Source organism: Stegostoma tigrinum, unplaced genomic scaffold (assembly GCF_030684315.1).
Source record: "Stegostoma tigrinum isolate sSteTig4 unplaced genomic scaffold, sSteTig4.hap1 scaffold_492, whole genome shotgun sequence".
In the NCBI taxonomy this organism is placed as follows: domain Eukaryota; kingdom Metazoa; phylum Chordata; class Chondrichthyes; order Orectolobiformes; family Stegostomatidae; genus Stegostoma; species Stegostoma tigrinum.
In genome coordinates this window covers 1-60953 of record NW_026728422.1, presented here as the reverse complement: position 1 = coordinate 60953, position 60953 = coordinate 1, and the positions used below count along the sequence as shown (strand labels likewise).

The window sequence follows — 60953 nt, the reverse complement described above, 5'->3', positions numbered from 1 at the left end:
GAGCCAAAGTCTTATGCAATCAGCTTGTCTTTAAATAGTGTGTGAAAGCGGGGAGGGGCGGTGGGGGAGAACACAGGGGGTTGAGGAAGTGGGGGGGGGGGGGGCGCGTTTCCAGAACTGAAGCAACCAACATCTCCCCCTCCACCGACTTCCCTTCGCGACTGAGTGCATGAACACCCCCCCCCCCCCCAATAGCAGGAGCTGATCACAACGAAAGCAGAAAAGTTGCTGGAAAAGCTCAGCAGGTCTGGCAGCATCTGTGAAGGGTTGGGGGGAGGGAGATATCCAGAGTTAACGTTTCGGGGTCCGGCGACCCTTCCTCGGAACTGGTGGTGGGCGAGATAACATCAGCTTCTGTGCAGAAGAAAGGGGGTTGGAATTACGGAGTAAACAATAGGATAGAGACTCGAGAGAGAGAAGAGCAGGTGGACTGCGGAGGGGTGGGGGGGGGGGCGGTGATAGCTGATCCAGAGGGTGGGGTAGGAGGAGAGCAAGCGCTTTCGGAGGGTTGTAGGGGGTGACAGGGCTAGGGAGGAGGTGACAGGGCTAGGGAGGGGGTGATGGAGATAGGGAGGGGGTGTAAGGGGTGACCGAGATATGGAGGGGTTTTGGGGGTGACAGGGATAGGGAGGGGGTGACAGGGATAGGGAGGGGGTGTAGGGGGTGACAGGGGTAGGGAGGGGGTGGAGGGGGTGACAGGGATACGGAGGGGGTGACAGGGATAGGCAGGGGGTGTGGGGGTGACAGGGACAGGGAGGGGGTGACCGAGATATGGAGGGGGTGTAGGGGGTGACAGGGATAGGGAGGGGGTGACGGACGGTTGAGGGGAGTCAGTTTTTCCGGAGGGTATGTATTGGAATATTCTGACGGTGGGAAGTGGCTGGTTGAATGCGGGAGGCTGGGTGCCCGGAGCCGTGGGTGGGTGGGGGCGTTGGTGTCATTGAGTTACATCTTCCCACCCTCTCAGTTTGGAGAGCAGGTCGAATAGCTGTAACCTGCATGTTGTGGGACCGTCCCAGCGTGTGCCCTCTGTGTTCTTAGGAACCCCCTCCCTGCTGCAAACTCTTCCCTTTGCCCCATGTCTGGAGGCAGCCTGGTGCAGAGCTTATTAATCTGTCTCTCTCTCTTCCTTCCCTCCCTCAATCCCAGGCTTCCAGGACGTCCATGTGATGATCTTTGTGGGATTTGGTTTCCTCATGACCTTCCTGAAGAAGTATGGCTTTGGCAGTGTGGGTTTTAACTTCCTGCTGGCCTCGTTCTCCTTGCAATGGGCCACCCTCGTTCAGGGCTGGCTACATAGCATGGGGCAGGATGGCAAGATCCATGTTGGCATTGAGAGGTACCTTGGGGGGTGAGGGTGAGGGTGGGGGGCTGCCGTCGGCCAAGGAGATAGAGAGGTCAAAGGGATTTGACCGAGTAGGAAGGGGACTGGAGGGTGTGGATGGGATGGGATGGGAAGGAGGGGAGGGGAAGTGAGAGGGTGGGAGGGAGGGGAGGGTTTGGAGAGTGTGGATGGGATGGGAGGGAGGGGAGGGTGTGGATGGGATGGGAGGGAGGGGAGGGGAAGTGAGAGGGTGGGAGGGAGGGGAGGGTGTGGAGAGTGTGGATGGGATGGGAGGCAGGGGAGGGTTTGAAGAGTGTGGATGGAATGGGAGGGAAGGGGGCGTTTGAAGAGTGTGGATGGGATGGGAGGGAAGGGTTTAGAGGAAGGGGAGGTGGGTGGGTTAGAGAGGGGGAGGTGAGAGGGTCAGAGTGTGGGAGGTGAGTACAGGATTTGGAAGGTGTGGATAGGATGGGAGTGGAAGATTTGGAGGGAGGGAGGTGAGAGGAGGGTTTGGCAGCTGTGGGGTGGGTGGAGGGAGGGAGGGGAGAGGGTGGGAGGGAGAGGAGGGGAGGGTTTGGAAGCTGTGGGGTGGGTGGAGGGAGGGAGGGAGGGGAGAGGGTGGGAGGGAGGGAGGGAGGGGAGGGTTTGGAAGCTGTGGGGTGGGGGGAGGGAGGGGAGGGTTTGGAAGCTGTGGGGTGGGTGGAGGGAGGGAGGGTTTGGAAGCTGTGGGGTGGGGGGAGGGAGGGGAGGGTTTGGAAGCTGTGGGGTGGGTGGAGGGAGGGAGGGTTTGGAAGCTGTGGGGTGGGGGGAGGGAGGGGAGGGTTTGGAAGCTGTGGGGTGGGGGGAGGGAGGGAGGGGAGAGGGTGGGAGGGGGGGAGGGTTTGGAAGCTGTGGGGTGGGGGGAGGGAGGGGAGGGTTTGGAAGCTGTGGGGTGGGGGGAGGGAGGGAGGGGAGAGGGTGGGAGGGAGGGGGGCAGGGTTTGGAAGCTGTGGGGTGGGGGGAGGGAGGGGAGGGTTTGGCAGCTGTGGGGTGGGTGGAGGGAGGGAGGGGAGAGGGTGGGAGGGAGAGGAGGGGAGGGTTTGGAAGCTGTGGGGCGGGTGGAGGGAGGGAGGGGAGACGGTGAGAGGGAGGGGAGGGTTTGGAAGCTGTGGGGTGGGGGGAGGGAGGGGAGGGTTTGGAAGCTGTGGGGTGGGTGGAGGGAGGAAGGGAGGGGAGAGGGTGGGAGGGAGGGGGGGAGGGTTTGGAAGCTGTGGGGTGGGGGGAGGGAGGGGAGGGTTTGGAAGCTGTGGGGTGGGTGGAGGGAGGAAGGGAGGGGAGAGGGTGGGAGGGAGGGAGGGGAGGGTTTGGAAGCTGTGGGGTGGGGGGAGGGAGGGGAGTTAATGGGTCCGGCTTTGGGCAGACCTCTCCAGCTGGGAGTTGTTGCGGGTGGGGGGGCTGTCTGGATTTATGCTGGGGAGTTCCTGAGCCTGACCCCAACAGCCTGTGTGTTACTCCAGCATGATCAATGCAGATTTCTGCACTGGATCGGTCCTCATCTCCTTTGGAGCTTTGCTGGGGAAGACCAGCCCTGCCCAGTTGCTGGTCATGACCATGTTTGAGTCCGCACTGTTCTCCGTTAACGAGTACGTTCTCCTTTCAGTGCTGCAGGTGAGAGCCCAGCGCTCGCTTCTGGATATTTTGTGGCGGTGCGGGTGGGGCGTGGGGAGGGCGCACGTATAGCGCAGAGACGAGTGAGCGTCGAAAGGGAACCGAGAAAGCTGATGCCTCTTGTGGCCGAATAGCCCAATTGGAGCCAGGGCGGCTGTCACAACCCCACCAGCCCAGAAAGGAACCGCGATATTTCCAACACCCCCTTCCTGCCCCCCAGTGTCCTCACTCCTCAATATTCTCTCCCTGATGACCAAACTCCACCCTACCGTCCCGCTCCCACCTATGTCCCCCTGCCCACTGGCAACAAGCATTCAGACTGGCCCTGCCTTGCGGAGTTTCAACTGGTGTCATGCCACGTTGTGGGGCATCGCCTGTTCCCCCCCCCCCCGCCCCCAACAAACTGCAGGGCGTGTGGGGAAGGGAAGGAAATTAGAGGGGAGGAGGAAGGCGGGGGTTGTGGGGAAGAAGGGGGGGAGAAAGAAAAGGCAGAAAGACGGGGGCGGGTTGATGGTAGATGAGGAGGTGGGAAAATGGCGGGTAGGGAGAGTTGCGGTGGGTTGAGGATTGTCAGATTAACCAGATGGGCTGACTGGCCTACCTATGGCCTTATGTCTTCTGGAGTCATTGGGAAGATGTCCCAATGAGGGGAGGGAGGGGAGAGGGAAATGGAGGAGGAGGGAGGGGTGAGGGGAAATGGAGGAGGAGGTAGAGAGAGAGAGGAAGGGGAAATGGAGGAGGAGGTAGAGAGAGAGAGGGAGGGGAAATGGAGGAGGAGGTAGAGAGAGAGGGAGGGGAAATGGAGGAGGAGGTAGAGAGAGAGAGGAAGGGAAAATGGAGGAGGAGGTAGAGAGAGAGAGGGAGGGGAAATGGAGGAGGAGGTAGAGAGAGAGAGGAAGGGGAAATGGAGGAGGAGGTAGAGAGAGAGGGAGGGGAAATGGAGGAGGAGGTAGAGAGAGAGAGGAAGGGGAAATAGAGGAGGAGGGATGGGGGAGGGGATAGATGGAGAGGGGAAGGGGAAATGGAAGAGGAAACCGGAGGGAAGGGACATGGAGGAGGAACAAGGGAGGGAAAATGGAGGAGGGAGTGGGAGGGGAACCGGATTGAAGTTTGGGGTGAGAAGGATGAAGAAGGGAGAGTGGAGAGTGCAAAGGTGTAAAGGGGAGGAAGGGGGAAACGAGGGGGAGATGTGAGATGGGAGATGGAAGAAAGAGTGGAGTGGGGTTAGAATTGGAGGGAGGGGCAGAATGGCAGCGAGATAGGAGACTGGAGAAAAGAACTCGGTTCGAAGTGAGAGGCAGACAGACCAGTTTTAGAAAGAGCTTCAGTTCAGGGGGTGAGACAACAGACAGAGTGAACACAGTGAAAACACACGCTCGCTGACTATCATTGGACAAATCAACCTCTCCCACGGTGAGAGGCTGTTACAGATCTTCAAAACAGCTATTCAAAACAAAATACTTAAAGTACATTCCATCCTCACTACAACATCATAACTCAAACACTGTCTCTGTGTTACACTGACCCTCAGTGAGACTCTCCATTATAACACACTCTCTCTGTGTCACACTGCCCCTCAGTGAGACTCTCCGTTATAACACACTCTCTCTGTGTCACACTGATCCTCAGTGAGACTCTCCGTGATAACACTCTCTCTCTCTGTGTCACACTGACCCCTCAGTGAGACTCTCCGTTCTAACACACTCTCTCTCTGTGTCACACTGACCCCTCAGTGAGACTCTCCGTTATAACACACTATCTCTCGCTGTCACGCTGACCCTCAGTGAGACTCTCCGTTATAACACACTCTCTCTGTATCACACTGACCCTCAGTGAGACTCTCCGTTATAACACACTCTCTCTCTCTGTGTCACACTGACCCTCAGTGAGACTCTCCGTTATAACACACTCTCTCTCTCTGTCACACTGACCCTCAGTGAGACTCTCCGTTATAACACACACTCTCTGTGTGTCACACTGACCCTCAGTGAGACTCTCCGTTATAACACACTCTCTCTGTGTCACACTGACCCTCAGTGAGACTCTCCGTTATAACACACTCTCTCTGTGTGTCACACATGACCCTCAGTGAGGCTCTCCGTTATAACACACTCTCTCTGTGTCACACTGACCCTCAGTGAGACTCTCCGTTATAACACACTCTCTCTCTCTGTCACACTGACCCTCAGTGAGACTCTCCATTATAACACACTCTCTCTCTGTGTCACACTGACCCTCAGTGAGACTCTGCATTATAACACACTCTCTCTCTGTGTCACACTGACCCTCAGTGAGACTCTCCGTTATAACACACTCTCTCTCGCTGTCACGCTGACCCTCAGTGAGACTCTCCGTTATAACACACTCTCTCTGTATCACACTGACCCTCAGTGAGACTCTCCGTTATAACACACTCTCTCTCTCTGTGTCACACTGACCCTCAGTGAGACTCGCCGTTATAACACACTCTCTCTCTCTGTCACACTGACCCTCAGTGAGACTCTCCGTTATAACACACTCTCTCTCTCTGTGTCACACTGATCCTCAGTGAGACTCTCCGTTATAACACACTCTCTCTGTGTGTCACACTGACCCTCAGTGAGACTCTCCGTTATAACACACACTCTCTGTATCACACTGACCCTCAGTGAGACTCTCCATTATAACACACACTCTCTCTGTGTCACACTGACCCTCAGTGAGACTCTCCGTTATAACACACTCTCTCTCTCTGTGTCACACTGACCCTCAGTGAGACTCTCCGTTATAACACACTCTCTCTGTGTTACACTGCCCCTCAGTGAGACTCTCCGTTATAACACACTCTCTCTGTGTCACACTGATCCTCAGTGAGACTCTCCGTTATAACTCACTCTCTCTGTGTGTCACACACTGACCCTCAGTGAGACTCTCCGTTATAACACACTCTCTCTGTGTTACACTGCCCCTCAGTGAGACTCTCCATTATAACACACTCTCTCTGTGCTACACTGCCCCTCAGTGAGGCTCTCCGTTATAAACACACTCTCTCTGTGTCACACTGACCCTCAGTGAGACTCTCCGTTATAACACACTCTCTCTCTGTGTCACACTGACCCTCAGTGAGACTCTCCGTTATAACACACTCTCTCTGTGTGTCACACTGACCCTCAGTGAGACTCTCCGTTATAACACACTCTCTCTGTGTCACACTGACCCTCAGTGAGACTCTCCATTATAACACACTCTCTCTGTGTTACACTGCCCGTCAGTGAGAGTCTTCGTTATAACACACTCTCTCTGTGTCACACTGACCCTCAGTGAGACTCTCCGTTATAACACATTCTCTCTCTGTGTCACACTGACCCTCAGTGAGACTCTCCGTTCGAACACACTCTCTCTCTGTATCAGACTGACCCTCAGTGAGACTCTCCGTTATAACACACTCTCTCTGTATCACACTGACCCTCAGTGAGACTCTCCGTTATAACACACTCTCTCTCTCTCTGTCACACTGAAACTCAGTGAGACTCTCCGTTATAACACACTCTCTCTTTGTGTCACACTGACCCTCAGTGAGACTCTCCGTTATAACACACTCTCTCTCTGTGTGTCACACTGATCCTCAGTGAGACTCTCCGTTATAACACACTCTCTCTCTCTGTGTCACACTGACCCTCAGTGAGACTCTCCGTTATAACACACTCTCTCTCTGTGTCACACTGACCCTCAGTGAGACTCTCCGTTATAACACACTCTCTCTGTGTCACACTGACCCTCAGTGAGACTCTCCATTATAACACACTCTCTCTCTCTGTGTCACACTGACCCTCAGTGAGACTCTCCGTTATAACACACTCTCTCTGTGTCACACTGACCCTCAGTGAGACTCTCCGTTATAACACACTCTCTCTCTCTGTGTCACACTGATCCTCAGTGAGACTCTCCGTTATAACACACTCTCTCTCTCTGTGTCACACTGACCCTCAGTGAGACTCTCCGTTATAACACACTCTCTCTCTGTGTCACACTGACCCTCAGTGAGACTCTCCGTTATTACACACTCTCTCTGTGTCACACTGACCCTCAGTGAGACTCTCCATTATAACACACTCTCTCTCTCTGTGTCACACTGACCCTAAGTGAGACTCTCCGTTATAACACACTCTCTCTGTATCACACTGACCCTCAGTGAGACTCTCCGTTATAACACACTCTCTCTCTCTGTGTCACACTGACCCTCAGTGAGACTCGCCGTTATAACACACTCTCTCTCTGTCACACTGACCCTCAGTGAGACTCTCCGTTATAACACACTCTCTCTCTCTGTGTCACACTGACCCTCAGTGAGACTCTCCGTTATAACACACTCTCTCTGTGTGTCACACTGACCCTCAGTGAGACTCTCCGTTATAACACACACTCTCTGTATCACACTGACCCTCAGTGAGACTCTCCATTATAACACACACTCTCTCTGTGTCACACTGACCCTCAGTGAGACTCTCCGTTATAACACACTCTCTCTGTGTTACACTGCCCCTCAGTGAGACTCTCCGTTATAACACACTCTCTCTGTGTCACACTGATCCTCAGTGAGACTCTCCGTTATAACTCACTCTCTCTGTGTGTCACACTGACCCTCAGTGAGACTCTCCGTTATAACACACTCTCTCTGTGTTACACTGCCCCTCAGTGAGACTTTCCGTTATAACACACTCTCTCTGTGTGTCACACTGACCCTCAGTTAGACTCTCCGTTATAACACACTCTCTCTCTGTGTCACACTGACCCTCAGTGAGACTCTCCGTTATAACACACTCTCTCTCTGTGTCACACTGACCCTCAGTGAGACTCTCCGTTATAACACACTCTCTCTGTATCACACTGACCCTCAGTGAGACTCTCCATTATAACACACTCTCTCTGTGTTACACTGCCCCTCAGTGAGGCTCTCCGTTATAACACACTCTCTCTGTGTCACACTGACCCTCAGTGAGACTCTCCGTTATAACACACTCTCTCTCTGTGTCACACTGACCCTCAGTGAGACTCTCCGTTATAACACACTCTCTCTCTGTGTCACACTGACCCTCAGTGAGACTCTCCGTTATAACACACTCTCTCTGTGTCACACTGACCCTCAGTGAGACTCTCCATTATAACACACTCTCTCTGTGTTACACAGCCCGTCAGTGAGAGTCTTCGTTATAACACACTCTCTCTGTGTCACACTGACCCTCAGTGAGACTCTCCGTTATAACACATTCTCTCTCTGTGTCACACTGACCCTCAGTGAGACTCTCCGTTCTAACACACTCTCTCTCTGTGTCACACTGACCCTCAGTGAGACTCTCCATTCTAACACGCACTCTCTCTCTGTATCAGACTGACCCTCAGTGAGACTCTCCGTTATAACACACTCTCTCTGTATCACACTGACCCTCAGTGAGACTCTCCGTTATAACACACTCTCTCTCTCTCTGTCACACTGAAACTCAGTGAGACTCTCCGTTATAACACACTCTCTCTTTGTGTCACACTGACCCTCAGTGAGACTCTCCGTTATAACACACTCTCTCTCTGTGTGTCACACTGATCCTCAGTGAGACTCTCCGTTATAACACACTCTCTCTCTCTGTGTCACACTGACCCTCAGTGAGACTCTCCGTTATAACACACTCTCTCTCTGTGTCACACTGACCCTCAGTGAGACTCTCCGTTATAACACACTCTCTCTGTGTCACACTGACCCTCAGTGAGACTCTCCATTATAACACACTCTCTCTCTCTGTGTCACACTGACCCTCAGTGAGACTCTCCGTTATAACACACTCTCTCTGTGTCACACTGACCCTCAGTGAGACTCTCCGTTATAACACACTCTCTCTCTCTGTGTCACACTGATCCTCAGTGAGACTCTCCGTTATAACACACTCTCTCTCTCTGTGTCACACTGACCCTCAGTGAGACTCTCCGTTATAACACACTCTCTCTCTGTGTCACACTGACCCTCAGTGAGACTCTCCGTTATTACACACTCTCTCTGTGTCACACTGACCCTCAGTGAGACTCTCCATTATAACACACTCTCTCTCTCTGTGTCACACTGACCCTAAGTGAGACTCTCCGTTATAACACACTCTCTCTGTATCACACTGACCCTCAGTGAGACTCTCCGTTATAACACACTCTCTCTCTCTGTGTCACACTGACCCTCAGTGAGACTCGCCGTTATAACACACTCTCTCTCTGTCACACTGACCCTCAGTGAGACTCTCCGTTATAACACACTCTCTCTCTCTGTGTCACACTGACCCTCAGTGAGACTCTCCGTTATAACACACTCTCTCTGTGTGTCACACTGACCCTCAGTGAGACTCTCCGTTATAACACACACTCTCTGTATCACACTGACCCTCAGTGAGACTCTCCATTATAACACACACTCTCTCTGTGTCACACTGACCCTCAGTGAGACTCTCCGTTATAACACACTCTCTCTGTGTTACACTGCCCCTCAGTGAGACTCTCCGTTATAACACACTCTCTCTGTGTCACACTGATCCTCAGTGAGACTCTCCGTTATAACTCACTCTTTCTGTGTGTCACACTGACCCTCAGTGAGACTCTCCGTTATAACACACTCTCTCTGTGTTACACTGCCCCTCAGTGAGACTTTCCGTTATAACACACTCTCTCTGTGTGTCACACTGACCCTCAGTTAGACTCTCCGTTATAACACACTCTCTCTCTGTGTCACACTGACCCTCAGTGAGACTCTCCGTTATAACACACTCTCTCTCTGTGTCACACTGACCCTCAGTGAGACTCTCCGTTATAACACACTCTCTCTGTGTGTCACACTGACCCTCAGTGAGACTCTCCATTATAACACACTCTCTCTGTGTTACACTGCCCCTCAGTGAGGCTCTCCGTTATAACACACTCTCTCTGTGTCACACTGACCCTCAGTGAGACTCTCCGTTATAACACACTCTCTCTCTGTGTCACACTGACCCTCAGTGAGACTCTCCGTTATAACACACTCTCTCTCTGTGTCACACTGACCCTCAGTGAGACTCTCCGTTATAACACACTCTCTCTGTGTCACACTGACCCTCAGTGAGACTCTCCATTATAACACACTCTCTCTGTGTTACACAGCCCGTCAGTGAGAGTCTTCGTTATAACACACTCTCTCTGTGTCACACTGACCCTCAGTGAGACTCTCCGTTATAACACATTCTCTCTCTGTGTCACACTGACCCTCAGTGAGACTCTCCGTTCTAACACACTCTCTCTCTGTGTCACACTGACCCTCAGTGAGACTCTCCATTCTAACACGCACTCTCTCTCTGTATCAGACTGACCCTCAGTGAGACTCTCCGTTATAACACACTCTCTCTGTATCACACTGACCCTCAGTGAGACTCTCCGTTATAACACACTCTCTCTCTCTCTGTCACACTGAAACTCAGTGAGACTCTCCGTTATAACACACTCTCTCTTTGTGTCACACTGACCCTCAGTGAGACTCTCCGTTATAACACACTCTCTCTCTGTGTGTCACACTGATCCTCAGTGAGACTCTCCGTTATAACACACTCTCTCTCTCTGTGTCACACTGACCCTCAGTGAGACTCTCCGTTATAACACACTCTCTCTCTGTGTCACACTGACCCTCAGTGAGACTCTCCGTTATAACACACTCTCTCTGTGTCACACTGACCCTCAGTGAGACTCTCCATTATAACACACTCTCTCTCTCTGTGTCACACTGACCCTCAGTGAGACTCTCCGTTATAACACACTCTCTCTCTCTGTGTCACACTGACCCTCAGTGAGACTCTCCGTTATAACACACTCTCTCTCTCTGTGTCACACTGATCCTCAGTGAGACTCTCCGTTATAACACACTCTCTCTCTCTGTGTCACACTGACCCTCAGTGAGACTCTCCGTTATAACACACTCTCTCTCTGTGTCACACTGACCCTCAGTGAGACTCTCCGTTATTACACACTCTCTCTGTGTCACACTGACCCTCAGTGAGACTCTCCATTATAACACACTCTCTCTCTCTGTGTCACACTGACCCTAAGTGAGACTCTCCGTTATAACACACTCTCTCTGTATCACACTGACCCTCAGTGAGAGTCTCCGTTATAACACACTCTCTCTCTGTGTCACACTGACCCTCAGTGAGACTCTCCGTTATAACACACTCTCTCTCTGTGTCACACTGACCCTCAGTGAGACTCTCCGTTATAACACACTCTCTCTGTGTCACACTGACCCTCAGTGAGAGTCTCCGTTATAACACACTCTCTCTCTGTGTGTCACACTGACCCTCAGTGAGACTCTCCATTCTAACACGCACTCTCTCTCTGTATCAGACTGACCCTCAGTGAGACTCTCCGTTATAACACACTCTCTCTGTATCACACTGACCCTCAGTGAGACTCTCCGTTATAACACACTCTCTCTCTGTGTCACACTGACCCTCAGTGAGACTCTCCGTTATAACACACTCTCTCTGTATCACACTGACCCTCAGTGAGAGTCTCCGTTATAACACACTCTCTCTCTGTGTTACACTGACCCTCAGTGAGACTCTCCGTTATAGCACACTCTCTCTGTGTCACACTGACCCTCAGTGAGACTCTCCGTTATAACACTCTCTCTCTGTGTCACACTGACCCTCAGTGAGACTCTCCGTTCTAACACACTCTCTCTCTGTGTCACACTGACCCTCAGTGAGACTCTCCGTTATAACACACTCTCTCTGTATCACACTGACCCTCAGTGAGACTCTCCGTTATAACACACTCTCTCTCTGTGTCACACTGACCCTCAGTGAGACTCTCCGTTATAACACACTCTCTCTCTGTGTCACACTGAGCCTCAGGTGAATCCACTCTGATGTTAGAAGAAGTTGGCTTTAGCTGTGACCTGGTGTTGTGCGGGGGCTCCTCCGTGAGTTTGATGTTTGACCGCGTTCCCCCTGTCCGTGTTTAACTCAGATCAAAGACGCAGGCGGCTCGATGACCATCCACACCTTTGGCGCTTACTTCGGGTTGACCATTGCCCGTGTTCTGTACCGCCCTCACCTCGACAAGAGCCGGGAGCGGGAGGGCTCTGTCTATCACTCGGACATCTTTGCCATGATCGGTGAGTTTCGCGTTGACCGCTTTCGGTGGGACAGCAACAAGGAAACACTCCCCCTGGCAGCAGCCACCCTCGCTGGGACACTCTTCTGCCCTTCACCCACCTGGGTGTTAGGGTGTGTAGCCTCTCCACGGGATCTGCTTTGCTGTGGGGGCCGGGGAGCGGTTCTCCAATTCCTCTGGTATTGGCCAGGCTCATGTGGTTTCCATGTTGGAGGATACGATCGGGAGCACACTCCTGCCTCCAGGTGGCTCGGATCAGGAACTGCACCTTGATCCAGCTGCGACGCCAAACACGTTGAATCCTCAAGTCACATCCAAATCCCCGAATATTACTGCCCTCTCACGGTGTCACTGACCCCCCCCCTCACTGTGTCACTGACCCCCCCTCACTGTGTCACTGACCCCCCCCCTCTCACTGTGTCACTGACCCCCCCCCTCACTGTGTCACTGACCCCCCCCCTCACTGTGTCACTGACCCCCCCTCACTGTGTCACTGACCCCCCCCTCTCACTGTGTCACTGACCCCCCCCCTCACTGTGTCACTGACCCCCCCTCACTGTGTCACTGACCCCCCCCTCTCACTGTGTCACTGACCCCCCCCTCACTGTGTCACTGACCCCCCCTCACTGTGTCACTGACCCCCCCCTCTCACTGTGTCACTGACCCCCCCCCCCCGACAGTGCGGCCCTCTCACTGTGTCACTGACCCCCCCCCCCCGACAGTGCGGCCCTGTCACTGTGTCACTGACCCCCCCCCCCCGACAGTGCGGCTCTGTCACTGTGTCACTGACCCCCCCCCCACAACAGTGCGGCCCCGTCACTGTGTCACTGACCCCCCCCCGACAGTGCGGCCCTGTCACTGTGTCACTGACCCCCCCCGACAGTGCGGCCCTCTCACTGTGTCACTGACCCCCCCCCCCCGACAGTGCGGCCCTCTCACTGTGTCACTGACCCCCCCCGACAGTGCGGCCCTGTCACTATGTCACTGACCCCCCCACCCGACAGTGCGGCCCTGTCACTATGTCACTGACCCCCCCCCCCCCCACAACAGTGCGGCCTAGTCACTATGTCACTGATCCCCCCCCCAACAGTGCGGCCCTGTCACTGTGTCACTGACCCCCCCCCCCCACAACAGTGCGGCCCTCTCACTGTGTCACTGACCCCCCCCAACAGTGCGGCCCTGTCACTGTGTCACTGACCCCCCCACCCGACAGTGCGGCCTAGTCACTGTGTCACTGACCCCCCCCCCCCCCACCGACAGTGCGGCCCTGTCACTGTGTCACTGACCCCCCCCAACAGTGCGGCCCTGTCACTGTGTCACTGACCCACCCCTACCGACTGTGCGGCCCTGTCACTGTGTCACTGACCGCCCCTACCCCCTCCCCCCGACAGTGCGGCCCTGTCACTGTGTCACTGACCGCCCCTACCCACCCCCCCCCCGACAGTGTGGCCCTGTCACTGTGTCACTGACCCCCCCCGACAGTGTGGCCCTGTCCCTGTGTCACTGACCCCCCCGACAGTGCGGCCCTGCCACTGTGTGACTGACCCCCCGACAGTGCACCCTAGCTCCTGCCACTGTATTCTCCCTGTTCCCCACAGGTACCATCTACCTCTGGATGTTCTGGCCAAGCTTTAACTCAGCGGTGACCAATCTGGGCAGCGCACAGCATCGAACTGCCCTCAACACCTACTACTCGCTGGCTGCCTGCACCCTCGCTACCTTCGCTGTTTCCAGTCTCGTCAACCAGGAGGGCAAGCTGGACATGGTATGTCGCGCTCCCACAGTGAGCCATGAACCCCTTCCTCCCTCAGTCTGTCACCCTGCAACAGATCGGAGAGCGTACTCCCACCGTGGCCCCCTCCACCCTTGGGCGTGCGTTTGTGGGGGACCGTGTCGAGGGCTAGAGGATGCTGGGTGTGTGGATGACTATGCTGGAGCGAGAATGCTCCTGCCGGATGTAGAGAGAGTGGCCTGGGTTAGACAGGTCCTCCTTCCCCCCCTCCGCACCCCCCGCCATTCCCACAAGGGGTCCCAGGGTGGTTTGCTTAACCTTGTCCCACTCATCACAACATTAACAGGAATATAGCAGCCCCCTCCCCTCCCATCCCGACCACCATCCTCACAAGGTGGCCCACACCGTTACTCTGCCGAGGAGCAGTGACAGTGCTGCGCGGAGCTGTGTCTCATGGCTGCTGGACAGTGCTTTCCTGGCTTGTCTAGTGGAGAATCGCCTCGACTCAAAACACTAGCCTGCTCTTGCTTTGTGGATGCTGCCTCAGCCGCCCGAATCTGTGGCCTTTTCTTTAGTTTGGACTGGACTTCAAAGGATCGCAGATCCCTGGGTTGTGTGTCTGTGTCTGTGTGTGTGTGAGAGTGTGTGCGTGTCTGTGTGAGTGTGCGTGCATGCATGTGTGTGTATTTGTGTGAGTATGTGTCTGTCTGTGTGTGTGTGCATGTGCGTATTAGTGTGTGTGTGTGTGTGTATATGTGTCTGTGTGTGTGAGAGAGAGTGTTTATCTGTCTGTGTGAATATGCATGTGTATTTGTGTGTGCGTGTATGTGTGTGTCTCTCTGCGCGTGTGTGTGTTTTCTCCAAAATAAGGTCATTTTTCTAAGCTCCATTGAGCAGAGTCCCAATCTGTTTAGCCTTTACTTATAAGCAGGGGAGGCGATGGCCTATTGGCACACACCCACCACAAAATGTTCTGGGGACCTGGGTTCGAATCCTGCCACAGCATACGGTGGAATTTGAATTCAATAAAATAAAATCAAGAGTCCAATGATGATTGTGATTGTTGGGAGAAAACCCCCCATCTGGGTCACTAATGTCCATTAGGGAAGGAAACTGCAATCCCCACCTGGCCCGGCCCACATGTAACTCCAGCAGGGAACTGCGCTCTGGCTAATTAGGGATGGGCAATAAATGCTGCCTGGTTAGTGGCTCATCCTCTGTATGAATAAAGGGATAAGAGAGCTCCCACCACCGCCCCCCCCAACCCCATCACCAGGGATTGCCCTGGTGGGTCTTCTCTGAACTGCCTCCGATGAAACACTACCTTTCCTCAAGGAAGGGGAGGAAAACCACTCTCCATGCTCCAGATGCGGTCTCACCTCAGCACCTCGGACAGTTCCAATAAGCCTTCCCTACACTTCTACCCCAAACCCCCTTGGAATCAGGGCCAACATCCCCATTAGACCTTCCCGATTCCCTGCTGCCCCCCCCCCCCCCCCCGTGGTGCTCTGTACACAACCACAGTCTGGTTTAAATAATACCCTGTTCTTCAGTCACATTTTCCCAGATGCCCCAACTGTTTTCGCCCACTTTGGAATTCAGCAATCGGGGCTTAACATTGGCGGAGACCCCAGCCATTAAACCCGCACATTGATGTAGTGGGAGGAGGCGTTTCTATTACAGGATTGCTCGTGGTGGCGGGGGTGGGGGGGGGGAACGCTGAAGTGCACACACTCAAATATACATGTGCACACGCTCAAATAGACACACACACACACACACTTAAATACATGCCAGTGCACATGTTCAAACACACTCAAGTACACACATACACATATGCGCGCACGCACATAAACACATGCACACATACATATGCAAGCACACAGGCGCACACACACACATACATGCATGCACATATACACACACACGCACACATACATATGCAAGCACACATGCACAAACACACATGCACACACACACACACACACACACACACACACACACACACACACACACACACACACACACAAAACGGTGTGATGTGTTTACAAAGGAAGCCCATGCTGACAAGGGGATGATGTGCAAACTCCACTCCCCGGGATCTTGATGCTGTGAGGCGGCAGTGCTCACCGCTGAGCCACCGCGCCACCCCTCGGGTGTCCTGACACAGACACCGCTTGGAGTATTGGTTTGCTTCTGTGAGGGTGGATGTTCTGGCTATGGACGGAGGGCTGCTGCCTGGTGGGTCCAATGTATGAAGAGAGACTGATTAGACAGGACTGGGTTTTTTTTTACTGGAGTTTAGAAGAATTGGGTCGGAGGGGGAAGTTGAGGCAGAGGGGAGGAATATCATACATTCCAATAGGACTAGACAGGAAAAACACACAAAGGACATTCTCGATGACCGGGGGGGGGGATCCAGATCGGGGTTACGTCTGAGGGTAGGTGGGGCAGGCCATTTAGGACTGAGATGAGGAGAGCCAGGGTTGGTGGGGGGGGGGTGCTGTGGAATTCTCTGCTGCACCTTGTGGTTGAGGCCAAACCATCGAAGGCTCTCGAGAAGGAATTTGGTAATGTTCTGCGGGCTGAACAGACCAAAGGGTTTGGGGGGAGAAAGCCGGAACAGGGGGCTGAGTCGAACGATGGGGCGTGTTGAATGGGGGAGCAGGCTCCGAGAGCCGGTCTCTTTCCTGTTTCCATTAACCAGTACGTACTCCAGATGAAGTCCCAATACCCTGTCCCACCAAAAAGTGACGCGGCAATGCTAACAGTCGGCACGGACAAGACAGGCCAAAGGGTCTGTTTTCGTGCTGTGTGACTCTATAGTAATAAGGGCGTTCGCTCATGTCATCTGGGGGACGGGGCGGGGTTTAGAACCTTAAGGGACAAGACCGCAGAAGGGGTGGTCTTTGGCGAGAAGTGGGGAGGGGGGGGGTGGTCTGTTGTTTTAACCGTGGTGGTGCTTGTCCCTGGCAGGTTCATATCCAGAATGCTGCCCTAGCTGGCGGCGTGGCATTGGGCACAGCGGGTGAAATGGCCATCATGCCTTACGGCTCGATGATGGTGGGCCTGATCGCTGGCATCATCTCCACACTTGGCTTCAAGTTTCTGACGGTGAGCTGGAACCTGCCTTCTCACTTTGGGGGTTTATATTATCGTCACGCGTACAGTGAGAAGTTGTGTTTTGCCTGCAGCACGGGCAGGTCATAATGTACAAAGGTCCCAGAGTGACAGAACAGGGCGAGGAATGCAGAGTTACAGGCTGTGGAGAAGGTGCACAGAGAGAGCGAGGCCAACATTAAATTTAAAATCCACTCAGGAGTCTGCTAACAGCAGGGAAGAAGCTGTTATCGAATCTGATGGTGTGTGTGTTTAAGCTTCTGTATCTTCCGGAAGGGGTTGGGAGGGGAGGCGATGGCCTAGTGCTATTATCGCTGCACTGTTCATCCAGAGGCCCACTTATTACATCGGGGACCCGCGTTCGAATCCCACCAGGGCAGATGGTGGAATTGGAATTCAATAAAAATATCTGGAATTAAGAGTCTAATGACCCCATCGTCGATTGTTGGGGAAAAACCATCTGGTTCACTAATGTCCTTTAGGGAAGGAAACGGCCATCCTTACCTAGTCTGGGCCTACACGTGACTCCAGACCCACAGCAATGTGGGTGACTCTGAACTGCCCTCTAGGCTATTAGGGATGGGGCAATAAATGTTGTCTGGTCAGCGACACCCTTATCCTGTGAATGAATAAAGAAAAGAAAGATCAGACCCGGGGTGGGGAGGGGTGTTTGATGGTGTTAGCTGCCTTCCCGAGGCAGGGGGAACTGTCGATGGAGTCAGTGGACGGACTGGGCTGTGTTCACATCTCTCTTTAGCTTCTGACAGTCCTGGGCAGAGCAGTTGCTGGACCATGCCATGATGGATCCAGATGGAAAGCTTTCTCAGGTGTATGTACAAACACCAATAAGAGTCTTTGAGGACATGCGGAATTTCCATAGCCTCCCGGGGGAGGAGAGGCAGTGCCGTGCTCTCTAGACCGTCCCTCAGCGCGGGTGGACTGGGACAGACTGTTGGTGAGCGTCACTCCCAGGAACTCGACCCTCTCCACCTCAGCTCGACAGAGACATCGCCCTCCTTCCTCATTTGCGGAAGTCAGGGAGCAGCCCCTTCAGGTTTGCTGATGTCAAGGGGGAGAGATTTACACCATGCCACCAAACTCCGTCCCTCTACCCTCTGTCTGAATGGTGTTTGAGATCCAGCCTACAAACTTGCCGAAGGAGTTAGCCTCTCGGCCTGGGCCACCACATCCTGGGGCAAGGGTAACGTTGGTGCAGCAGAGCTGGTATATTTCTCCTCCTGAATTGCACCCCCCCCACCCACCGCCGCCGAGAAGACTTTCTGATCATTTGGCGCACCCTTCAGAGCGAAAGGAGGCCATTCAACCCCTTTCCATTGGGCCTGTGCTGGCTCTGTGCTATCCCTGGAGTCCCCCAAGGATCTGACTCCATTTCTTCACCACCCCCAGTCTTCCTCGACTTCACCATCTGATAGTACAGTCAGGGCATACACTGTGAGCTTGGATCACCCAGATCTATCATGACTGAATCATAGAAATGTAGAAGATAGGAGCAAGAGGAGGCCATTCAGCCCTGCAAGCCTGCTGTGCCATTCTTCACGATTAAGGCTGATCGTCCAACTCATTAGCCTAATCCTGCTTTCTGCCCGTAAACTTATATCCCATTCACGCCAAGTGCCTCTTGAATACATTCAATGTTTTGGCATCAACTACTTCCTGTGGTAATGAATTCCACAGGTTCTCCACTCTTTGGGTGAAGAAATGTCTCCTCATCTCCACCCTAAATCCTCAGACTGGTTCTGGACACACCCACCATTGGGAACATCCTCCCTGCATCTACTCTGTCCAGTCCTGTTAGAATTTTATAAGTCACTATGAGATCCCCCCTGATTCATCTGAACTCCAGTGAAAACAATCCTAACCTAGTCAATCTCTCCTCATATGTCAATCCCGCCATCCCCAGAACCAGCCTGGTAAACCTTCGCTGCACTCCCTCAAGAGCAAGAGTATCCCTCCTCAGGAAAGGAGACCAAAACTGCACACAATATTCTAGGTGTGGCCTCACCGAGACCCTCTACAACCGCAACAACACATCCCTGCTCCTGCACTCCAAACCTTTCGCAATGAAGGACAACATACCATTTCTGCAGAAGGGTCTAGACCCGAAACGTCAGCCTTCCTGCTCCTAGAATGCTGCTTGGCCTGCTGTGTTCATCCAGCTCTACACCTTGTTATCCAACACACCATTCGCCTTCTTTACCGCCTGTTGCACCTGCATGCTTACATTCAGCGCCTGGTGCACAAGGTCACTGAGGTGCCACTGCATGCTCCCCTCTCCCAATTTACAGCCATTCAGCTGATAATCTGCCTCCTCGCTTTTTCTTCAGAAGTGAATAATGTCACATTTATCGAAATTAAGCTGCATCTGCCATTGATTTTCCCACTCACCCAATCCTGACAAGATGATGCTGAAGGATCTCTGCATCCTCGTCACAGTTCACCCTCCCACCCAACTCGGTATCATCTGCAAACTTGGAGATGTTACATTCTGTCCCCTCATCCAAATCATTCATATATATTGTGAATAGCTGGGCTCCCAGCACCGAGCCCTGTGGCACCCACCAGTTACTGCCTGCCAATTTGAAAAGATACCATTAATTCCTATGCTTTGTTTCTTCTCTGCCAACCAGCTTCCCATCCATCTCAATACACTTCCCCCAATCCCATGTGCTTTAATCTTGCATATTAATCTCCAGTGTGGTTCTTTGTCAAATGCTTTCTGAAAGTCTAAATATTCTACATTGACTGGCTCCCCCTGTTCCCTAAGGTCTGGAATTGTATCTCTGAATCTCTCTTCTCCCCCCCCCTCTCTCCCTCCCCCCCTCTCTCCCTCCCCCCCTCTCTCCCTCCCCCCTCTCTCCCTCCCCCCCTCTCTCCCTCCCCCCTCTCTCCCTCCCCCCTTCCCCCCCTCTCCCTCACCCCCCTCCCCTCCTCCTCCCCCTCTCCTCTCTCCCTCCTCCCCCCTCTCCCTCCTTCCTCCCCCTCTCCTCTCTCCCTCCTCCCCCTCTCCTCTCTCCCTCCTCCCCCTCTCCTCTCTCCCTCCCTCCTCTCCCCATCCCCCCCTCCGCTCCCTCCCTCCCCTCCCCTCCCTCCCCCCCTCTCCCTCCCTCCCCTCCCTCCCCCCCTCCCTCCCCTCCCTCCCTCCCCTCCCCCCTCTCCGTCCCCCAGCCTGCCCCCCTCCCCCCTCCCCTCTCCTTCACGAAGCTCCTTAAAGCCTGGCCCCACGGATTGATCCTTTGTGCTGAGTAACTCGTGTTAGGGCCTGGGTTACTGAACTAAGTGTCAGCAACACAGGGAGCACTAACTTGGTTTCCCTTTCCTCCCCTTTGCCGAACCCCAAAAGCCGATCCTGGACTCCAAGCTGAAAGTGCAGGACACCTGTGGCGTGCATAACCTGCATGGGATGCCAGGAATTCTGGGAGCATTGGTGGGAGCCATTTTGGCCTCATTGGCATCGAAAGAGACTTATGGAGATGGGTGAGCGTTCAGACATAGTACACAGTTGTTGGGGGTGGGGGCGTCGGGTTCATTCAAATGGACAATATCGACGGTGGGGGGGGGAGTGTGGTGAAAATGACAGGTTCCTTCAATGTTGGGGCAATTGAGGGCCATTATTGTGAAAGGTCAGTGAGGGCTTGGGGGGGCGCGGGGGACAGCAGGGGGCGGTGTGAGCCACAGTGGGGTGGGGGACGCAGTGAGGTGGGGGCATGGGGACAGTGGGGCAGGTGTGGGGTACAGTGGAGGGGGGAGTGGGGGACAGTGGGGGTGTATGGCGGACAGCGGGGGGAGTGTGGGGGACAGTGGGGCAGGTGTGGGGTACAGTGGAGGGGGGAGTGGGGGTGATCACTGTCTAACCTCATTCTGAGCCTGAGATTCTGTCTGAGATCAATGATTCACTGGGACTAAACATGTGTGTGTGTGTGTGTGTGTGTGTGTGTGTGTGTGTGTGTGTGTGTGTGTGTGTCACAGACTGCAGGATATTTTCCCTTTGCTGGAGGAACAGAGATCAGCGAAGCAGCAAGGCTTGTACCAGGCCCTCGGGCTCGCTGTCACCCTGGGGTTCGGTCTGATTGGAGGGGTCATTGTAGGTAGGTGTCTCTGTCTCTCTCTCTCTCTCTCTCTGTCTCATCCACCCTCTCTCTCACACACCCCTGTATCTGGGGAATCCTCTCTAAACCACTCTGTCTCGCACACTCCTGTACCTGGGGAATTCTCTCTCAAACCCCTCTCTCTCACACACCCCTGTATCTGGGGAATCCTCTCTAACTCCCTCTCTCTCGCACACTCCTGTACCTGGGGAGGTCTCTCTAACCCCCTGTCTCTCACACACCCCTGTACCTGGGGAGGTCTCTCTAACCCCCTCTCTCTCACACACTCCTGTATCTGGGGAGGTCTCACTGTCCCTCTCTCTCTCACACACTCCTGTATCTGGGGAGGTCGCTCTAAACCCCTCTCTCTCACACACTCCTGTATCCAGGAAGCTCTCCCTAACCCCTCTCTCTCTCACACACTCCTGTATCTGGGTAATTCTCTCTAACTCCCTCTCTCTCATACACTCCTGTACCTGGGGACTCCCTCTCTCTCTCACACATTCCTGTATCTGGGGAAGCTCTCTCTAACCCCCTCTCTCTCACACACTCCTGTATCTGGGGAGGTCTCACTGTCCCTCTCTCTCTCACACACTCCTGTATCTGGGGAGGTCGCTCTAAACCCCTCTCTCTCACACACTCCTGTATCCAGGAAGCTTTCCCTAACCCCTCTCTCTCTCACACACTCCTGTATCTGGGTAATTCTCTCTAACTCCCTCTCTCTCATACACTCCTGTACCTGGGGACTCCCTCTCTCTCTCACACATTCCTGCATCTGGGGAAGCTCTCTCTAACCCCCTCTCTCTCACACACTCCTGTATCCTGGAAGCTCTCTCTAACCCCCTCTCTCTCACACACTCCTGTATCCTGGAAGCTCTCTCTAACCCCTCTCTCTCTCACACACTCCTGTATCTTGGAAGCTCTCTCTAACCCCTCTCTCTCTCACCTTACCTAATTTGCCTTCCCTTTTAGCGACCTTCCTGTCTGATACCAGACTCTTAACCTCAAAGCCCCTCTCCTCCTGTGCGGAAAACCAGCTGATTTGTGAAGTCTCCTGCTCTCCCTCCATCTGCGTGTTTGCTCAGTGAAACTCTCTGGCCCTGTGTTAAATTATCTGCTGATTTACATCTGTCTTCTGGGGGGGTCAATCTTGCATTTTGTTTCAATCTCTACAGGATTCATCATGAAGCTTCCCATCTGGGGACAGCCACCTGATACACAGTGCTTTACAGACCAACCGTACTGGGAGGTGAGTGTGTCTGCAACCCTATCGCAATAGGCCAGCTCACTCTCTGTGAATGTGGGTGTGTGCCCGTCTGTGTGCACATGTGTATCTGTCTGTGTGCGTGTGTGTGTCTCTGCCTGTGTACGAGTGTGTCTGTGTGCGAGTGTGTGCATGTGTATGCCTGTGCCTATATCTCTGTGTTTGCTGCCTGTGTATATGTCTCTGTGCGTGCATCTCTGTGTGCCTGCCTGTGCGTATCTGTACCTGTGTCTGTGTGTATCTGTACGTGTGTCTGTGTGCCTGCCTGTGTGTATCTGTACGTGTGTCTGTGTGCCTGCCTGTGCGTATCTGTACCTGTATCTGTGTGCCTTCCTGTGTGTATCTGTACGTGTCTGTGTGCCTTCCTGTGCGTATCTGTACGTGTGTCTGTGTTCCTGCCTGTGCGTATCTGTACCTGTATCTGTGTGCCTGCCTGTGTGTATCTGTACGTGTGTCTGTGTGCCTGCCTGTGTGTATCTGTACGTGTGTCTGTGTGCCTGCCTGTGCGTATCTGTACCTGTATCTGTGTGCCTTCCTGTGTGTATCTGTACGTGTCTGTGTGCCTTCCTGTGCGTATCAGTACGTGTGTCTGTGTTCCTGCCTGTGCGTATCTGTACCTGTATCTGTGTGCCTGCCTGTGTGTATCTGTACGTGTCTGTGTGCCTTCCTGTGCGCATCTGTACGTGTGTCTGTGTTCCTGCCTGTGCGTATCTGTACGTGTGTGTGTGCCTGCCTGTGCGTATCTGTACATGTGTCTGTGTGCCTGCCTGTGCGTATCTGTACGTGTGTCTGTGTGCCTGCCTGTGTGTATCTGTACGTGTGTCTGTGTGCCTGCCTGTGTGTATCTGTACCTGTATCTGTGTGCCTGCCAGTGTGTATCTGTACGTGTGTCTGTACGTGTGTCTGTGTCCCTGCCTGTGTGTATCTGTACCTGTGTCTGTGTGTATCTGTACGTGTGTCTGTGTCCCTGCCTGTGTGTATCTGTACCTGTGTCTGTGTGTATCTGTACGTGTGTCTGTGTGCCTGCCTGTGTGTATCTGTACGTGTGTCTGTGTGCCTGCCTGTGCGTATCTGTACGTGTGTCTGTGTGTATCTGTACGTGTGTCTGTGTGCCTGCCTGTGCGTATCTGTACGTGTGTCTGTGTGCCTGCCTGTATCTGTACGTGTGTCTGTGTGCCTGCCTGTGCGTATCTGTACGTGTGTCTGTGTGCCTGCCTGTGTGTATCTGTACGTGTGTCTGTGTGCCTGCCTGTGAGTATCTGTACGTGTGTCTGTGAGTATCTGTACGTGTGTCTGTGTGCCTGCCTGTGTGTATCTGTACGTGTGTCTGTGTGCCTGCCTGTGCGTATCTGTACCTGTGAGTATCTGTACGTGTGAGTATCTGTACGTGTGTCTGTGTGCCTGCCTGTGTGTATCTGTACGTGTGTCTGTGTGCCTGCCTGTGCGTATCTGTACGTGTGTCTGTGTGCCTGCCTGTGCGTATCTGTACGTGTGTCTGTGTGCCTGCCTGTGCGTATCTGTACGTGTGTCTGTGTGCCTGCCTGTGCGTATCTGTACGTGTGTCTGCCTGTGTGTATCTGTACGTGTGTCTGTGTGCCTGCCTGTGTGTATCTGTACGTGTGTCTGTGTGCCTGCCTGTGCGTATCTGTACGTGTGTCTGTGTGCCTGCCTGTGTGTATCTGTACGTGTGTCTGTGTGCCTGCCTGTGCGTATCTGTACCTGTACCTGTGCATATCTGTACGTGTGTCTGTGTGCCTGCCTGTGCATATCTGTACGTGTGTCTGTGTGCCTGCCTGTGCGTATCTGTACCTGTGTCTGTGTGCCTTCCTGTGTGTATCTGTACGTGTCTGTGTGCCTTCCTGTGCGTATCTGTACGTGTGTCTGTGTTCCTGCCTGTGCGTATCTGTACCTGTATCTGTGTGCCTGCCTGTGTGTATCTGTACGTGTGTCTGTGTGCCTGCCTGTGTGTATCTGTACGTGTGTCTGTGTGCCTGCCTGTGCGTATCTGTACCTGTATCTGTGTGCCTTCCTGTGTGTATCTGTACGTGTCTGTGTGCCTTCCTGTGCGTATCAGTACGTGTGTCTGTGTTCCTGCCTGTGCGTATCTGTACCTGTATCTGTGTGCCTGCCTGTGTGTATCTGTACGTGTCTGTGTGCCTTCCTGTGCGTATCTGTACGTGTGTCTGTGTTCCTGCCTGTGCGTATCTGTACGTGTGTGTGTGCCTGCCTGTGCGTATCTGTACATGTGTCTGTGTGCCTGCCTGTGCGTATCTGTATGTGTGTCTGTGTGCCTGCCTGTGTGTATCTGTACGTGTGTCTGTGTGCCTGCCTGTGTGTATCTGTACCTGTATCTGTGTGCCTGCCAGTGTGTATCTGTACGTGTGTCTGTACGTGTGTCTGTGTCCCTGCCTGTGTGTATCTGTACCTGTGTCTGTGTGTATCTGTACGTGTGTCTGTGTCCCTGCCTGTGTGTATCTGTACCTGTGTCTGTGTGTATCTGTACGTGTGTCTGTGTGCCTGCCTGTGTGTATCTGTACGTGTGTCTGTGTGCCTGCCTGTGCGTATCTGTACGTGTGTCTGTGTGTATCTGTACGTGTGTCTGTGTGCCTGCCTGTGCGTATCTGTACGTGTGTCTGTGTGCCTGCCTGTATCTGTACGTGTGTCTGTGTGCCTGCCTGTGCGTATCTGTACGTGTGTCTGTGTGCCTGCCTGTGTGTATCTGTACGTGTGTCTGTGTGCCTGCCTGTGAGTATCTGTACGTGTGTCTGTGTGTATCTGTACGTGTGTCTGTGTGCCTGCCTGTGCGTATCTGTACGTGTGTCTGTGTGCCTGCCTGTGTGTATCTGTACGTGTGTCTGTGTGCCTGCCTGTGCGTATCTGTACCTGTGAGTATCTGTACGTGTGAGTATCTGTACGTGTGTCTGTGTGCCTCTGTACGTGTGTCTGTGTGCCTGCCTGTGCGTATCTGTACCTGTGAGTATCTGTACGTGTGAGTATCTGTACGTGTGTCTGTGTGCCTGCCTGTGTGTATCTGTACGTGTGTCTGTGTGCCTGCCTGTGCGTATCTGTACGTGTGTCTGTGTGCCTGCCTGTACGTGTGTCTGTGTGCCTGCCTGTGCGTATCTGTACGTGTGTCTGTGTGCCTGCCTGTGCGTATCTGTACGTGTGTCTGCCTGTGTGTATCTGTACGTGTGTCTGTGTGCCTGCCTGTGTGTATCTGTACGTGTGTCTGTGTGCCTGCCTGTGCGTATCTGTACGTGTGTCTGTGTGCCTGCCTGTGTGTATCTGTACGTGTGTCTGTGTGCCTGCCTGTGCGTATCTGTACCTGTACCTGTGCATATCTGTACGTGTGTCTGTGTGCCTGCCTGTGCATATCTGTACGTGTGTCTGTGTGCCTGCCTGTGTGTATCTGTATGTGTCTGTGTGCCTGCCTGTCTGTATCTGCACGTGTGTCTGTGTGTATCTGTATTTGTGTGTCTGTGCGTATCTGTACACCTGCCTGTGCGTATCTGTACGTGTGTCTGTGTGTATCTGTATTTGTGTGTCTGTGCGTATCTGTACGTGTGTCTGTGTGCCTGCCTGTGTGTATCTGTAACTGTGTCTGTGTACACTTGCCTGCTCCTGTGGCCTCAGTCAAAGAGGGCCAACAGCGGGGAAGTATTTCATTTCTATTTTTGAAGAGAGCATTGCTGCCAGCGAGGGACTGACCCTCTGACAGTGTGGAGTCCCCTCAGCACCTGGACAACTGGCTGTGCTCTGTGCTTTGGTGTGACTCACACCCACAGCCCTGGCACGATGGCAGGAATGGTGAAAGGGTGTGGTGGTGAGAGAGAGAGAGAGAGAGAGACTGCGAGGTCAAGTGCCCACCGTCCTGTGCCCGCCCTGGAGTGACCCCAAATGGGAGCTTTTTAGCAGCTCGCTCTTTTCTCCTTGTAATCTCTGGCGTTTGCAGGTTCCTGAAGATGACTGGGATCACGGTGAGTTAGTTCCGGTGAAGATCGAGGAAGCAGAGAAACACGCTTGAAGAGGGCTGCATCTCTGGGAGGGATGGATTGGGATGTGAACTGCTGCACATGGTGAGGTCAACCACATTAAAACACTACCTGCAACAGTTATCACATATACAGACTGGCAATGATATTTGAACGTTTTTTCCAAGTAAACCATAAGCTTTGTTTTATATACTCAAGAAATGAGATGTATTTACTCTGAGGAAATACTCTGGCGCACATGTATTGCTGTACTATTTTACTCACTTAATAAATCCAGTTGGCTTAATGTTTATTGTCTTGTTTCCAATTTGCTTTTCTATATTGACAACTTGCATTAAGTCTGTTGGTGGGACTCGAACACCAGGGCTAGACGTGGGTCTGGCCCACTGGTCCTCCGGCTTCTGAAACTCCAAAACTTCAGAAACCACCTGTGCCGAAGAAATGTGCACTGCTGGAGATCACAAACCTACTGGAGAAATGGCAGCATCTGTGAAGAGAAAGCAGAGACACACCGAGAGGGAGGAGGAGAAAAAACACGCACTTAACTGAACACCTATCCTCCATCCGTCTGCAATAAATGTCCCTGTGCTCCTGGCTGCCTGCCACTCTGATGTTGCACCGGGCTTGCTGCAGTGCTCCAGCGAAGCTCAGCGCAAGCTGCCAAGACAACATTTAACTGTGTGCACCCTTTAACAGTTCATAGTTTCTTGAGAGTGAGCCTCTGCCTTTTGGAAAGGCACATCAGGCAGGACTTACACACTTCATGGTAAGGTTCTGGGGAGTGTTACTGAGCAAAGAGACCTTGCGGGGGGGGGGGGGGGGGGGCAGGTACATAGTTCCTTGAAAGTGGAGTTGCAGGTAGACAGGGCGGTGAGGAAGGTGTTTCGTACGCTTCCCTTTATTAGTCGGTGCATTGAGAATAGGAGTGGGGAGGGTCATGTTGTACAGGACAATGGTTAGGGCCACTTTGGGAATACTGCGTTCGATTCTGGTCTCCCAGCTGCAGGAAGGATGTTGTGAAAGGGTCAGAAAAGGGATGTTGGAGGGTTTGAGCCACAGGGAGAGGCTGGGGTTATTTTCCCTGGAGTGTCGGAGGCTGAAGGGTGACTTTATAGAGGTTTATAACATTGTGAAGGGCATGGAAAGGGTGAATAGACAAAGTCATTATCCCCCAGGGTAGGGGAGAGTTCAAAACTAGAGGAGCATAGGTTTAAGGTGAGAGGGGGAAAGATTTAAAAGGGACCTGAGGGTTAACTTTTTCACACAGAGGGTGGTGCATGTATGGAATGAGCTGCCAGAGGAAGTGGGTGGAGGCTGGTACAGTTACAGCATTTAAAAGGCAGTGGGATGGGGGCATGGATAGGAAGGGTTTAGAGGGATAAAAACCGAGAGAATTGCAGCTGCTGGAAATCAGAAGCAAAACCAGAAAGTGCTGGAAAAGCTCAGCAAGTCTGGCAGCATCCACGGAGAGAAAGCCAAGACAACAAATTTCTGAAGAAGGGTCTAGGCCCGAAATGTCAGCCTCCCTGCTCCTGTGATGCTGCTTGGCCTGCTGTGTCCATCCAGCTCCACACTGCGTTATCTATAGTGGTAGGCGCAGGTATGGTTTCAACATTTCAAAGACATTCGAACAGCTAAGTGAGTAGGAAAGCTTCGGAGGAATATAGACCAAATGCAGTTTCAGTTTGCAAAACCTGCTCAGCATGGACGAGTTGGATCGAAGGGTCTGTTTCCATGTCGTATGACTCTATGCCCCTCCGTCTTTCATTCTCTCTCTGTGCCTGTTCCCACCTCTCACACTCTTGTCTCTCTCTGCCTGTTTCACTCTCTCTCTCTGTGTGTGCCTGTTCCCACCTCTCTCACTCTCTGCCTGTTTCACTCTCTCTCTCACTGTGTCTTGCTCATTTGTCTGAAGCTCTCTCTCTCTCTCTCGTTCACAATCTCTCCCCTTCTCCCGCTCTCCACACCTCCCCCCAGGGCTGGACAGAGACCTGGTTGCTTTGTACTCTGGCAGTGACTGTCACACACTGTGTGAACTTTGGTTTTGAGACCTGAAGCACGTTTCCTCAGCCCAGCCCGAATCGGGACTCTGAAGGGGAAACGGGCTGACTCTACATCGCTCCATTTGGGACCGGCACGATGACAGGGAGGCCGAATGGATGGGAATGTTGAGCTCCTGAGAGCTGGGGTCCTCACAGGACATGTCTGACACAGCTCGGAGACACAGCAAGTCAAGCAGAGGAAGACTTAGGAGGAAGTGAGAGCGTAAGGGAAGGGAGACGGATTTGTAGTTCCAATCCAATCTGGGACGCATTCCTGAAAGGGAGAAGGTTCAACAGGAACTTCTAAAAGCTGGAGAATGGAGAGCGACCCCACAGGCCGAAGGTGGGCAGATGGTTGATGAGCTCTTTTAGGGCTGGCACAAGTTATAATGGGCTGAATGATCCCCTTCTGTGCTGTGTTACTATGCCTGGCGAGGAAATGCTCCTGGCTTCCTCTGGATGTCAGCGGACCTGGGGGTAGGTTTGGAAGGATGGGAGCTAAATGTGGAATCAGGAGGGCTGTTTACCAGAAAGTGAGATACACACTTCTCAATCGTGAGCCAGTCCAGACTCTTGGGAGGTTTACAACAATGGTCTCCATTGTGAGAGGCTATAAGAGGTCTACTTTCTTCTGGGGTTTTCTTTATTCTGAAGACAGGTTTGAAGTCAGAAGTGACAAATCGCAAGTCCAGAAATTAAACAGCTTGTAAGACCTTGTGTTTTTCTCTTCAAGTTGGAAAATAGAATCAGCCTGAATGGGGTTGGGGGGGGGGAGCGGGGGTGTCAAGCTCCCACACTACAAGGATTTTCAGTTTTTTAGTTTGTCAGGAGCTGTTGCTGGGGTCTTGAAGCTGCAGTACATCTCTCCCAGCTATTCTGTCTCTTTTTTTCTTGATGTGATTTCTTTTTCCTGGACTGGAGAACTGCCTGTGAGACAATTTTTTTTTTTAACTGAACTTGCCTTTGCCAAGGATGTGTTTATGGGAAGTTACTATATTGAGACAGTTAATTAGTAATAGTTACTGCACCTATTATTTTATGTCTTCCTTTTCTGGTATTTTAAGTGCAGTGTATGATTAAAGTATGCTTTGCTTCCAATCTGAAAGGTTCACCAACTGAATTGCATCTAGAATGCAACACCCAACACTCACGTTTAAACTGACCAGAGGTTAGGGTGCAAACTATGGAGGCATGGATAGAGCAGGGACAGGAATGGTTGTTGCAGGTTCCGGGATTTAGATGTTTCAGTAAGAACAGAGAAGATGGTAAAAGGGGCAGAGGTGTGGCATTGTTGGTCAAGGGCAGTATTACCGTTGCAGAAAGAATGTTTGGGGACTCGTCAACTGAAGTAGTATGGCAGCTGAGGTTAGAAACAGGAAAGGAGAGGTGACCCTGTTGGGAGTTTTCTATAGGCCTCCGAATAGTTCCAGAGATGTAGAGGAAAGGATAGCAAAGATGATTCTCGATAGGAGTGAGAGAGACAGGGTAGTTGTCATGGGGGACTTCAACTTTCCAGATATTGACTGGGAACACTACAGTTAGAGTACTATAGATGGGTCAGTTTTTGTCCAGTGTGTGCAGGAGGGGTTCCTGACACAGTATGTAGATAGGCCAACAAGGGGTGAAGCCACATTACATTTGGTACTGGGTAATGAGCCCGGCCAGGTGTTAGATTTGGACGTAGGTGAGCACTTTGGTGATAACAAATCTGTTATGTTTAATTTAGTGATGGAAAGGGATAGGTGTATACCACTGGGCAAGAGTTATAGCTGGGGGAAAGGCAATTATGATGAGATTAGGCAAGATTTAGGGAGCATAGGATGGGGAAGGAAACTGCAGGGGATGGGCACATTAGAAATGTGGAACCTATTCAAGGAAAAGCTCCTGTGTGTCCTCGATAAATATGTACCTGTCAGGCAGGGAGGAAGCTGTAGAGTTTGGGAGCCTTGGTTTACGAAGGAGATGGAATCTCTGCTCAAGAGGAAGAAGGCGGCTTATGTTAGGATGAGATGTAAAGGCTCAGTTAGGGCGCTTGAGGGCTACGAGGTAGCCAGGAAAGACCTAAAGAGAGAGCTCAGAAGAGCCAGGAGGAGACATGAGAAGTTGTTGGCGGATAGGATCAGGGTAAACCCTAAGGCTTTCTATAGGTATTAAAGGAATAAAAGAATGACGAAAGTAAGATTAGGCCCAACCAAGAATAGTAGTGGTAAGTTGTGTGTCGAGTCAGATGAGATAGGGGAAGCGCTAAATGAATATTTTTCAACACTATTCACTCTAGAAAACGACAATGTTGTCGAGGAGAACACTGAGGTACAGGCTACTAGACTAGGTGGGATTGAGGTTCACACGGAAGAGGTATTAGAAATCCTTCAGAAGGTGAAGATAGATAAGTCCCCTGGGCCAGATGGGATTTATCCTCGGATCCTCTGGGAAGCCAGGGAGGAGATTGCCGAGCCTTTGGCATTGCTCTTTAACTCGTCATTGTCTACAGGAATAGTGCCAGATGACTGGAGGATAGCAAATGTGCTTCCCCTGTTCAAGAAGGGGAGTAGAGACAACCCTGGTAATTATAGACCAGTGAGCCTTACCTCAGTTGTTGGTAAAGTGTTGGAAAAGGTTATAAGGGATAGGATTTATAATCATCTAGAAAAGAATAAATTTATTAGGGATAGTCAGCACGGTTTTGTAAAGGGAAGGTCGTGCCTCACAAACCTTATTGAGTTCTTTGAGAAGGTGACCAAACAGGTAGATGAGAGTAAACTGGTTGATGTGGTGTATATGGATTTCAGCAAGGCGTTCAATAAGGTTCCCCACAATAGGCTATTGTACAAAATGCGGAGGAATGGAATTGTGGGAGATATGGCAGTTTGGATCGGAAATTGGCTTGCTGAAAGAAGACAGAGGGTGGTAGTTGATGGGAAATGTTCATCCTGGAGACCAGTTACTAGTGGTGTAGCGCAAGGGTCGGTGTTGGGTCCACTGCTGTTTGTCATTTTTATGAATGACCTGGATGAGGGCGTAGAAGGATGGGTTAGTAAATTAGCAGACGACACTAAGGTCGGTGGAGTTGTGGATAGTGACGAAGGATGCTGTAGGTTGCACAGAGACATAGATAAGCTGCAGAGCTGGGCTGAGAGGTGGCAAATGGAGTTTAATGCAGACAAGTGTGAGGTGATACACTTTGGTAGGAGTAACCGGAAGGCAAAGTACTGGGCTAATGGTAAGATTCTTAGTAGTGTAGATGAGCAGCGAGATCTCGGTGTCCTCGTACACAGATCCTTGAAAGTTGCCACCCAGGTTGACAGGGCTGTTAAGAAGGCATACAGTGTTTTAGCTTTTATTAATAGAGAGATCGAGTTCCGGAACCAAGAGGTTATGCTGCAGCTGTACAAAACTCTGGTGCGGCCGCACTTGGAGTATTGCTCTGGTTCTGGTCACCGCATTATAAGAAGGATGTGGAAGCTTTGGAAAGGGTGCAGAGGAGATTTACTAGGATGTTGCCTGGTATGGAGGGAAGGTCTTACGAGGAAAGGCTGAGGGACTTGAGGCTGTTTTCTTTAGAGAGAAGAAGGTTGAGAGGTGACTTAATTGAAACATATAAAATAATCAGAGGGTTAGACAGAGTGGATAGGGAGAGCCTTTTTCCTAGGATGGTGACAGCGAGCACGAGGGGGCATAGCTTTAAATTGAGGGGTGAAAGATATAGGACAGATGTCAGAGGTAGTTTCTTTACTCAGAGTAGTAAGGGAATGGAACGCTTTGCCTGCAACGGTAGTAGATTCGCCAACTTTAGGTACATTTAAGTCGTCATTGGACAAGCATATGGACGTACATGGAATAGTATAGGTTAGATGGGCTTGAGATCGGTATGACAGGTCGGCACAACATCGAGGGCCGAAGGGCCTGTACTGTGCTGTAATGTTCTATGTTCTATGTCCTGAATATATTTTGAGGGGGTTTGGTCTGGTCCATTACACCGTGCAGAAAGCACCAGATAGCAATGTTCCTGCCTCCAGCCCACACTCAACAGCACTTCCCGCTCTGCCACTCAGACAGAATGTGATGTCCAGTGTGGGCTTCAGGACCCAGCCCACTCTGTCCTCCTGACCCCAGGTTCTCCACTGTGAGAGACAGCAGCCCAGAGCCCACACTTATCGCAAACACTCTCTCTGACCGTTTCCCACACACGGCCGCTCTATCAGACCCCTCCACACGAGATTGCAACTGTACGACAGCAGAACAGCGCTGTACTGCCTTTATACGATTGCAGTAATACTGAGGAGTAATACTCGCTGATAAACCCCACATCCCCTTCTGCCCCTTACGCCCCCCTCCCTATCTCTGTCACCCCCGTCTGCCCCTTACGCCCCCCCTCCCTATCTCTGTCACCCCCTCCAGTCCCCTACACCCCCTCCTTATCTCTGTAACCCCTTACTTAACTTAGGAGTGTGTCCCCCATTCTAACTCCCACCCCACACCCCGCAGGAGCAAGGCCACCATTCTACCCCCAACCCACTTCCCATGGGAGCAAGCCCCCCCCATTCTACCCTCAACCCACTCCCCGTGGGATCAAGCCCTCCCCCATTCTCCCCCCCCACATTCTCCCCTCTCCCTGCAGGAGTGAACCCCCACCCATTCTGCCCCCATCCCCCCCACTCCCCACAGGAGCAAGCCCCCATTCTACCCCTGCCACCCCCACTCCCCACAGGAGCGAGGCCCCCATTCTGCCCCACCCCCCCACTCCCCACAGGAGCGAGGCCCCCATTCTGCCCCTGCCCCCTACAGGAGCGAGGCCCCCATTCTGCCCCCACTCACCCCCCCCCCACTCTCCACAGGAGCGAGTGACCCATTCTGCCCCTGCCCCGCCCCACTCCCCACAGGAGCGAGGCCCCCATTCTACCTCCGCTCACCCCCCCCACTCCCCAGAGGAGCGAGTGACCCATTCTGGCCCCGCCCCGCCCCACTCCCCACAGGAGCGAGGCCCCCATTCTGCCCCACCACCCCCCACTCCCCACAGGAGCAAGGCCCCCATTCTGCCCCTGCCCCCCACAGGAGCGAGGCCCCCATTCTACCTCCGCTCACCCCCCCCACTCCCCAGAGGAGCGAGTGACCCATTCTGCCCCTGCCCCGCCCCACTCCCCACAGGAGCGAGGCCCCCCATTCTCCCCCTCATCCCCACTCCCCACAGGAGCGAGGTCCCTATTCTGCCCCCACTCCCCACAGGAGCGAGGCCCCCATTCTCACCCCGCCCCCCCCACTCCCCACAGGAGTGAGGCCCCCATTCTGACCCCGCCCCCCACTCCCCACATGAACGAGCACCCTCATTCTCCCCCCACTCCCCACAGGAGCAAGGCCCCCATTCTCCCCCCACCCCCACTCCCCACAGGACCGAGGCCCCCCATTCTCCCCCCACCCCCACTCCCCACGGGAGCGAGGCCCCCATTTTCCCCCCACCCCCACTCCCCACAGGACCGAGGCCCCCCATTCTCCCCCCACCCCCACTCCCCACGGGGGCGAGCCCCCATTCTCCGCCCACCCCCAGTCTCCCCAGGAACAGGTTTCCTTTGAATTCTCCCATTGGATTGTCGGTGTCCAACTTATGCCGGTGACGTTTTGGGATTCACAGCCAGGGCTCTGTAGGCTCACTAAGGGGCCAATAGCCGTGGAGTGGCTGTACAGTGTGAGACTGTGAGGCAGTGTACCCAGGAAACATGCCAGAGCGGGCACTCTGTGCCCTGTATTTCAAGCAAGCTCCTTTCTCCCAGCTGCCCTCTCTGTTCTGCCCTACTGTACTGGTGCCCAGCTGAGCACAGGAGAGCCATAATGACCTATCCTGTGCCTACAGCACCAACCGGACTAAATTTTGAACACAGGGAGCACCTCCTCCCCGAATTTGCTGTTTGCCCTGGTCCCTGGCAGCGTGAGAGCAGGCTGAGGGGCCTCAGTAACATGGGAGGCTGCAGGCCCTGCCCTTGGTTCAGTGGAGATTCAATGAGGGCGCTACTCGAATGCCAGGCTTTATTGGCAAGAGAGAACATTTTCCGCGTTCTAAATTGTGAGGGGGCGGGTTTTCCGATTGAGTTAATGAGGGAGAGATCGGGTCCTTGCTGGTGGCCAGGTCACAAAGCAGAGGGGACACGGAGGGAAGAGAATTGGGAACTGAGGAGGACACACCGTGAAGAGTGGGGGGTTAGAACCTGAAAGGACTGGGGGAGTCGCCCTCTCACGCCCAGCACAGTCAGAACATCCAGGGCACAAGGTACGCTCCAGGGCCGGGAACACAAATTCCACGCTGGCGCCGAGGCAGCGGGCGCCGTCCGGAGGGACAGTGCCGAGGCAGCGGGTGCTGTCAGAAAGTGTGTATTTGGGAGAGCTTGTGTCTGGATTTTGACGTGGGTGTCTCTGTCACTACACTGGCAAATTCTTGCCTACTTTGCTTTGTGCCTGGCAACGGGCCATTGCCATAGCAACATCCAGCTCTTCAAAATTAATGAACTGATTGCAGCTCATTAAGAGAGAGGATGTCAGGAAGCGCGACACGAAAGAAAACCATCATGATTGGTGACTCATACCCATGGCCCAATTAACCATCTTCACAAGCTGCAGCCTCTCGTTATACAAATTCCCGCTACTCTTTTACTCTGAAAGTAAAGCTCCCTCTACATTGTCCCCTGCCACCATCAAACACTCTCAGGGACAGGGGCAGCACGGGGTTAGATACAGAGTAAAGCTCCCTCTACACTGTCGCCCCCATCAAACACTCCCAGGACAGGGGCAGCACGGGGTTAGATACAGAGTAAAGCTCCCTCTACACTGTCCCCCACGTCAAACACTGCCAGGGACAGGGACAGCACAAGGTTAGATACAGAGTAAAGCTCCCTCTACACTGTCTCCCCCATCAAACACTCCCAGGGCAGGGACAGCACAGGGTTAGACACAGAGTAAAGCTCTCTCTACATTATACCAGAGTGAACAACGAGCAAAAAGCAATACAAGGCAGGGCCAGGTCCTGTGGCCCTCCAGGCCTGCATCGACACATTCTGCCCTTTCATACTAAAGCTGCCCTCACTTACCAGATCCGTACCCCCTCTATTCCCTTCCTTTTCATGCATTCATTCAGGTTTTATGGAGTCTGCATTCACCATCTCCTCTGGGTGGGTGTTCCAGGCCCTCACCCGGCTTTGTGTGAAAAACCAGCCTCACACATCCCTTTTACACTTTTCGCCACCCCCACACTTTGAACCGGTGTCACTGGAATGACTGAATGGCCTCTCGCCGTTCCTGGTCGGTACTGAGTGGTTCCAAAGCAATGCAGGTCAGACACACTCTCACGTGTTTACGACTTTGCTCCTCTCGATAACACGGCCGTGAATTTGTTGTTTCAAACTGCAGCTGGGGCCAGTGATTGCACGGTGGAGGGTAACAGCTACATCGGAACACCACCCCTTGCAAGTTTGCGCCCCCCCCCCCAAGCCACCCATCATCCCGACTTGGAAATATATTGGCTGTTCGTTCAGCATTGCTGGGTGAGAATCCTGGAATTGCCTCCCTGACAGCTTTATGGGGCCCCTACTCTGCACAGGGACTGCGGCAGGTCACGATGATGTGCCGGTTTTGGAGTATTGCGTTCAATTCTGGTCTCGCTCCTACACGGAAAGACATTGTGAACTGTGAAAGGGTTCCAGAAAGACTTACAGGGATGGTGCCAGGGTTGGAGGGTTTGAGCCACAGGGAGGGGCTGGGGCTATTTTCCCCAGAGTGTCGTAGGCTGAGCGGGTGACCTTATAGAGGTTTATAAAATCATGAGGGACATGGATAGGGTGAATAGACAAGGTCCTTTCCCCCCAGGGTAGGGGAGTCCAAAAATAGCAGGTGTAGGCTTAAGGTGAGAGGGGGAAAGGTGTAAAAGGGACCTGAGGGGCAACTTTTTCACACCGAGGGTGGTGCGTGTATGGAAGGAGCTGCCAGAGGAAGTGGGTGGGGGCTGGTACAGTTACAGCATTTAAAAGGCATCTGGATGGGGACATGGACAGGAAGGGTTTAGAGGGATAGGGGCCAAATGCTGGCTGATGGGTCTGGATTTATACAGGATATCTGGCAGCATTATGGGTTGGACTGAAGGGTCTGTTTCTATGATGCACACCTTCATCACTCTATTGTATCTTAATAAACTACAAAAGCCCTGGTTAGGCCCCACTCAGAGGACTGCATCACACCTTAGGAAGGACAGACTTGGCCTTTGAGGGAAGTACAATGTAGGTTTACAAGAATGATACCTGGACTTCAGGGGTTAAATTATGAGGTGAGATTATACAAATTAGGAACAAAAACTGAAATTGCTGGAAAAGCTCACTGGGTCTGGCAACGTTTGAGGAGAGAAAGCAGTGCTAACATTTCTGGCCCAGTAGCCCTTCCTCAGAAGTGATGTGGAGCTAACAGCGTCGACAGAATCGGAAGCCACATGACACCAGGTTATTGTCCAGCAGGTTGATTCAAAATCACAGGCTTCTGGAGCACTGCTCCTTCGTCAGGTGAAGGAGCAGGGCTCCGAAGGTTTGTGATTTCAAATAAACCTGTCGGACTGTAACCTGGTTAACAAAGTGTGGAGCTGGATGAACACAGCAGGCCAAGCAGCATCTCAGGAGCACAAAAGCTGAAATTTCAGGCCTAGACCCGTCATCAGCTCTCTTTGTTATCTTCGATTCTCCAGCATCTGCAGTTCCCATTATCACTTAGGCCTGTAACCTGGTGTTGTGTGACTTCTGACCTTCCCCAGAAAAGACAGGGAGATAAAGATTAACAGTTCCCACTGAGTGGGAGATTCTAGAACTAGGCCGTATCGTCTGAGAATTAGGGCCAGACCATTCAGGATAGACGTTAGGAAGCATTTCTGCACGCGGAGGGTGGGCAAGAGGTTTGGAACTCTCTTCCACACATGGCTGTGGGTGTTGTTAATTTTAAACCCGAGGGTGATATATTTTTGTGAAGGTATTAAGGGATGGGGGCCAAAAGGCAGGCATATGGAGGTAAACCACACTTCAGCTGCCATCTCATTCAATGGTGGAATGGGCTTGAGGGTCTGAGTGGCTTACAGCTGCTCCTATGTTCCCATAATAAATAGAGCTGGATAATAAAAGGAGGAGGATTATTGAGAACTGATGTTTTGGTCTGATGTACCTGTGACTGCGAGATGCCTTTTAAATGCTGTAACTGTGGTCACATACAGAGAATTGGGGGAGGATGAGGGGTTGTGGGTTAGAGATTCCCAATGGGGGTCAGTAACTGAGGCATGGGTCCTTAATTCTCTTAGCAGCCTGGACCAACACTCTCAAGAACATGGAAGCTTGAACTTTCTCATCTGGTCCGTTCCTCCTTCTCTCCCTCTCAGCCATCAAATGTGGTCTCTCCCTCTTTCTGACTGTGTTGTGCACTCTGTCTTGTGACAATGCTCTAGCCTTAGGAGACCGATTGTACCCTGGTTTCTTTTAAGAGAGGAAGAGAGATTGAACAAGAGGCGCCGAGCTGTATGTGGTAACTTAAGCAGCTCATGAGGCTTTTGGGTGTCTTAATTTAAAGTTGGAACAATAGGAGCAGCCTGGTCAGGTGAGGCCAGCTCTCACAGAGCCAGGATTTCCGATTTGCTTTTAGATTCTGCAGAAACTTAGAGTCTTGAAGAAGTGGGAGCTATTTTCTCCCTCTCTCGGTTACAGCTAGAAGCTGGGGTTTCTCTTCCTACTGTGGGGTTTGCATGTGAGAAAACCTGTTTTCTGAATTTGCCTTTTTGAGAAGGGGTATGTTTGTGGGATGGTTGTACATTGGAACAGTTAATTCGTCATAATTACTGTAGCTATTGTTTCTGTTCCATTTTACAACACACCTGAGTTATTCCAAGAATTTCCTTCTTTTGTTTGTATTTTAAGAATAGCATTTGAATAAGTTGTTTTGCTTAACGTCGAGTAGTCTGACGAATCAAATTGCATCTGGCACACAGCACTTTATATTTATCTTAAAAAAAAAACTTAGGGTCTAGACTACCTTCTTAATATATTGTGAGGGAGTCTGTGTTCTGGTCCATAACACAGTCTAAGACACAGAAACAAAAAAAAACAGAAATTGCTGGAATAGCTCAGCAGGTCTGACAGCATCTGTGAAGGAATAAAACAGTTACCGTTTCGGGTCCGGTGACCCTTCCACAGAGCTCAGTTCTGCTGCCAGACCTGCTGAGCTTTTCCAGCAACTTTGTTTTTGTTCCTGATTTGCAGCATACAATGTGAGGCTATGCAGGAAGTACTTGGGAGCTGAATCTTGTTTAAATGAAGAAAAGGATTTCCTTATGCATGGATCACTAAAAGCTACATCGAAGTTCAGTGAGTAATAGGGACAGGCAAATGGAACGCAGGCCTTTACTTCAAGGTCGGGAGGATACGAGGATCTAGTCAGAGAACAGCTGGAATGCCATGAACACTTTTGGGGCACTGTCTCCAAGCAAAGATAGACTGGAGGCAGTCGAGAGAAGGTTCACTCAGCTGATCCTACGGACGGAGGAAGAGAGGTTGAGTAGGTCAAGCCTGTACTCTTTGGAGTTTAGAAAAATGAGAGGCTATCTTACTGAAACATACGGGATTCCGAGGGGGAGAATGACCAGGGGAGATGTGGAGAGGGTGTTTCCCCCATGTGTGGGACATCATCTCAGAACAAGGGATGAATTCGGAGATGAGGAGGAATTTCTTCCCAACAAGGGGAGCAAATCTGCAGAATTCTTTAATGCAGAGGCTGGGTCATTCAGGACGTTTGGGGCTAAGGTAGATTTTTGTTCAGGAAGGGAACCGAGGGTTGTGGAGAAAAGGCAGAAACAGGGGTTGAGTATGATCAGATCAGCTACTGAATGGTGCAGCAGAATCGATGGGCTGAATGGCCTACTCCTGATCCTCTGTCTCTCAATTCTTGACCTTAAGCCTACGCCCCATCTATCAGAGTGAGCCGGCCCTTTAAGGGTCTGAGACAGCAAACCAAAAAAAACTAGGGATGGGTCACATGGTCAGTACATACACGCCCCCTTTATTCTTACCACGCCCCCAGTGAAACCCCGCCCCTTGGTGCTCAAAAACGCGCCCACACCCGCATTAAAAACCGGCCCGAGGATACAGACCCCGCCCACTCCCCAGACCCCGCCCCGTTCAACCGCAATACCAACCCCCAGGCTACAAACCCCGCCCAGTACCAAGCGGACCCCGCCCCCTAAACCGAAGGCTACGTCCCTGACACGAACAGCCAGAGACCCCGCCCCCCAGGGAACGGACATCGTCCAGCTCCTAAACCACGCCCACACAAGCCCCGATCGTCATACAGACCCTGCCCATAACACATAGGCCGCGCCCCCACAGGCCAGACCCCGCCCCTCCCGAGGAGCCGTAAACCAGCCCTGCCCCCACATTATAACCCCGAATACCCGCGAACTTTTAACGGCGCCTCAAATGGGGAGATGACCCACAGCGTGTGCGGAGGGGCGAATGGGAATAAAGGGAGGGAGAGAGGGCAGGAACTGAAGGCGGAAAAACCACTTCTCAAGGGGGAGACTTAGCCCTTAAAAACCTCCGCGTCATTACCATCCAAAGCAGCTGACGTTTCCATCCCTCCCCTTCATCTCCACAGCATCGTTACCCGACACTTCCCTCTCCCCAGCGGTGTGGCCGGGTAGGTGGGAGCACCCCTGAATCCCGCGTCTGCGCTCGAACAGTCCGGAAGGTAGGGAGCGTCGATTGGTTGGGAAGGTTGTCAGTCAGAGGCGAACTCAGTGTAGAATGGCAGATTTGGCTTTACGTCATTTACGTCCTTATGGATAATTGGTGGAGCCAACTGTCTGTCAGAGGTGGGTGGGAGGGGACAGAGGAGTCACACTAACGTCAGTTGCGATTCCATAAGTTGATTGGTCTGTAGTGACGCCTGTCAAGGGCGTGCTTGGCGTGTATTGTTGGATTGAGCTGTCAGTTGGGAGCGGGTCTGACAGCTATTGGCTACAGCCTTCGCTGGTGGAGGAAGTAGGGAAATACGATTGGCGGATGGCGACATGTGTCTGCGGGTTGCAGAGGCGGATTGGTGAAGAAAACCGTCTATCAGGATTACGGCGGAAGAGGACAGGCAGAGGGTTGGGCTCCCCAACAGCGAGTGGGCGGGGTTATGAACCGTTGGGCTATGCGCAAGCGCGAGTAGGCACCTTATTTTTTTTTCCTCTCTCTCCCCTCTCTGTGGATGAGACGGGGCGGCGGGAGAGAGAAGGGGTGCAAGAACCTAGCAACGGGAGCCTAGCAACCAGAGGACCTTGGCAACGGGAGCCTAGCAACCAGAGGACCCTGGCAACCGGAGGGAGCCCGCGAGGGAGGGAAGGTCAGTGCCAGGTCACACGGCTCACCATCAGCCCCCACCCTCACCGTCGTCCCCCACCACCCCACCACCCCCTCACCCCCACCCTCGTCCCCCACCCTCACCCTCGTCCCCCACCCACATCCTCCACCACCCCCTCATCCCGACCCTCATCCCCCACCATCCCACCCTCACCCCATCCCCCCTCACCCCCACCCTCACCCCCACCCTCAGCATCACCCCCACCACCCCCCTCACCCCCACCCTACCCTCACCCCACCCTCACCCCATCCCACCCTCATCCCCCACCACCCCCCTCAGCCCTCCCCACCCTCACACCCATCCCTACCCTCATCCCTACCCCCATCCCCCGCCACCCCCCCTCACCCCCACCACCCCCCACCCCCTCACCCCCACCCCCTCACCCCCTCACCCCCACCCCCTCACCCCCACCCCCTCACCCCCACCCCCTCACCTCGATCCCCCTCACCTCGATCCCCCACCACACCCCTCACCCTCATCCACCCTCACCCCCATCCCCCACCACCCCCTCACCCTCACCCCATCCCCCACCAACCCCCTCACCCTCATCCCTCACCCCCATCCCCCACCACCCCATCTCCCATCCCCCACCACCGCATCCCCCACTCCCTCACCCTCATCCCCCACTCCCTCACCCTCATCCCCCACTCCCTCACCCCAATCCCCCACCCTCATCCCCCACCTCTCCCTCACCCCTACCCCCCACCACCCCTCCGTCACCTCCATGCCCCACATCCCCCCCATTCCCCCCCTCCCTCACCCCATTCCCCCCCTCCCTCACCCCATTCCCCCCCTCCCTCACCCCATTCCCCCCCCTCCCTCACCCCATTCCCCCCTCCCTCACCCCATTCCCCCCCCCCTCACCCCATTCCCCCCCCCTCACCCCATTCCCCCCCCTCCCTCACCCCATTCCCCCCCCTCACCCCATTCCCCCCCCTCCCTCACCCCATTCCCCCCCCCTCCCTCACCCCATTCCCCCCCCTCCCTCACCCCATTCCCCCCCCTCCCTTACCCCATTTCCCCCCCCCTCCCTTACCCCATTTCCCCCCCCCTCCCTCACCCCATTCCCCCCCCCTCCCTCACCCCATTCCCCCCCCTCCCTCACCCCATTTCCCCCCCCTCCCTCACCCCATTTCCCCCCCCTCCCTCACCCCCACCACCCCCCACCCCCACCACCCCCCACCCCCTCACCCCCCTCACCCCCACCACCCCCCTCACCCCCCACCACCCCCCTCACCCCCACCCCCCCTCACCCCCACCCCCTCACCTCGATCCCCCTCACCTCGATCCCCCACCACACCCCTCACCCTCATCCACCCTCACCCCCATCCCCCACCACCCCCTCACCCTCACCCCATCCCCCACCAACCCCCTCACCCTCATCCCTCACCCCCATCCCCCACCACCCCATCTCCCATCCCCCACCACCCCATCTCCATCCCCACCACCCCATCTCCCATCCCCCACCACCCCATCTCCCATCCCCCACCACCGCATCCCCCACTCCCTCACCCTCATCCCCCACTCCCTCACCCTCATCCCCCACTCCCTCACCCCAATCCCCCACCCTCATCCCCCACCTCTCCTCACCCCTACCCCCCACCACCCCTCCGTCACCTCCATGCCCCACATCCCCCCCATTCCCCCCCTCCCTCACCCCATTCCCCCCCTCCCTTACCCCATTTCCCCCCCTCCCTTACCCCATTCCCCCCCCCTCACCCCATTTCCCCCCCCCCCTCACCCCATTTCCCCCCCCCTCCCTCACCCCATTTCCCCCCCCCTCCCTCACCCCATTTCCCCCCCCCTCACCTCACCCCATTCCGCCCCCCTCCCTCACCCCATTTCCCCCCCCCTCCCTCACCCCATTTCCCCCCCCTCCCTCACCCCATTTCCCCCCCCTCCCTCACCCCATTTCCCCCGCTCCCTCACCCCCTCCCCCCCTTCCCCCCCCTTCCCCCCCCTTCCCCCCCCTCCCCCCCCCTCCCCCCCCTTCCCCCCCCCCTCCCCCCCCTCCCCCCCCTTCCCCCCCCCCTCCCCCCCCTTCCCCCCCCCTCCCCCCCCTTCCCCCCCCCTCCCCCTTCCCCCCCCTCCCCCTTCCCCCCCCTCCCCCTTCCCCCCCCTCCCCCTCCCCCTTCCCCCCCCTCCCCCTTCCCCCCCCCTCCCCCTTCCCCTCCCCCCTCCCCCTTCCCCCCCCTCCCCCTTCCCCCCCTCCCCCTTCCCCCCCTCCCCCTTCCCCCCCTCCCCCTTCCCCCCCTCCCCCTTCCCCCCCCTCCCCCTTCCCCCCCCTCCCCCTTCCCCCCCCCTCCCCCTTCCCCCCCCTCCCTCTCCCTCACCCCATTCCCCCCCCCGCCTCCCTCACCCCATTCCCCCCCCCGCCTCCCTCACCCCATTCCCCCCCCGCCTCCCTCACCCATTCCCCCCGCCTCCCTCACCCCATTCCCCCGCCTCCCTCCCCCCATTCCCCCCGCCTCCCTCACCCCATTCCCCCACCCTCATCCCCCACCTCTCCCTCACCCTCATCCCCCACCACCCCACTCTCCCTCACCCCCCACTCCCGCCCCTCACCCTCAACCGCCACCCCCCTCAGCCCCTCCTTACCCTAATCCCCCCCACACCCCTCACCCTCGCCCCCCCCACACCCCCCCCCACACCCCCCCTCGCCCCCCCACACCCCCCCCTCGCCCCCCCCCACACCCCCCTCGCCCCCCCCACACCCCCCTCGCCCCCCCCACACCCCCCCTCGCCCCCCCCACACCCCCCTCGCCCCCCCCCACACCCCCCCCTCGCCCCCCCCACACCCCCCCTCGCCCCCCCCCCCCCCCACAACCCCCCTCGCCCCCCCACAACCCCCTCGCCCTTGTTCCCCACACCCCCCTCGCCCTCGTTCCCCCACACCCCCCCTCGCCCTCGTTCCCCCCACACCCCCCCCTCGCCCTCGTTCCCCCACACCCCCCCTCGCCCTCGTTCCCCCACACCCCCCTCGCCCTCGTTCCCCCACAGCCCCCCCCTCGCCCTCGTTCCCCCACAGCCCCCCCTCGCCCTCGTTCCCCCACAGCCCCCCTCGCCCTCGTTCCCCCACACCCCCCCTCGCCCTCGTTCCCCACACCCCCCTCGCCCTCGTTCCCCCACACCCCCCCCTCGCCCTCGTTCCCCCACACCAGCCCCTCGCCCTCGTTCCCCCACACCAGCCCCTCGCCCTCGTTCCCCCAACACCCCCCCCCTCGCCCTCGTTCCCCCACACCCCCCCCCCTCGCCCTCGTTCCCCCACACCCCCCCCTCGCCCTCGTTCCCCCACACCCCCCCTCGCCCTCGTTCCCCACACCCCCCCCCTCGCCCTCGTTCCCCCACACCCCCCCCCTCGCCCTCGTTCCCCCACACCCCCCCCTCGCCCTCGTTCCCCCACACCAGCCCCTCGCCCTCGTTCCCCCACACCAGCCCTCGCCCTCGTTCCCCCACACCAGCCCCTCGCCCTCGTTCCCCCACACCACCCCCTCGCCCTCATCACTCATCCACTGCCCTCAACAACCCACCCCTGCACCGTCCTCGGCCATTCGACCTCCCCCCCGACCCCCTGCACCGCCTCGCCCTCCCAGCCCCACCCCACTGTTGTCGCCCTCCCAGGCCCCCACCGTCCTCGCCCTGATGCTCAAATCATATCACCTTGACCTGCCACTCCTCTCATTTGCTCCCCTCCCGCTCCCACTCCCCCCCCCACCTCACTCGCTCAACCCCATTCCCTTCACTGTCAACCACATACCCACTTTGCCTCTCCGCCCCTTCCCCATCACGAACACCCCTCACCGCTCCCCCCCTCACCCCCACTCCATAGCCCCTCTGCATTGCAGCTGCCCCCCCTCACCCACACTTCCTTTCCATTCACCCTCACCTCCTCACCCTGTTACCCCTCAGTCTCATTCCCCCCCCCATCACCTGCTCACGCTTCCCCCCACATCACCCCGCTGATGCACCCCCCCCCCGACCCTGCCTTCCCCCACCTCTCGCTCTCTGTAACGGTTTGTTGAAATGTTCGGCAATTATCAAATGATTTGGGGTCTTTGCGTCCTGAAGAGAACCGGGTTTGTTGTACCATCTGCTGATTGGGTGCTCCATTCAGAAAGTGATCATTCTGCCCCTCCTGGCAGTGCTGGCCCTTTGAGAGAGCAATGCACAATCCTGCTGCTCTCTTAGAGTAGCCGAGAAAGTGTGGCCGCATCAAAATATTTCTCCAACGGTTTTTTTTTGAAAGCTCCCGCCAAACGTGCTCCCACTGTCCCTTCCACAGCCCCCTGTGTTTCTAAACAAGCCACAAAATCCCCTGCGTTACCGCTACCCCCCCCCTCCACCAACCAACTCCTCCATGATTCCTTTGCGTCATCTCTGCCATCTGTAAATGTCCAGCTGAGGTGGGCCACGTTTGGATGTTCCTCCTGTGTAATTGGGAATTGTGCCTTACATGAGACAGTAGAGGGTGAAAGATTTAATATCTGGCTGTTTCAGACATAATGAGATCGGAGAGCCATGGTTGCAGATAAGCTGCCACACGACGAGAGTTTATCTGCTGGGTTGGAGAATGTTAGGCCCTCCTCACCCTCATCCCCCCACACCCCCTCCTCACCCTCATCCCCCCCACACCCCCTCCTCTCCCTCACACTGTCACTCAGTAACCCCTCTCCCCCCCAGCGCCCTGTGTTACTGACTGTATCCCTACTGATGTTAATCCCTCTCCCTCACACTGTCACTCAGTAACCCTCTCCCCCCCAGCGCCCTGTGTTACTGACTGTATCTGTACTGATGTTAATCCCTCTCCCTCACACTGTCACTCAGTAACCCCTCTCCCCCCCCAGCGCCCTGTGTTACTGACTGTATCTGTACTGATGTTAATCCCTCTCCCTCACACTGTCACTCAGTAACCCCTCTCCCCCCCAGGGGCCCTGAGTTACTGACTGTATCCCTCCTGATGTTAATCCCTCTCCCTCACACTGTCACTCAGTAACCCCTCTCCCCCCCCAGCGCCCTGTGTTACTGACTGTATCTGTACTGATGTTAATCCCTCTCCCTCACACTGTCACTCAGTAACCCCTCTCCCCCCCCAGCGCCCTGTGTTACTGACTGTATCCCTCCTGATGTTAATCCCTCTCCCTCACACTGTCACTCAGTAACCCCTCTCCCCCCCCAGCGCCCTGTGTTACTGACTGTATCTGTACTGATGTTAATCCCTCTCCCTCACACTGTCACTCAGTAACCCCTCTCCCCCCCAGCGCCCTGTGTTACTGACTGTATCCCTACTGATGTTAATCCCTCTCCCTCACACTGTCACTCAGTAACCCCTCTCCCCCCCAGCGCCCTGTGTTACTGACTGTATCCCTCCTGGTGTTAATCCCTCTCCCTCACACTGTCACTCAGTAACCCCTCTCCCCCCCAGCGCCCTGTGTTACTGACTGTATCCCTACTGATGTTAATCCCTCTCCCTCACACTGTAACTCAGTAACCCCTCACCCCCCAGCGCCCTGTGTTACTGACTGTATCCCTACTGATGTTAATCCCTCTCCCTCACACTGTCACTCAGTAACCCCTCTCCCCGCTGCCCACCCCAGGACCCTGTGTTACTGACCCCCACAGCTCTGTGACTCTCAGACAGCCTCTGCAAGGGTCCCTAGAAAACTTGAAAGGGTCAGAAAAGATTACAGGGATGTTGGAGGGTTTGAGCTACAGGGATAGGCTGGGGCTATTTTCCCTGGAGCGTCAGAGGCTGAGGGGGGGACTTTATAGAGGTTTATAACATCATGAGGGGCAGGGAGAGGGGGAATAGACAAGGTCTTCTCCCCCCTCCCGCCCCCCCCCCCCCCCCCCCAGGGAAGGTGAGCCGAAAACTAAGGGGCATAGGTTTAAGGTGAGAGGGGAAAGGGACCTGAGGGCAACTTTCTCACACAGAGGGTGGTGCGTGTGTGGAACGAGCTGCCAGAGGAAGTGGGTGGGGGCTGGTACAGTTACAGCATTTAAAAGGCATCGAGATGGGGCATGGAAAGGAAGGGTTTATGGGATTATTTCCGGATAATCTGGGTCTGCACGGACGGGATGGACTGAAGGGTCTGTTTCCATGCCGTGCAGCTCCAGGGTTCTTCCTGCCCTCTGAGCTCTGCAGCGCGGTCTCTCTGAGTCACTCGCTGGAGTGTTTGGTTTGGGAAGGTACTCTGCTCGTGGTCGCTGACGCCATTTCGGGAACGAAATCTGCTTGTCTTCCGGACCCTCCCCCCCTCCCCCCCGTCTCACTGCGATGGATTTCCCAACCTCCGCTGTGTTCGACACTTGCCTGGCGCCAACCCCATCCCCACCAGAATGGTCCAATCGTGGAGCACATCTCACCCTCATCCCCCCCCCCCCGCCACCCCCTCCTCACCCTCATCCCCCTACCCCCTCCTCACCCTCATCCCCCCCCACCCCCTCCTCACCCTCATCCCCCCCCTACCCCCTCCTCACCCTCATCCCCCCTACCCCCTCCTCACCCTCATCCCCCTACCCCCTCTCACCCTCATCCCCCCACCCCCTCCTCACCCTCACCCCCCCTCCTCACCCTCATTCCCCCTACCCCCCTCCTCACCCTCATCCCCCTACCCCCCTCCTCACCCTCATCCCCCCTACCCCCCTCCTCACCCTCATCCCCCCCACACCCCCCTCCTCACCCTCATCCCCCCCACACCACCTCCTCACCCTCATCCCCCCCACACCCCCTCCTCACCCTCATCTCCCCCCACCCCCTCCTCACCCTCATCCCCCCCCACCCCCTCCTCACCCTTCATCCCCCCCACCCCCTCCTCACCCTCATCCCCCCCCACCCCTCCTCACCTCATCCCCCCCACCTCTCCTCACCCTCATCCCCCCCACCCTCTCCTCACCCTCATCCCCCCCACCCCCTCCTCACCCTCATCCCCCTCATCCCCCCCACCCCCTCCTCACCCTCATCCCCCCCACCCCCTCCTCACCCTCATCCCCCTCATCCCCCCCCACCCCCTCCTCACCCTCATCCCCCCCACCCCCTCCTCACCCTCATCCCCCCCCATCCCCTCCTCACCCTCATCCCCCCCCACCCCCTCCTCACCCTCATCTCCCCCCACCCCCTCCTCACCATCCTCTTGCCTGCCCCCACCCCAGGAGCCCTAGACTGAAACCCGCCCCCCATTTCAGCGCCGAGGGGGTGGGGGGGGTGGGGTGCACTGCGCTTTCGGAGTCCCCGTCCAAGCAGGTTAAATCCAGTTGCATGTCCGCAGCGTGTGTAGGAGGGTGTAGAGCCCCAATGGGGAGGCAGAGAGGGTGCAGGGGTCAGACATTCCACCCCACCCCACCCCAGCGCCCCGTGGTGCATGTTTACAAATGACAGATCACACTGAATCAGGTTTGTTGCCACAGTCACCGACGGCCAGAACCTGCTGGGACTAAACAGCGTATTACAGCTAGCCAGCCAGCCCTGTCACCACTGGCAAAGAGTGTGTGGTGACATCCTGAGATCGTAAAGCCGCGCTAGTTAAATGCAGAACCTCCCTGTTCCGAACTGTTCCCTCGCCACACTGGGACAAAGCCTGTGCACTTGATACTGTGGTCAGTGCTCCCTCAGTAAATGTCCAGCCCTGCTGTGTGTTTTTGGGGTGGGAGGGGTGATTGCGTTGGGTGGGTGGTTTTTTTGGGGGGGTGTTTATGTTGGGGGTCGGTTTGTGTTGGGTGACTTTGGGGGGAGTGTTTGCGTGGGGGGGGGGTGGTTTTGTTTGGGGTGTGTGCGTTGGGGGGTGTTTGCGATGGGTGGGCGGATGTTTGCGTTGGGGGCGGTTTGCTTTGGGTGATTTTGGTGGGGTGTTTGCGTTGAGGGGGGAGCATTTGCATTGGGGGGGTGGTTTTGTTGGGGGGGAGCGTTTGCGTTTTGGGTGACGGTTTTGTTGTTGGGGAGCGTTTGCGTTGGGGGGAGCGTTTGCGTTGAGGGGGCGGTTTTGTTGGGGGGAGCGTTTGCATTGACGGGGGCGGTTTTGTTGGGGGGGGAGCGTTTGCGTTGAGGGGGGTGGTTTTGTTGGGGGGAACTGTTTTGTTGGCGGGGTAACTTTGCGTTGGGGGGAGCGTTTGCGTTGAGGGGGGTAGCGTTTGCATTGACGGGGAGCAGTTTTGTTGGGGCGTGCATTTGCGTTGAGGGGGAGGTTTTGTTGGGGGGCAAACGTTTGCGTTGAGGGTGTGCGGTTTTGTTGGGGGAGCGTTTGCGTTGAGGGTGTGCGGTTTTGTTGGGGGAGCGTTTGCGTTGAGGGGGGCGATTTGTGTTTGGGGGTAGCGTTTGCGTTGAGGGGGGCGGTTTTGTTGGGGGGACGTTTGCGTTGTTGGGGGGGCGGTTTTGTTGGGGGGTGGGAGCGTTTGCGTTGGGTTGGGTGGGGGGGCATATGATTTTTTTTGAGGCCAGGGAATGGCAGATGCCAGGATGGGCCATGCTGCAAACGCCAATTCCCGGTCTTGTAACTTCTGCACAATGTGGAGGTTGAGAAGGAAACGGGAACTGGGGGGTGGGGTGTGGTGGATGGAGTTGGGGGGGTGGCTTGGTTTTGTGGGGAGCGATGAGTCAGCCTGAAACCGCTGTGGTTAACCTGGGGCTGGACCTGTTGCTGCTGTGCCCCGAACCAACTGCGTTTGTGATTCAGGGAGCTTTAACCAGGCCTGGGCCGGGGGGGACTGCAGTCAGTACAGAGTCAGAGTCGGGTTTCTCTGGGTATAGCCCTATAACTGCACCAAACGCAGAGTAAACAAGTGAAACGTGGTTTATCTCCACCCCCCCCCCACCGCAAATCTACAATGCCTTGGGTGATTAGTGCTGAAAAAACCACTACACTACAGTGCCTTTGGGGGAGTGGTGGGGCTGCGTTGGTGAGTGCTGTCAGGAGGGTCAGAGCCATGGGGTGGTGGGGGGCTTAGAGCCTGGAGTGGGACGTAGCAGGGGAGGTTCGGAGTCAAGGGGAGTGGGTTAGTGAGTGCTGTCAGGGAGGTTGAGGGGGAGTGAGTACTGTCAGGGGTTCAGGGCCGGGGAGGTGGGGGGAGTAGTGGGTGCCGTGGGCTTTGTCAGACCTGGGGGAGGGGTATAGTGGGCGCTGTTGGGGCGGGTGGGGTCAGAACCTGGGGAGGGGATAGTGGGTGGTGTTGGGGGGAGGAGTTGGGGTCAGAGCCTGTGGGGAGGGGGTAGTGGGCGCTGTCGGCAGGGGTCGGGGTCAGAGCCTGGGGGGAGGGGGTAGTCGGTGCTGTCGGGGGGTGTTGGGGGAGGGGGAGGGTTCGGAGCCGGGTGAGGGGTGCAGTGGGTACTGTCTGTTTGGTGGGGGGTGGGGGTGGGGGTGGAGGCGGATCAGAGCCAGGTACCGGGGCAGTGGGTGCTGTCTGTTTTGGGGGTTGGGGGGGGGTGTCAGAGCCGAGGGAGAGGGGCAGAGAGTGCTGTTGGTGGTGGGTGTGGGGTGTATATGCTCGGGGGTCGGGATTGCCATTTGCACAGAGACCCCCTCCCTACCCTGGCAGTTGGCAATAACCGTTGACCGATGACTGTCCGGTTGGTTGGTGGAAGTCAGTTGCCTGACTGGCAGGAGGCTGTTGACTTCCTGTTTTGAGCGGAGGCTGCGGGAGGGGAGTGGGGCGGGGAGCTGCTGACGAAGGGAGTGGGCAGCGGCAGAGGGAAGGCAGGGTTTTAGCTGCCTGACATTAAGTTGGCCCACACAGCCCCCTCGGCAGATGTAGTGACAGATTACAAACAGTTGTTTGGTCGCTGAGAGGGCCGTCTGAGTACGGGAGCCTGCCTTTGTCCTTCAAATGGGCTGGGAGCTGCTAATCACAGAGCCAGGCATTGCTGTTGGTGTGGTGAGTGTGTCTGTGTGTGTCTGTCTGCACACTGGGTTTCAGGGGACAAGGTGGGGGTTATGCTGGTCATCGTCAGCTGTGTGTGGCCTGGGGAGGGACGGAATGAGCCAGGCCCCCGTGAGGACCTCGTCATTCCTCTCCCAGCGTCTGCTTTCAACCTGTCGGAGGGTCGGCGCCGAGGGGAGCGGGCGCTGTCGGAGGGTCGGCGCCAAAGGGAGCGGGCGCTGTCGGAGGGTTGGCGCCAAGGGGAGCGGGCGCTGTCGGAGGGTCACAATGGGTAGATGTTGCTTGGTATACAAATTGCTGGCAATATTTTTGCTTCACAGCAGTATTACATGAAGTATATGCTGGAACAGTGTACCCAACGTGTGACAGCAGTCCCGAGAGACCACTTAAAACTCAACCCCATCACTGTGCGCTTTTCAGTCAGATATGTTGCACAGTGACAGACCCGTTCCCCACCGGTACTGTACCCCAGCGTTACACAGCAACAGACCCCATCCCCCACCGGAACTGTCCCCCAGTGTTGCACAGTGACAGACCTGTCCCCCACCGGTACTGTACCCCAGTGTTGCACAGTGACAGACCCGTCCCCCACCGGTACTGTCCCCCAGTGTTGCTCAGTGACAGACCCGTCCCCCAGTGTTGCTCAGTGACAGACCCGTCCCCCACCGGTACCGTACCCCAGTGTTATACAGGGACAGACCCGTCCCCCACCGGTACTGTACCCCAGTGTTACACAGAGACAGACCCGTACCCCAGAGTTGCACAGTGACAGACCCGTCCCCCACCGGTACCGTACCCCAGTGTTACACAGCGACAGGCCCGTCCCCCACCGGTACCGTACCCCAGTGTTATACAGCGACAGACCCGTCCCCCACCGGTACCGTACCCCAGTGTTACACAGTGACAGACCCGTCCCCCTCCGGTACTGTACCCCAGTGTTGCACGGTGACAGACCTGTACCCCAGAGTTGCACAGTGACAGACCCGTCCCCACCGGTATCGTACCCCAGTGTTACACAGCGACAGGCCCGTCTCCCACTGGTACTGTACCCCAGTGTTACACAGTGACAGACCCGTCCCCCGCCGGTACTGTACCCCAGTGTTTACACAGTGACAGACCCGTCCCCCACGGGTACTGTACCCCAGTGTTGCAACAGTGACAGACCCGTCCCCCACCGGTACTGTACCCCAGTGTTACACAGCGACAGACCTGTCCCCCACTGGTACTGTACCCCAGTGTTACACAGTGACAGACCCCGTCCCCCACCGGTACCGTACCCCAGTGTTACACAGCGACAGACCCTGTCCCCACCAGTACCGTACCCCAGTGTTACACAGTGACAGACCCGTCCCCCTCCGGTACTGTACCCCAGTGTTGCACAGTGACAGACCTGTCCCCCACCGGTACTGTACCCCAGTGTTACACAGTGACAGACCCGTCCCCCACCGGTATCGTACCCCAGTGTTACACAGCGACAGGCCCGTCTCCCACCGGTACTGTACCCCAGTGTTATACAGGGACAGACCCGTCCCCCACCGGTACTGTACCCCAGTGTTGCACAGTGACAGACCCGTCCCCCACCGGTACTGTACCCCAGTGTTGCACAGTGACAGACCCGTCCCCCACCGGTACTGTACCCCAGTGTTACACAGCGACAGACCTGTCCCCCACTGGTACTGTCCCCCAGTGTTACACAGTGACAGACCCGTCCCCCACCGGTACTGTACCCCAGTGTTACACAGCGACAGACCCTGTCCCCCACCGGTACTGTACCCCAGTGTTACACAGCGACAGACCCTGTCCCCCACCGGTACTGTCCCCCAGTGTTATACAGCGACAGACCCCGTCCCCACCGGTACCGTACCCCAGTGTTACACAGCGACAGACCCTGTCCCCCACCGGTACTGTCCCCCAGTGTTATACAGCGACAGACCCCTTCCCCCACCGGTACTGTACCCCAGTGTTATACAGTGACAGACCCGTCCCCCGCCGGTACTGTACCCCAGTGTTATACAGGGACAGACCCGTCCCCACCGGTACTGTACCCCAGTGTTATACAGCGACAGACCCGTCCCCCACTGGTACTGTACCCCAGTGTTACACAGTGACAGACCCGTCCCCCGCCGGTACTGTACTCCAGTGTTATACAGCGACAGACCCGTCCCCACCGTACCGTACCCCAGTGTTATACAGCGACAGACCCGTCCCCCACTGGTACTGTACCCCAGTGTTACACAGAGACAGACCCGTCCCCCACCGGTACTGTACTCCAGTGTTATACAGCGACAGACCCGTCCCCACCGGTACTGTACCCCAGTGTTATACAGCGACAGACCTGTCCCCCACCGGTACTGTACCCCAGTGTTATACAGCGACAGACCTGTCCCCCACCGGTACTGTACTCCAGTGTTATACAGCGACAGACCCGTCCCCACCGGTACTGTACCCCAGTGTTATACAGCGACAGACCTGTCCCCCCACCGGTACTGTACCCCAGTGTTATACAGCGTCAGACCTGTCCCCCACCGGTACTGTACCCCAGTGTTACACAGCGACAGACCCGTCCCCCACCGGTACCGTACCCCAGTGTTATACAGCGACAGACCTGTCCCCCACCGGTACTGTACCCCAGTGTTATACAGCGACAGACCCGTCCCCCATCGGTACCGTACCCCAGTGTTATACAGCGACAGACCCGTCCCCGACCGGTACCGTACCCCAGTGTTATACAGCGACAGACCCGTCCCCCACCGGTACTGTACCCCAGTGTTATACAGTGACAGACCTGTCCCCCACCGGTACTGTACCCCAGTGTTATACAGCGACAGACCCGTCCCCCACCGGTACCGTACCCCAGTGTTATACAGCGACAGACCCGTCCCCCACCGGTACCGTACCCCAGTGTTATACAGCGACAGACCTGTCCCCCACCGGTACTGTACCCCAGTGTTATACAGCGACAGACCCGTCCCCCATCGGTACCGTACCCCAGTGTTATACAGCGACAGACCCGTCCCCGACCGGTACCGTACCCCAGTGTTATACAGCGACAGACCCGTCCCCACCGGTACTGTACCCCAGTGTTATACAGTGACAGACCTGTCCCCCACCGGTACTGTACCCCAGTGTTATACAGTGACAGACCTGTCCCCCACCGGTACTGTACCCCAGTGTTATACAGTGACAGACCTGTCCCCACCGGTACTGTACCCCAGTGTTATACAGTGACAGACCTGTCCCCACCGCTACTGTACCCAGTGTTATACAGCGACAGACCCGTCCCCCACTGGTACTGTACCCCAGTGTTATACAGCGACAGACCCGTCCCCCACCGGTACCGTACCCCAGTGTTATACAGCGACAGACCCGTCCCCCACCGGTACCGTACCCCAGTGTTATACAGCGACAGACCCGTCCCCCACCGGCACCGTACCCCAGTGTTATACAGCGACAGACCCGTCCCCAGTGTTATACAGCGACAGACCCGTCCCCCACCGGTACCGTACCCCAGTGTTATACAGCGACAGACCCGTCCCCCACCGGTACTGTACCCCAGTGTTATACAGCGACAGACCCGTCCCCCACCGGTACTGTCCCCCAGTGTTATACAGCGACAGACCCGTCCCCCACCGGTACTGTACCCCAGTGTTATACAGCGACAGACCCGTCCCCCACCGGTACCGTACCCAGTGTTATACAGCGACAGACCCGTCCCCCACCGGTACCGTACCCCAGTGTTATACAGCGACAGACCCGTCCCCCACCGGTACCGTACCCCAGTGTTATACAGCGACAGACCCGTCCCCACCGGTACCGTACCCCAGTGTTATACAGCGACAGACCCGTCCCCCACCGGTACCGTACCCAGTGTTATACAGCGACAGACCCGTCCCCCACCGGTACTGTACCCCAGTGTTATACAGCGACAGACCCGTCCCCCACCGGTACTGTACCCCAGTGTTATACAGAGACAGACCCGTCCCCCACCGGTACCATAACCCAGGGTTATACAGTGACAGACCCGTCCCCCACCGTACTGTACCCCAGTGTTATACAGCGACAGACTCGTCCCCCACCGGTACCGTACCCCAGTGTTATACAGCGACAGACCCGTCCCCCACCGGGACTGTGTTGTACCCACTAAGTTTATCGGTTGTAGCTGGTCACTATGGTGCTGCATCGTTTGCAACGTTGCTGTGTCTGGTATTGAATCTTGGTGCCACATGGGGCCAGACTGGGAGCATTCCTGTTTCCCTCCTCAGGCCGGGTTCGGGGCTCCGATTCCATCGGGATCTCTTTGCTGTTGTTAACCACATCAGTGCCTTCTCCCTGCTCTTCCCCTGTGAGAAAATCATGAAGTAGGTAGCACTGTTTAAAATAAGGAGTCTTTTTTTAAGACAGAGAAACATATTTTCTCTCCAAGGGTTGGACTTCTGTTTCTCTCAGAACAGAGAGACTTAGGGGTCAGGGACATAATTCTGTGAAGTTTGTGTCACAGGTAGACGGGGGGGGCGGGGTGAAGGAAGCATTTAGCACGTTTGCCTTCAATGCTCTGAGCTTTGAGTATAGGATACGGGGTCATTATACTGAGGTTGTACAGGACGTTGATACGGCCTCTTCCGGAGCACTGTGTCCTGTTCTGGTCACCCAGTTATAGAACGTAGAACATAGAACAGTACAGCACAGAACAGGCCCTTCAGCCCACAATGTTGTGCCGACCATTGATCCTCATGTATGCACCCTCAAATTTCTGTGACCATATACATGTCCAGCAGTCTCTTAAATGACCCCAATGACCTTGCTTCCACAACTGCTGCTGGCAACGCATTCTGTGCTCTCACAACTCTGTGTAAAGAACCCGCCTCTGACATCCCCTCTATACTTTCCACCAACCAGCTTAAAACTATGACCCCTCGTGTTAGCCATTTCTGCCCTGGGAAATAGTCTCTGGCTATCAACTCTATCTATGCCTCTCATTATCTTGTATACCTCAATTAGGTCCCCTCTCCTCCTACTTTTCCCCAATGAAAAAAGTCCGAGCTCAGTCAACCTCTCTTCATAAGATAAGCCCTCCAGTCCAGGCAGCATCCTGGTAAACCTCCTCTGAACCCTCTCCAAAGCATCCACATCTTTCCTATAATAGGGTGACCAGAACTGGACGCAGTATTCCAAGTGCGGTCTAACCAAAGTTTTATAGAGCTGCAACAAGATCTCACGACTCTTAAACTCAATCCCCCTGCTAATGAAAGCCAAAACACCATATGCTTTCTTAACAACCCTGTCCACTTGGGTGGCCATTTTAAGGGATCTATGTATCTGCACACCAAGATCCCTCTGTTCCTCCACACTGCCAAGAATGCTATCCTTAATCCTGTACTTAGCTTCTCAGCCCATCTCTGCATCCTGTCAATGTCCCACTGCAGCCTACAACAGCCCTCTATACTGTCAACGACACCTCCAACCTTTGTGTCGTCTGCAAACTTGCTGACCCAGCCTTCAATCCCCTCATCCAAGTCATTAATAAAAATTACAAACAGTAGAGGCCCAAGGACAGAGCCCTGTGGAACACCACTCTCCACTGACTTCCAGGCAGAATATTTTCCTTCTACTACCACTCGCTGCTCTGTTGGCCAGCCAATTCTGTATCCAAGCAGCTAAGTTCCCCTGTATCCCATTCCTCCTGACCTTCTGAATGAGCCTACCATGGGAAACTTATCGAATGCCTTGCTGAAGTCCATATACACCACATCCACAGCTCAACCCTCATCAACTTTTCTAGTCACATCAGCAGGACAGGTTGGGCCGAAGGGCCTGTTTCCGAGCTGTGCGACTCGATAAGTACAGCCTGTAATTGGGAAGGATATTATTAGGCTGGAGAGGGTACAGAACAGATTTACCAGGATGTTGGCAGCTTTGTGTTACAAAGAGAGGCTGGGACATTTTTCACTGGAGGTTAGCATTTGAGAGGTGACCTTACAGAAGTTTACTAAACCATGAGGGGTACAGATAGGGTTAGTAGTAGGGGTCTTTTCCCCAGGGTGGGGGATCTCAAGACTTAACGGCCAGGTCCTGGAGAGGGTTGTCAAACAGAGGAGCAGGTACATATTCCTTGAAAGTGGAGTTGGAGGTAGACAGGGCGGTGAGGAAGGTGTTCAGTACGCTTGCCTTTATTGGTCAGTGCGTTGAGTAGAGGGAGTTGCGAGGGTCATGTTGTACAGGACGTTGGTTAGGGCCACTTTTGGAATGCTGCATTCAATCCCGGTCTCCCTGCCACAGGAAAGATGTTGTGAAACTTGAAACGGCTCAGATTAGATTCACAAGGATGTTGCCGGGACTGGAGGGTTTGAGCTGTAGGGCTGAGGTGAGAGGGGGAAAGATTTAAAAGGGACCTGAGGGGTAACATTTTCACACAGAGGGTGGTGTGTGGAATGAGCTGCCAGAGGAAGTGGGTGGGGGCTGGTACAGTTAGAGCATTTAAAAGGCATCCATGGGGGCATGAATAGGAAGGGGTTAGAGTGATAGGGGCCAAATGCGGGCAAATGGGACCAGATTTAGGTAGGACATCTGGGTCAGCAGGGACAGGTTGGGCCGAAGGGCCTGTTTCCGTGCTGTGCGACTCGATAAGTACAGCCTGCAATTGAAAGCCAGTCTCAGTTACTGTGACATAAACCCACAGGCATAAGATATGAGAGTTGGTCCTTCAGACCCCTTGAACCATCTCCACTATTCCGTATGTTCACAATTTAACTTAAACCTGAACTTTACACCCCCTCACCCACCGATAACCTTCCATCTCTCTGGTCATCAAGAATTGATTTACCTTTGCCTTAAAAACAGCATGGAACAGGACCCTTCAGCCCAGCCAGTCCGTGCTGACCCATTCTCCCAAATTAAACTAGTCCCACCTGCCTGCTCCTGGCCCATACCCCTCCAATTCTTTCCTACTCATGGACTTATCCAAATGTCTTTTAAACGTTGTAACGGTATCCACAGCCATCCCTTCCTCAGGTAGTTTATTCCACACGCAAACCATGCTGAGTTTTTAAAAAATAAAAAGGTGCCCCTCACATCGTTTTTAAATCTCTGTCCTCTGTCCTTAAAAATGATCCCCCGGTCAGAGACTCAAAGAGTTGTACAGCATAGAAGAGACTCTTCAATCCAACCTGTCAATGCCGACCAGATATCCTAAATTAATCCAGCCGACGTTTCAGATCTGGAGGGTCCAGATCCGAAACATCAGCCTTCCTGCTCCTCTGATGCTCCTGGCCCGCTGTGTTCATCCAGCTCCACAGAGTGTTCTCTCGGACTCCAGCATTAGCTATGATCCTATGATCTCCAAATTAATCTAGTCCCATTTGGCCCCTATCCCTCTAAACCCTTCCTGTTCATGCCCCCATCCAGATGCCTTTTAAATGCTGTAACTGTACCAGCCCCCACCCACTCCCTCTGGCAGCTCGTTCCACACACACCACCCTCTGTGTGAAACAGTTGCCCCTCAGGTCCCTTTAACATCTTTCCCCCTCTCACCTTAAACCTGTGCCCCTCTAGTTTCCAAGTCCAAGGGAGTTCAGTGAAGGTTTACAAGAACGATAGCCAGACTTCAGAGGTTCGATTCCGAGGAAGGGTCACTCTGTCTGCTTTCTCTCCACCGATGCTGCCAGGCCTGCTGAGCTTTTCCAACAACGTCTGTTTCTGACTGACCGTGGTTCTTTCAATTTTTTTTAGAAAGACAAACTCCCTGGAACTTGGAACGTTAAAGTCCAGGCAAGGTCTTTGGGGTATTAAGCAGGTAGATGCAGATCAATTATTTTCACTGGATTGAGGAATCACAAGCCAAGGGGGCCTAGCCTGAGAATTAGGCGTGCTCATGAGAGATGTTAGGAAAACCCGAGAGGTTTGGAACTCCTTTCTGAGTGGATGCTGAATCAGTTTGAAGCCAGAGGGGGAGAGAGAGAGAGAGAGAGAGAGAGAGAGAGAGAGAGGGGGAGAGAGAGCGAGAGAAAGTTGGTGGTTGGTTTAACTGAAGGGTCACCACATTTCATGAGAGGTTAATAGGTATTGAACCACTTTTCCGTTTCATATTTTTCTCTGTCTCTGTCTTGACTCCATCTCCACTTAATCGCTCGCCTGCCCTCAAGGCCTGAATACCACTCGTTCTTTGCTGCTGTCTTTTCTACAGGCCAGCCACCAGACCTGAAACGTTAACTCGGTTTTCTGTGGGCATCACTTCTTTTTGTCCCTCTCTCAATTCGTTTTGTGGGATGTGGGCATCGCTGGCTGGGCCCAGCATTTATTGCCCCGACCCGAGTTGCCCCTCGAGAAGGTGGTGATGAGCTTGCCTTGAAGCACTGCAGTCCTCCTGCTGTAGGGTGACCACAATGCTATTAGGGAGGGAATTCCAGGATTTTGACCCAGCGCAGGAATGGCAATATATTCCCAACTTAATGGTAGGTCTTTTCCTTAGGGTGGGGTGATTTCTAGATGAGGGGGCATGCTCTTAAGGTGAGAGGAGGGAGATCTAAAACACACGTGAGGGGCACTTTTTATTTTTGGCTTACACAAAGGGTGAAGTGAACTGGTTGAGGAAATGGTGGATGTGGGTAGAGTTATAAGACATTTGGATGAGTACATGGATGGGAAAGGTTTGGAGAGATGTGGGCCAGGAGCAGGCAGGTGCGATTAGTTTGGTTTGGGATGATGGCCAGTATGGAGTGGTTGGGCCGAAGGGTCTGATTCTGCATTGTATGACTATGGCTCAGTCAGACAGGGTATCTGTGGTCAGAGATGATTGTAGCCTATAGAGGGAATCCGGGACGTTGCTTTCTGGTGTAGCCAGCCACTGAAACCATTCTTTGTGTAATGTCTCCTGCTGTCCCAGGCAATCTGTGCACAGCCAGCTCCCATGGCCAGAGATGTGGTAGTGTTCCTGGTTGCCTGCTTCTCTTTACTGACCTTGTTTCGGGGATGTACTTTGGGGAATGACTGTGCTGTGGTTATCTAGCAGCAGTAACATGGACTCGGTGATATTGTGCCCCCTCTGTCTCTGTCCTACACACACATACTGCCCATCTGCCCCTCCTCTCCACCCTAAAGGCTCTGCTCACCCTCTCTCTGTGACACACGTACACCCCCGCCATACTCATTCTGCTTCTGTTTTCCCCCCTTCCTGTGGACTCTTCCTCTCTCTGCCCCACTTCTCTGTCTCTCTCTTCCTCCCACCTTCTCTCTGTCTCTCTCTCTCTCTCTGCCCCCCCCCCCGACCTCTGCGTCTCTCTCTCTCACCCACCCCGTCTCTCTCTGTCTCCCCACCACTGTTTCTCTGTCTGTGAGATTCTCTGTCACTCGGTCTCTCCCCCACCCCCGTCTGTTTCGCTCGGCCCCTCCCCCACCATGTGTGCCCACCTCCCGCATGTTTTGCACTGAGGCAGAGGGAAGAGTTTGGGTTTAATCTGAGAGCACATGGGGTGGGGAGCTCCCTGCTGGTGCACAGGCCTCTCCCTGCCGGAGGTTGGTGGTGGGAATGCTGCTCGGGTGGTCGGATCAGGGCTCTGCTGCAGTGTCTGTAATCGGAAACGAGGGCCCTGACCACATGCCAGAATCTCTGGCCACTGTGCTCAGCTGTTTCTGTTTGTATTTCCGCTGTTGGCATCTGTGTCAGGGCAAACCCACGCAGGCCCAGCGTGATCAGGGCTCGGGGCAGTCAGCTATCACTCAGATAGCATGGGGTTACATACAGGGTAAGGCTCACTCTACACTGCCCCCTCCCCACCCCATCAAACACTTCCAGGACAGGGACAGCTTGGGGTTAGATACAGGGTACAGCTCACTCTACACTGTCTCTCACCCCCCCCCCCCCCCCCAATTAAACACTCCCAGGGACAGGGACAGTGCAGGGTTAGATGCAGAGTAAAGCTTCCTCTACACTGTACCCCTCCATCAAACACTCCCAGGACAGGGACTAGATACAGAGTAAAGCTCCCTCTACGCAGTCCCCCCCCCCCCCCCCAATTAAACACTCCCAAGGACAGCACAGGGCTAGATACAGAGTAAAGCTCCCTCTACGCAGTTCCCCCTCTTCCACCCCACCCCAATTAAACACTCCCAGGGACAGCATGGGGCTAGATACAGAGTAAAGCTTCATCTACGCAGTCCCCCCTCTTTCTCCCCCCCCCATTAAAACACTCGCAGGGACAGCACAGGGCTAGATACAGAGTAAAGCTCCCCCTACGCAGTCCCCCCTCTTCCCCCCCACCCCAATTAAACACTCCCAGGGACAGCACGGGGCTAGATACAGAGTAAAGCTCCTT

The 60953-nt window shown here is 54.9% G+C and overlaps 1 protein-coding gene across 1 annotated transcript; it reads left to right on the top strand.

Moving 5' to 3' along the window:
* Positions 1 to 1050: 1050 nt before the first annotated feature.
* Positions 1051 to 26627, top strand: LOC125449673 (ammonium transporter Rh type B-like). Its single transcript, XM_059644088.1, has 9 exons — positions 1051 to 1339; positions 2821 to 2971; positions 11975 to 12122; positions 13720 to 13886; positions 16830 to 16967; positions 20335 to 20468; positions 20961 to 21079; positions 22255 to 22328; positions 26296 to 26627. Exons 1-9 carry the CDS (start codon positions 1170 to 1172, stop codon positions 26365 to 26367), a joined length of 1173 nt encoding a protein of 390 aa, XP_059500071.1. The 5' UTR covers positions 1051 to 1169; the 3' UTR covers positions 26368 to 26627.
* Positions 26628 to 60953: the final 34326 nt, after the last annotated feature.

What these genes read in the sequence shown, in the direction of transcription:
- LOC125449673 (XM_059644088.1), top strand. Translation starts at nt 1,170, where the DNA reads ATGATCTTTGTGGGATTTGGTTTCCTCATGACCTTCCTGAAGAAGTAT. An exon ending in ATCCATGTTGGCATTGAGAG is followed by an intron (nt 1,340 to 2,820) that starts GTACCTTGGGGG and finishes GTGTTACTCCAG; the next exon opens with CATGATCAATGCAGATTTCT. An exon ending in TTCTCCTTTCAGTGCTGCAG is followed by an intron (nt 2,972 to 11,974) that starts GTGAGAGCCCAG and finishes TGTTTAACTCAG; the next exon opens with ATCAAAGACGCAGGCGGCTC.